This window comes from Gossypium raimondii, chromosome 11 (genome assembly GCF_025698545.1).
Source record: "Gossypium raimondii isolate GPD5lz chromosome 11, ASM2569854v1, whole genome shotgun sequence".
NCBI classification, from domain to species: Eukaryota; Viridiplantae; Streptophyta; class Magnoliopsida; order Malvales; family Malvaceae; genus Gossypium; species Gossypium raimondii.
This window is the reverse complement of record NC_068575.1, coordinates 50,132,301-50,199,655: the sequence shown is the minus strand read 5'-3', so window position 1 is coordinate 50,199,655 and position 67,355 is coordinate 50,132,301. Positions and strand designations below refer to the sequence as shown.

General features: G+C 32.5%; 5 protein-coding genes across 22 annotated transcripts in view; 3 read left to right on the top strand and 2 right to left on the bottom strand.

Moving 5' to 3' along the window:
• The first annotated feature begins 19,063 nt into the window (after positions 1–19,063).
• On the top strand, positions 19,064–22,253 carry LOC105803305 (uncharacterized). Of its 12 annotated transcripts, none has more exons than XM_052623450.1 (6): positions 19,064–19,201; positions 19,832–20,115; positions 20,232–20,286; positions 21,123–21,241; positions 21,451–21,702; positions 22,002–22,253. In XM_052623450.1, the coding sequence occupies exons 2-5, from the start codon at positions 19,885–19,887 to the stop codon at positions 21,673–21,675; spliced, it is 630 nt and encodes a 209-aa protein (XP_052479410.1). In that variant the 5' UTR covers positions 19,064–19,201; positions 19,832–19,884; the 3' UTR covers positions 21,676–21,702; positions 22,002–22,253. The 12 variants fall into 12 exon arrangements, with proteins under 12 accessions (XP_052479410.1, XP_012490867.1, XP_012490868.1 ...); XM_012635413.2 differs by having other exon boundaries at positions 19,126–19,312; XM_012635414.2 differs by having other exon boundaries at positions 19,126–19,312; positions 19,822–20,115.
• Positions 22,254–24,189: 1,936 nt separating this feature from the next.
• On the bottom strand, positions 24,190–30,368 carry LOC105803307 (ethylene-responsive transcription factor-like protein At4g13040). 6 transcript variants are annotated; one of them, XR_001136412.2, is made up of 8 exons: positions 29,939–30,367; positions 29,013–29,120; positions 28,665–28,795; positions 27,031–27,115; positions 25,693–25,873; positions 24,959–25,080; positions 24,588–24,869; positions 24,190–24,489 (listed from the first exon to the last, which is right to left on the bottom strand). XR_001136412.2 is itself a non-coding variant. In XM_012635424.2 (7 exons), exons 2-7 carry the CDS (start codon positions 29,053–29,055, stop codon positions 24,730–24,732), a joined length of 702 nt encoding a protein of 233 aa, XP_012490878.1. In that variant the 5' UTR covers positions 29,056–29,123; positions 29,939–30,368; the 3' UTR covers positions 24,190–24,729. The 6 variants fall into 6 exon arrangements, 4 of the variants coding, with proteins under 4 accessions (XP_012490878.1, XP_012490875.1, XP_012490879.1 ...); XR_001136413.2 differs by having other exon boundaries at positions 24,190–24,485; XM_012635424.2 differs by having other exon boundaries at positions 24,190–24,869; positions 29,013–29,123; positions 29,939–30,368.
• A 9,707-nt stretch (positions 30,369–40,075) lies between these two features.
• On the top strand, positions 40,076–41,513 carry LOC105803309 (wound-induced basic protein). The gene is made up of 2 exons (XM_012635427.2): positions 40,076–40,233; positions 41,140–41,513. The coding sequence occupies exons 1-2, from the start codon at positions 40,163–40,165 to the stop codon at positions 41,210–41,212; spliced, it is 144 nt and encodes a 47-aa protein (XP_012490881.1). The 5' UTR covers positions 40,076–40,162; the 3' UTR covers positions 41,213–41,513.
• A 4,429-nt stretch (positions 41,514–45,942) lies between these two features.
• On the top strand, positions 45,943–47,268 carry LOC105803310 (uncharacterized). Its single transcript, XM_012635428.2, has one exon. It carries the CDS (start codon positions 45,943–45,945, stop codon positions 47,266–47,268), a length of 1,326 nt encoding a protein of 441 aa, XP_012490882.1.
• An 18,904-nt stretch (positions 47,269–66,172) lies between these two features.
• LOC105803311 (nuclear transport factor 2) overlaps positions 66,173–67,355 on the bottom strand; it is a 5,409-nt gene continuing 4,226 nt past the window's right edge. For both annotated transcript variants that reach the window (XM_012635429.2, XM_012635430.2), the window contains exons 9-10: positions 67,190–67,253; positions 66,173–66,790 (exon numbers count right to left, since the gene is read on the bottom strand). In XM_012635429.2, the coding sequence (XP_012490883.1) occupies positions 66,519–66,790; positions 67,190–67,253 (336 nt within the window). In that variant the 3' untranslated portion in view covers positions 66,173–66,518. The remainder of the gene's footprint in view (positions 66,791–67,189; positions 67,254–67,355) is intronic.

Genomic DNA, 67,355 nt, shown 5'->3' with positions numbered 1-67,355 from the left:
AATATTAGTTTATCACAACAGAATGTGCATTTATCAAGGTTGGCAAATAATCTTTCAGCTCGTAGAATATTCAAAACGGTTCGAACATGGAAAACATGATCATCTAATGTCTTTGAGTAAATTAAAATGTCATCAAAATAAACTACTACAAATTTACCCAAGTGAAACCTTAAAACATGATTCATTAATCTCATAAATGTACTAGGTGCATTAGTAAGGCCGAAAGGCATAACTAATCATTCATACAATCCAAATTTTGTTTTGAAGGTTGTTTTCCATTCATCCCCTTCCTTCATTCGAATTTGATGATAACCGTTTTTTAAATCAATTTTTGTAAATATAATTGAACCATGTAATTCATCAAGCATATCATCAAGTCTAGGAATTGGATGTCGATACTTTACCGTTATTTTGTTGATTGGGCGACAATCAACACACATACGAAACGTACCATCTTTCTTTGGCACCAATAAGACAGAACAAAGACAAGGGCTTAGGCTTTCACGGATGTACCATTTGTCCAAGAACTCCTCAACTTGCCTTTGCAATTCTTTTGTCTCCTGGATTGCATCTATAGGTTTGGTTGATTCGAATCAAAGCTCCGGTACTAAGTCAATTTGATGTTCAATCCTCGTAAAGGTGGTAAACCTTTAGGGCCTCACTAAAACATCCTCATATTCCCGCAAAAGAGATTGAAACACACTAGGCAAATTTTCGTTAACGTTAGATAAAGATAAATAATTTTGCCTAAACCTCACAAGGATACAAGGTCATTTATTGAGTAGGGCTCTCCTCACATCTTTTTTGTTGCCAAAAGAATTTTTCGTTCATTTTACCCTTGTTGATTCACTCACCTTTGGGCTTTTAAATTTTGACTTTTTTACTATTAGTCTCTTTTCTCTCTGTCTTTTGTATTTGCTCTTTCTCCCTTACCCCCTCACAAAATTTTATCATCTTCAATTGATCTTTGTATACATCAGTAGGATTTAAAGGAGAAAAAGTGAATTTCTTACCTTTAAATACAAGGGAGTATCGATTAAGTTTACCTTGGTATGTAACATCACGATCAAATTGCCAAGGACGTCCAAGAAGCAAATGTGCCGCATGCATTGGGACCACATCACACCAAACTTCATCTTCGTAATTGCCGAGCTTAAAAGTGACCAATGACTGTTTTGTAACTTTTACTTCGGAACATTCATTAAGCCATTGAAGGTGATATGGCTTCGGGTGTTTGGTACAAGGCAACTTTAAAGAATCCACCAAATAGCTACTCACTACATTCGAGCAACTCCCACTATCAATAATGAGTGAACATAAGTTACCTTTAATAAAACACCAAGAATGAAAAATATTGGTCCTTTGGCTATCATCATCTCTTATCTGAATGTTAAGGCCTCGGCGAACTACAAAGCAATGGAAATCAGCAAAGTCCCCTTCCTTTGGTGGTTCGACCAACTCGTCGCCATTATCACTGTCATCCACAAGTTCTGGCATATCTGGATCTGTATTATCAAAGTCGGAAGTGTACTCACCGTTATCTTTTAGAAGAAATAATCTCGTGTTAGGGCATTCTCTACTATAATGACCACGCCCTTTGCACTTAAAGCATTCAATCTCACGAGTCCTTTTCGTACTCGAATCACCTAAATTGGGCTGCTTAGAAGGTGTTTGTGTTTTAGCAGGAGCCCCTTTTTTCCAATCTGATTGTTTACTTCCATTACTCAAAGAAGACTTGTTAGTAACAAAAGGGGATTTCGAACTTTTAAAATCAGAATTGGAGTTGTTACCTCGGTAATATTGTGAAGTCGAGAAGGAACCAAACCTTTGTTCCTTTAGTTGTTGCTCGATCTCAATGGCTTTATGAACTGCTTCTTCCAAATCAATGTAAGTTTGTAGCCTCAATGTATTAGCTATCGGCCTATTCAAACCATCAATAAATCGAACCATAGTTTTTTCCTCATCCTCCTCCACATTAGCTCTCTGAATGAGCATCTCCATCTCCTTAAAATATTCATCCACTGTCCTACTACCTTGAATAAGTCTTCTAAGCTTTGTTTTAATCTCCCTATAGTAGTGAGGTCGAACAAACCTTTTGCGCATAATTTGTTTCAACTCCTCCCATGTCGAAATCTTACCTTCATAATTCCGATGACGATTTACCCCAAGTTGAGTCCACCAACTTAATGTATAATCCAAAAATTCCAGCGTTGCTAACGCAACTTTCTCGTCATCCGAACATTTATAATACCTAAACATTAGTTCAATCTTAGATTCCCATTCACAATAAGCTTCTGGATCATTCTTACCACGAAATTAGGGAATTGTGAACTTCAGTTTTGCCAAAGAAGGTTGTCCACGATCATGAAAATCATCATCCATTCTAGGGACACGTCGAGGGCCGCGCCTATGGGGCTGGTTATTCCTATCTTCCCTGATTAGATCTCGATATTGAAGTTCTTGATTCATTCGTACCTCATTCAAAGTAGTATTCAATGCTTGAAGTGTAGCATTTATTTGTGTGATTGCAGCAACGTGTCCGTCTAACTGTTGTTGGACTTCCATAAGTGTATCATTATGGTCATCTTTAGACATTTTCAAAAAAAAAAAACTGCAAAAATAAACACTCAACACTCAAAAATAAAAGTTATCAAACCTCACCGTTAATCACTCAAAAAGAAAATTTTAAATTCTCAATGAGCTAGAATTCAGTCTTGTGAGTCCTTTAGGAGAGTTTATATCAACCAATTAGAGAGTGGATGAACCGATCTACCAAAGAATCCTAATTTGCACTAGGATGCCAAAAACTGACGAGACACCAATTGATTCGTGTTGCACCGAGGAAGAAGTTGTGCACATGTTTAAATCCTACTAACACAAGAAACAAGAACGTGTTAGATAACGTAAAGGAAGAATAAAGGCAAACAAATGAAAACCTACAGCTAAGAATCAATAAAATTGTCAAAAAGCAAAAACTGAAAAAGCTCATGAGTAACTTGACAACTTCGTTCGAGGTGTTCCCGATCTCAAAAAATCATGAAATTAAATCTGGAATGTCCTTAAATATTGAATTTTTATCTAGAAAGTTTAGGCACCAAATTCAACCCGCTGAATCTTTTTTTAAATTTTTATTGAATTTCATCTTTTTTGATTTTTTTGACTTTTTTGACTGATTTTTTTGCGGGATTAATTTTTTTATATTCAATCACAGTGCCACAAATATGTATGTAAAATTTCAGATCAATTGGACAACGTTTACCCACTTAAATGAATTTTTTTGAACAATTTTTCTGGGTAAATCTGCTGTTTTTGCTTTAAAAAATTGAGATCAGTTTAGAAATCAACCAAGAACACCCAAAACACCCAAAATCTGATACCAAATGATACGGGGGTTGCGCGCGGACCAAGATCGAGTTGCAAGTCACGGGAAACTCCTACGAAAGCTCTAAACGAACAGATCTGAAAATTAAAACAAAGAACAAGATTAAACTAATCAGATCTAAAATTAAATCCCCAAATTCAATTAAATGAGCAGCAAGGAACAAAGAACGAATGAATAAATGTATTCGGAGTTCAAGAAGATGAAATCGAACTCCAATAGTGAAATCCCACGTTTAATCGCCAAGAACACCAAACAAGAAGTAGATTGAAACAATGATTTTTTTATTGGAAGATTAGGGATTTGGGCGGCAAAAAGAAAAGAAAGAAATAGATGAAATTGAACGGTTCAAGAAGTGAATTTAAGTTGCGATTCGGTCCAATTGAACACCCAAGATGAATTGCCCAAATTTCAGCAGCCAAATTTCACCCAACAAGAAGAAATAGAAAACGGCAAGAACCCTAAATTTTGGGGAATTTTGAATCGATTAGATCTCGCCAATAAAAGACCGATTAAATGAAGAGTTCTTGGAGTTTGAATCAAGGCTGAAACACAAACAAAAACAGCAAAGAAATTAGATATAGATTCGGCATCAATAGAAATAAAGAAAAGAAATTGAACAGCAAGAATAAAAGATAAGTCCTAAAGATCCTTGAAATCCCGAAAGACTTCACAAATCTCTTCAAACGGCTCTAATCTCCCCTCCAAAGAATATCGATGGCAAGAAGAAGGTTGAAGATGGCTCCCACAATCAAAAGATTGTTAAAACAACTTCTAAAGAAACCTCAAGAGAGAAATCTTGGAGAAAACTCAAAGAAAATTCTGCTCTCTCAAATCTGAAATTTAAGAATGAATCTAAGTGTTATGTACAAGGGGTGGCCGGCCATGCCTTTAAATAGGCCTCAAGTAATCCTAATCTAACAAGTAACTAATAAAATTAAACCTAATTAATAGAATAAAATAAAGGAAAATTCGCCAAGCATTTATATAATGCTTTTTGGGCGAATTTTACATGTATGTTCCTAAAGCTTAAAAATTAAATTAAACAATTAAAATGTTTATAAATTGGGCCCTTTGACATTTTGGCCTGATTTTCAACTAAGTATGAAGGAATTTCTTGATTGGGTGGAATTTGATCATTGGGCCTCGCCTTCAAGAATTGGGCTCGTGATCCATCTCCTTCCAAATTGGGTCGTTGATGCTCAGAATTGGAGATCCAATGCATGTTGGCATAAGATTTGGTTTCTTGGACCAAGATTTCCAAGATTTGAAATCTTGATTTTCTTGATTCTTGAAATCTCTTCGAACAGCATAATTGGGCCAAGATTCGGTTTCTTGATTTTCTTGAAAACAAGAAAGTGAATCTTGATTTTCTTGTTCTCTTGTGTATGCATCAAAGGCCTTGCTAACAAACTCTTGAATGGTCCCATTTAGTTTGGACCGCATTTGTCGGGCCTTTGATCTCGTTATTGGGCCTTGTGGCAATTTGAGCCCACCACTTTCTTGAACTTGGGTTGGGCCTTTATGACTCGTATCAGTCTTTGGGGAGATTTTTTCCACGTTAAATATCAAAATTAATAAAATAAATTGTTGAAAATTGTTTATTCCTTACCGGTGTCAATCGGTTTGTTAATATAATATTGAATTTAATTTTATTTATTTATTTTATCTCATTCGAATTTTAAAATTTTATTTTATGTTTTCAAATTAAAATCAACTCAAATAAATAATTTTTAATAATTGTATATGAAACCCTTTTTTATATAATCTTGAATTTTCCATACTAACTTAAAAGCAAAGGAAAAAATTATTGTAATTAATTTAAATAATTAATTTTATTTTTCATGCCAAACAAGACCTCGAATATTTTTCATTATTTCTTTACTCAAACGAAAAATAAGCACTTACTTTAGTTAATTATAAATATTTTTCTTTACATTTGGCTTAGCATGTAAGATTTAAATGATTATAATAAAAAGAAAATTAAGTTTCTTAGACAATTATTAAATACAAACTATATGAGTTGATTTCATTAAGTATAATATGGAAACATAAAACAATATTTTAAATTTTATAAGGAGATTGAATTAATTAATTTTATTAATTTCAATATTATACTAACAAATTAATTGACTTATCGAGGAATAAAAAATTTCTAACAATATATTTAATTGATTTTGATGTTTTAAATTTTAAAATGTCTAGATTGATAAAATAATTATCAATTTTTTGGTAATGGGATGAGCAAATACAGTTTAACAAATTTTAATGCATCATTATAGTTTCTATTATTTTTTCATTTTAATCCTTAAATTTGTTTACTTGGATAAAGACTTAAAAATTTTAGAGACCAAAATGAAAACGACTTAAAAATTAGCTGATCAAAATAAAAATATAAATATGATATGGACATGATTTTGTGTGTACAATCAGTCATTGTTAAGGAGTTAATGTTTGAGTGAATAAAATAAAATTACCTGTAAGTTTAGTAATGAAGTTGTAAGATTTTTTGAAATAAAGTTTGATGACTAACTGGATAGTTTATGTTATTTATATTTACACGGATAGTTTTAGAAAGGAGAGAATAATATATATTAGGTTCAAAAATGCCATTGCTCCCTATATTGTTCTGAAATTCAAAATTCAATGACCCTATTTTTTTAACTTAAAATCTGAGTCCTTCCATTAATTTTGCTGTTAAAGAAGTTGACGTGATTGTTATAAAAAGGTCAAATAATTTGTTAGCCTTTAAAATTAGATTAATTATATATCAAAAATGTAAAATTAATTATAAAAGATCATGCGAAGGTTCAAAATGGTGGTTCACCTTTCAACAATCTATAAAATATACTAAATTTTATCCCACCCATAATGTGGATGGGCAAAAATATTTTATGTTAAAAATATATCATTTTAACAAATTATTATTGATTAAGTGATAAGAGATTTTCATATAAATTTGTTGGCATTGTGTTTGATTCCTAATAATGTTTTTAATTATTCTATTTGAATATTATATAAAAAGTATGAAAAGACAAAAATATTATTATAACAATATCAATTACCCTTTAAAATAAGGATATTTTGGTAATTTTATAATTGAGTTTGTGTCAAGTTAACTTGTGACATTAATTTAGTCAACCAATTTATATATAGTAGTATTCTTATCACATGCGTATGCGTGTGGACATGATGTATTTGGAATACACGAGTGCATAACAATTATGAAAGGGCATTTTGTAATATATATAATATTAAAATGAAGAAAATTAAATTAAATTATTTATCATGGTGTTGTCATTGAGTTGATTTCGGTTAACTTGTGACACTAACTCATCAAATACATTATTAATATATATACATTTGACGGATGTAAAAAGCGTGGATAATAAAATTAAAATGTATAAAAATGTTGTGATAAAGTTTTAGTTGAGTTGAATTTCATCACGTAAGTATTTTTATTGTTTTTTTAATCAAGAGATATTCTACAATAAAATGTTTTATTTTTAATATAATTTAATTTTTGCATTTGCATGTAGGGAAGTGTTGATACAATAAATTAATAAGGAGGAGAAAATGATGGTGACTGGAGGGTCAATTTACCTATGAGGCTAAGGGAGAATGAGAATAGAGAGAGAAGAAAGTAGAAGGTTGGAGGCTTAGGGTTTTTTTGAGAGGAAGAATGATTGATCCCATGTTCCTCATGCTTCAATATATATATAGGGGAGGGTTCTTATCGGGTAATGTTATGTCACTGGCAATACAAATGGTGGGTTTGTCTAGGTGGTCGGCTAGGTGGTAGATTCGTTGCATGTTAGTTATCGTCATGCATAGCATTATGTGGTCATACTCTGACATTCTCCTTACTGAGGTTGTCCAAGGTTGTTATGCCTTAGTGGTCCCTCGGTGGTCACTGTGGAAGGTATGTAGCAAGTGGCTAAAAGCAAGTTGTTTACAACGGATTGTTGGAAAAAATTTGGTTCGAAAATAGTTTTCTTACACAACGTAAAATAAAAAATTTTTAAAATCAAGTCGGTTTGTAATATTTATAGCAATAAACTTTTTCCCAAAACCGTACCTATTTTTTAGACTAGACGAATCCTAAATATTTTTTGCTTTCAATCGAACAACCTTCTCCGTTATTTTTGTACCAATAACTGCTTTGAGTGTAGGCTCGAACAAATTCGAATCAAATACAGAATCATAAATAATTTTCTTACTTTCAGTAGAAAAGTAAATCTCACTCTTATAGAAACCGGTAGAATTGTTATTATTGAAAAATACAATTTATTCTTAAAAATAAATGCTCACTATTTTTTGGCAAAATAACAATATCTCAAAAGTTGTTTATAACTTATTCTTTTGTTAGTCCTACTGGTACCATCTATTTGTAGGGAGAGAGTGAAACCCTAGTTAAATTAGTAGATTGCATTTAATGTTTATTTAATAGAAAGACAATGCCCTAATTGAATTAGGATAGAGATGGACTAATAGGGTGTTCTCCCTCATATCTGTTATGATGAGGATTTAGGTCACTTCTGTATTGAGTCTAATTATATGTACTTCTTGGACTTTTAACCCAGTATTTTATAATTTAATCTAACCCAATACATGTTTTTTTATATTTATCAAAATAGACATTATTTATTAAATTAATTTTTCCAATTAAATAATTTTCTCAACCCGATTCTATTTCCGTTAAAATCGGGACAATTTTTCCGTAAAAAACCTATGAGAAAATATATTTAATTTCTACATTCAACGGATTCATAATGACCAATTAATTGAATTCTATTTTCGAACTTCAATTAATTAAATAATAATTTAAAAAACTTAAATTAATTCTCAGATATTTCCATATTTAGTAAGAAACTATAGGGGTGTTCATTCGGTTAACCGACCGGTTAACTGACCCGAAATAACATTAACCGAATTAACCGACCTTTCAAAATTTTTAACCGTTAACCGAACCGAAAATTATATGTTTTTTATTTTTGGTTAAAAATTAACCGAATTATCCGAATTAACCGAATTACCTGAATTAACCGAATTAACCTAATTGAATCATACATAATTAAATTATTTTTAGACTTTTATACTTTAGTTTTAGTTTTAGTTTTAGAATTTTATTTTTATTTATTAAATTATTTGTAATTTTTATGATTGGGTTAGATTGGGTAATTGGGTTGGGTTGAATACTTGGGTTTGGATTGGATTTAGGTGAATAGCGGGCCTATTTATATATTATAATTTTATTTATTAATTTTTCGGTTAAACCGAAAAAATTTGGTTAACCGACCGGTTTGGAAACCGAATTAACTTTTAACCTAAAAATTAAAAAATAATTAACAGACCCTCGACCGAAAAAATTAGGTTAACCGACTGATTAACCAAATTCGGTCGGTTAACCGAATTTTTTCGATTTTACCCGAAATTTGCACACCCCTAAGAAACTACATTCATTTTCGAATATAACTCATTTCTCTAATTTTGTCATTTCTACCCATTTCTGTTCATTTGATTTTTTATGTAATTCATTTCTAGTTTTAACAAGCTAGCGAAGGAACCGATTGGATATATGTTATAACGACCCAGTTTTCAGTGGCATCGAAAATAGCATTTTCGGAATATCGTTTTCGTAAACTGAGTCCATAAATATTAAGTGGTGATATTTATGAAGTTAATGTGTAAATGATATAACAACCCGATTTTCAGTGTGCCAAAAATGATGATCTTGGAACCTTGTTCTCCGATGGTCGAATCCGTAAATATTATTAAATAATGTTTACAAGTTTATTATAATGTTTAACTGGATTTTGACCAAATATATTACTAATTGGATAGTTAGTTAAAGTACAAGTGGTTCGACCCTAAAGTTAGTAGTTTTGGAAAATAAGGTATCGGGACCTCGTTTCTACAAACTGAGCCCGTAAGTATTTTTATTAAATATTTACGAAGTTTCTATATAGGTGATTTAAATTTTAGTTTGAAAATTTTAGTGATTGGATGGTTAATTAAGGTATAAGGACTAAATAGTAAAATCTGTAAAAATTGATTTCTATTGGTTTTATTTGATAATAGGGTTAAATAATATTTAGATAAGGCATAAAATGAAAATTAGACGATCTTATTTTGATAACGGGTTGAGAGATTATTTAAAATAATATTAAAAATTTTATTTTTATAATAATTAAATATTTAATAAGTTAAGAAACATTAAGATGAATATTTTCACTTCTTCCATTCTCCATATCTCGAACCTTAGAGGAGGAAAGAAGCTTGAGTTTCAAAATTTTCATTTCTTTGCATGGTAAGTAAAATTAAGCTAATTTTTCATAAATTTTATGTTTTTGATATCGTGGTAGTTTAATTTAGTTAATCTGTGTGTTGATTTTCAAAACTGTTAAAATTTGAGATGTTTTCATTGTTGAATATTAAAAATTTTAGTGTTAAATTGATAAATTTGGTGTTTAGAGATGACTATAGACTAATTTATAGTGTAAAATTTGTTAGTTATGAGTACAGGGACTAAAGTGTAATTATTTCAAAATTAGTATGAAATTTCTATAATTATAGATAATAAAGAGTTATAATAGAATGAAATAAAGTAATTGAAATTGATAAATTTTAATGAATTATTATAGATTGGAGGCTAATCGAGAAAAAATAGAAATTGCGGATTAATTTATATGTATGTGAAATTTTAATGATTTATGGCATCAAAAGGACTAAATCGAAAATATGAGATTTGTGATAAATACGAATAGATACACAATATCGAATGGATGTAAAATTTGTTATACAAATGGATGATAAATACATGGTGATGTTATATGGTTTAAAGATGTATATGAATTGCTATTTGGAATATGTAAATGTATGTATGAACTTAGTAAACAATTGAGATAAGAATGTCATGTTATTAAGATTCCAGAAAAGGACGTGGGTTTTTTATCAAAGGTTAATTCGATGTCTTAAGATCCGACATATATTGTGGAATCTATGAAGCTAGTGTTAGTAGCATCGAACTAAACTGGTGTTAGCAATCCTAATCAGAAACTAGTGTTAGTAGCCCAAATACGTCAACTTGTATAAACGAATGGGTGTTGCAACCAAGGATTAATTCGATGGCTTGAGATCCAATATTTGTTGTGGATCCTCTGAAGCTAGTGATAGTAGTGTCAGACCAAACTAGTGTTAGCAACTATGATCCAAAGCTAGTGTTAACAGCCTGATAATGTCAGTATATGTGATCAAACTAGTTTTGTATATCTGTATAACAGCCTGATTTTCAGTGGCATCAGAAATAGTGGTTTGAGACCACCAAATCCGACGAGTAAGCTCGTGAATTTTAATATTTAGTATTTAAGAGTCAAATATGATTTTAGAAAGATTTTTGAATTAGTGATTCGTGTTTTAGAAGAATTTACTAGGTTAAGTGATTTTAAAAACGAGGTATCGAGACCTCAATTTCATAAACCAAGTCATAAATATGTTTTTCAATATTTACAGAGTGCTATTAAGGTAGTATTAAAGTTTCATTAGAAAATTTTAACGTTTCGATAGTTAATTAATTGAAAAGGACTAAATTGAAAAAGGTGCAAAACTTACTAATTAAAGAAATAGTGATTAAATAGCTTAAGTGGTGAATAATAGAGGACTAAAAAGGCAATTAGACACACTTAAAAAGGCTGAGGCGGCATAAATAGAAAAGAACAAAGAAATTAGGTGATTAAGGGGCAAAATGGGAAATAAAATAAAATTTAATGAGATAAAAATGAGATTTAAAACAAATCTAGACAATTATTCATGAATTTTCAGCCAAACACGCCATAGGAGAGTCCCCTTAAGCTGGTTTTTCACATTTTGCTACAAGTGAGTTCAATTCTTGTATTTTTCTTAAAATTTTTGTGTTTTTAAACTTTTTACAATTAGTTCCAACTATCTAATTCATTAGTTTTTGATTTTATTGGTAATTTTGAAAGTTACCATGGATGAATACTAGATATTTTGATGAAATAACATGGGTTTAGAGTTTTAATTTTGTTATATGATGATTTTATTAAGTGATTTTAATAGATATTGATTTTAGGACCAAATTGTGAAAAGATTAAATTTTAGGGTTTGGTATTAAATTTTGTTGATCAAGGGCTGTATTATAGCTTAGAACATTTAGATAAATTGTCAATTGAGAAAAATTAGTTCATTTGATGGACTAATTAGTAATGGACTAAATTGCAAAAATTGTAAAAATTAGGGTAATTGTGTAATTTTAAAAATTAAGGGTATTAATTGTGAAGTGAATTGAAACTGAAATATGTACTAATGAATGAATAATTTTATATTTTAGAACAAGAGCCCATAGACAATCGTGAAAAAGGAAAATTAGTAGAATAGTCCCTAAACTACTACAAATTTTACAATTTAACCCAGGTAAGTTCGTATGGGTAAACTTTAATATTTATTTATTAAATTTATGAATGGTATTATGTATTTAGTCATAGTTATTATTGAAAATAAAATTATTGTTAAATTATGAAATTGAATTGATTGTTCAAAACGAGTGGAACGCGGGATTGAGTACAATCGTTCTGTGACAAATGATGAATTGACCGCAAATTACCCAAGTAAACCGAGCTTCAACATCTGTTGCAAACATTTGTATTTACTTTCTGTTTAGCTTTCACAAGCTTCTGTTAACTCATATGAGTTTCCATTCAACCCTAATAGGTTTCCGTTCAGCTCTTTTGAGCTTCTTTTTAACCCTTATGAGTTTCTGTTCAGCTCCTACAAGCTTCTGTTCAACCTTTACGGGTTTCTATTTAGCACTTATGTGATTCTGTTTAACTTTTGGGCTTATGAAAATGATGTACTCATATCCGTAAGTCGTTCTCCGATTCGGTAAGATTTGGTAAGTGATATAAGAAATTGGTTTGGAAGACTTATTGTTGTTATTGGTATTGATATGAAATAAGTGTATTCATTGATTGAAATTGTGATTGACAGAGAAATTACTTTGAATGAATTTATTTAATTTGATGTGTTGTGTTAGGTTCGGTAAGGTTTATGTTTTAAGCCATCGAACTTACTAAGCTTCATTAAGCTTACTTGTTTTATTTAATGTCATTGTAGATTAAAATGAGGTCGGGAGATCGAATCAACATAACAAGCCACACTATCCAATTTAATTCATTAGCTTTTGTAACGTATACTTTGGTTTATATGGCATGTATAGGGTTAGATTGGTTTGTGTAAATGTTAAGAATTACATTTTGTTATATTCCCAACCAACTTATATATGTGTGGTTTAATCATGTTTGATATATGTGTTTGGAGTAGTTAGGTGATGGATGGTTTATAAGTATATAGATGAATTTACTAATGTAATGAATTAGAATGTTAGGATATATGTGATAATATGACAATATTAGAACTAGGAATTGTTTGTTTTGGGGGCATTATTATGGCCTATGTGGATGAAATTTGAGATGTTTAGGTTGAAATCAAGAATGGGTGAGAAAAGTGGCATTGAAATGGCCTATTTCCGTCCACATGGGTAGAGGCATGGACGTGTTCTCACACACGGCCTAGCATATGGACATGTGGTCTAGCCATGTGTCCCTTGCATCTATAAAATTTAGAAACAGAATGCGCAGGTTTTTGCACATGGCCTAGCATACGGGCGTGTGACTTGGTCGTGTGACCTCTGCACCCCACGTACAGCCTAGCGCACGGGCGTGTGGCTTGGCCGTATGACCCAAGTCAGTGAGTTATACAAGCATGGATACGGGCTTGGACATGGCCGTGTGCCTCATATTGAATGCCCACATGGCTTAAGATACGGGCGTGTCTCTTGGCCGTGTGAGTCACTAGGCGTGTGACCCCTGCTCCTAAGAAATTTTTTGAAAATTTGGGAAAAATTCTCTGAGCTTTCGGTTTAGTCCCGATTTATTTCTAATGCGTATTTAGGGCCTCGAGGGCTCATACAAGGGACAATATGTGTGATTTATGATTGATTTTTGATATGTATATTAAATGTTATGAAATGATCATATTTGACCTGAAAAGTCTGATAATGCTTCGTAACCCTGTTTCTGCGACGGATAAGAGTTAAGGGTGTTACAATTTAAGCTTAAATTGCGTCAAACATCGGAGAGGAAAATAGGAAGTGAATACGACGATTTAATGCAAAATGAAACGATTGAGATATGTGATCATATTATATATTAATATGTTGCAAAGTGAATATGAATTGTATGTAACATGGATCAGAATTTAATATAATTGCTATGAATTGAATATGAATGTGATGACATATCTCATGCTATATGAAGTATTGGATATGTGTAACACCCCAATACTCGACCCGATTACTGAGTCAAAGCATCAGGATGTCACATTCGTTGCTGAAGCAACTACTGAAAATTTCAGATCAATTTATCTTATTATTTAATTAATGTAGATCATTAACTAATTTTAGTAATAATTGAATTTACGATAAAACTAATTATAAGTTAAAAGAGCTCATTAAAACATCCACAATTGATCAAAGGCCAAATTGTAAAGTCTATAAAAAATTTTGAACTATCATCACGACGTTGGGGGTTTCCACTTCGAGACATGGCGAACTTGTTATCGTAACGTCGTCTCCATTTCCTACAAGTTCCACGCTTTATTTTTATTTATTTATTTTATATCATTACCTGAACCGTATTCAGATGTCATAACCACCACTTCATTTTACATATCACCCACTTACATCTATTTCTAATCTTAAGTCCTCATAAAAATATGATATTCAATTAAATATAACAAAGTTTATAAAATTAACACAAATATTAAAATTTTACAAATAAGACCATTGGAGGACTTGCACTTGCAAAATTACTTTACCCACTTTATATATATTTCACATTTATTTCTAAATTGTGCCAATCAATTTAATTCTTCATAAAATTTTAACAAAGAATTCACATCAATTAACAATTATTCACTTATTATGTTATCAATTCGTTTAAACATACTCATATGTATCAATCATTCCATCACCTACAACCATTTCAAAACATTTCAAATTCATCTACTATATATATTCATATATTTTCCTCCTCCCCTCTCTACTCCACATCCTTTATGTGTATATTTGTTAGAATCTTTGGCTTTTAGTAGATAACATGCTTATATGTAACATTATCTATAATTCCACTATTTAGTTATGTGTTCATATCAAAGTTGTCCACTTAAGTCATAGTCACTAAATTATTTATATCTTGAGCTATAGAATTATAAATTAAGATCCGCTTGATGCTTTTGAAACTAGACTCAAATATATTTTTACTATAAAATTTCAGAATTTATAATTTAGCTAATAAGTACAAGAAAATCTTCAAATTTATCACTGTTCTGTTGTTTGACAGCTTCGACATTTCTTTATTAAAAATTAATTATCTCTTAGTACGGGGTTTGGATGATGTTTCTGTTTGTTTCTCTTGAAGATAGACTCATTAAGAATTTAAAGATATAAATTTACACCTCTAATTATTTTTTTTTACAATTTTCGATGATTTTCCAAAGTCAGAACAGGGGAACCCAAAATCAATCTGACATTGTCTCACAAAAAATCATATATCTCAAAATATGAAATTCTTTTGCTTGCACCATTTCTTCTATGTAAAACTAGACTCAATAGGATTTAATTTCATACTTTAATTAACCTCTAATTCAACTTCTACAATTTTTGGTGAATTTTCAAAGTCAGACTACTACTGCTGTCCAAAATTGTTTTAGTGCAAAATGTTGATAACCAAGTTTATAACACCCTCCTTTCCTTTCTCTACAATATTTCCCATCACCTCCTCTTATTTCCCTTCACTAACATATCAATAACATAAAACTTTATATAAGAAAACTCTACTTTAACATCATTTTCATGCTTTTTCAATAATATCAAACTTAAAAATATATTGAAATCTTGATGTTCTTACCTTGTCCTATTAATTTCAATCTTTAACTTGATTTTCTCTCTCCTCCAACTTCCATTTTATTGAATCCAAGGTGATTTTCTTGTTCTCTATAGTCTCCTTATCACTTTTCTCTCTTGGTGATTATGAAAATTTCTTGAAATTCTTGGTAAAAATGGTGGATTTTTTATGGAAGGACCAAATTGTAAAGACAACAAAGTTTTCTTCTTCTCTCCCCCTCACTCATGTTGGAAAGATGGAAGGATCCTCTCTCTCTCTTTTTTTTTTCATCTTCCTCTGTTTTTATACTAGCTATTTATAATAAAATATTAGTAAAATATCTCATTAAATATTAATACAGTAATATTTATCTAATTAAATAATTATAAAATGTCTTCAGAATATCCCCAACATCATCATTGCCTTCTAGAGTTTTCTCTCTTTCTAATTGACCATTTTTCCCTTCACGATCTTTTAAAATTCCATCATTGAATCATCACATAATTTGGTAAAATTATGATTTAGTCCCTCATAATTCTTTACCTATTCAATTTGGTCTCTGCATGCCAATTTCATATCATAGTAAATTGGATTATTTTCACTTTTGGTCCTTCAACTTTCTTATTTTTACACTTTGATCCCTTCAATTTTAAATATTTACACTTGAGCCAAAAACTTTTCACATATTTATGATATAGTCCTTACTTTAAATCAATATACTAAAACCTACTTCTTAATTATTGTTATTATTAGTATTTTAATACTCCTCAATATTCTCTTTTATCATCTTTATATCATTTTCTTATTTTATCGAGAAATCAATTATACATCATGTCATGCTTCTTGATTTAACTCTCTTTAATATCTTGCAACTTTCATTTTCTTTGATCTTATACCTTATTTCACTAAAATTTTATCTCATATTATTTACGACCAAGGGGTTTTGAGGATGTTACAATGTATATGTGACATGTTTTATAAGTGCTTGATGTATAATCAAATTAACCTATTGATTGTTTTATTGAAATGTAAATGAAAGATGAGGATGCCAAAGGATGACATAATCATGCTAATGTGTTTTTAATTGATTCGTTGTTATATTATCAATGTAAGTTGTGTAATTTTCATATGAATTTATTAAGCATATTTTTATAACCAGTGAGTTAATATTTGCTTTCATTTTGCTTTGCACGCAAAAAATAATTGAGGATAATATACAAAAGGTATTAATGTAATTCATGAATAATGTTATTAAATTATTCTATTCGAATAAATACAAATGTATATAGACGAAAATACTCTATTTAGGGCACCTGAGCCAACACGGATGCCCTCTCAATTAAGTTGAGTGGGGTTCGCAAGTGGCAGGTCATGAATGATCAGACAAAAGGGCACCATGAAATGTGTGGCACGAAGGGCCACCCAAGAGCACTTGAATAGGCTTTTGCCAAGTCATTCTTCATTCTACCACGTGTCATTGCTAAGATAGGGGTATAACGGGAAGCTAACCTACTATAAGTAGGACAAAAATAATAATAAAGGGTGTTGAAAAAGGATTTTATATAATTGGCAAGCAAATTGTAAAACATATTTTTTTAGTATTATGTTATGATTTTATATTATTTACCAAAAAAAAAAGATTTTTCAAACATTTGCTCAACATGAACTCAAACTATGTGATTTTATCTCTAACCCCTAATATTGTATCAGAAAATAAAAACTCTATTAATAGAGTCTAATTATAATATTTCCTACTACCTTGCAAGGGTATTTATCATCAATTACTTATATTTTTAAAATATAATTATGTTGAAAATCATTGCATAAACATGCAACTTCTATTTTTATTGTAAAAATGATTAAAAGGTGGATTAAAAGACAGATATTGAAAATAAGTATAGATGGAATGCAATATCAATGGGTCATTGTTGGACATAATTAGGCGACAAACACAAATAGAAAGTATTATTGAAAGTAATTTATTTTTCATGCCACTTAAGTGTCGTATTGGAAATCAATTGCAAACATAAAAATATTCTTGTAAATGTTGAGGTGTCATCTAATAATTGGTGATATATGTCAAGTAGGGAAAAGTTTATAAGCTGAAAATTTTGAAATTACTTTAAAATATTGCTAGTAATGCATGTGTTTGATTGTATATATTAACTAAAATATAATTTATATATTTATTAAAAAATATATTATAATATAAATGTATAATTTGTAAAATATTTATAGTTTGTATTATAATTCATATAAATTAAGAACAAAAAAGAAATGTTTAAGGGTAAAAAAAAACCATGATAAAAACAAAAACAAAAAAGCAACCAAGTTATTAAAAATTCACCCTATTGAATCATTAATGATAAAAAAATCAATTAAGCTTTTTCGTTAATTAAAATTGTTAGTTGATTGATTTAACCGTTAAATGTGCTGACATGGTTACATTGATTATTAGTGTCAAATAATTGTTATAAACTTGCAAAAAAAAAGTGATTACATTGTTTAAATACATTTTAGTAATTTTATATTAAAATATATTTGAAGTTGATAAATATAATAATCAACATGAAACAAAAAAAAAATTAAAATTAAAAATTTCACATATAAGATGGAACATTCACAAATAACATCATCTAACCATAATCAAGCACAATGTAAGAAGGATAATAGATATAACAATTTTAGCAATTAGACACGTTGATATGGTAATATTTTTTCTTCATCTATCTATATTTTTATTTTTGTGAATTCTTCATTTATCTGTTTAACACATTAGTATTATATATTATATCACTATTTACCTCTGTTGTATTGAAAGAGGTTTAAGTTTTTAAAAATTAATTTTGAGTCATAAATAATGTTAAACAGATAACTTTTAAAGTTAAACGTGTTTTTGAACAAAAAGCAAAAACAATAGCAAGTTTTTTTAACTTTTATTTTAGAAAAGTAGTTTTAGATCTAGATGATATTTTAACCCTAATCTATAATCTAATATGTTTTAGGTAATATTTATATTAGATATATAATTATTTTATTATTGAAATTTATTTCAAATATATAATACCATATATTTAAATTTATAATGGTTATATTTTAATATTATTTTAAATATAAATTATATATTCAAATTAAAATTTATAAATAATTAATATTAATTATTTACAAATATTTAAAATTATATTATACATATTAAAATATTAATAATAAGTTATAATAAAACATTTTTATATTATTACTAAAATATCATAATATTAATAAATTTTAAAATTATTTACAACATCATACCTAAAATGAAAATATATTTTTCCGAAAACATTTTTCAAAATCAACCAACAACTCAATCAACTATTTCTTTTGAACAAAACTCAATCAACTATTATATATAAAAGAAAGATATACTTATACTGGTGTGAAATTAAAGTGATTTTTATATTTTTTCATAATTTATTGATATAATTATACATCTATGTATGTAAATTTTGAATCTATCGATATCTCTATAATAAAATAAATAAATAAAATATTTTAATTTACATTAAATTTGATATGTATAATATATATTAATTGAACCTAAAATATGAGACTTGAATTATTAAAATATTAGTGGTATAAAAAAATTACAATTTTAATATTACAGCGTGTAACTGAATTATTCCCAAATAAAAACAAAACTTTCAGTCAAAAAGGATAGCCAAGCGAACGCGGTTAGCAAAAGACTTGTGAGAGCGAGCGCTGCATATGTAAGCGAATACGTACCCGGGTCCAGGAATATAAAGAGATATTGCCACGTGGAGTCTCACACCGACCGCGCAGCTTCTTTCCAATTGGGAAAATTTTCCCTTGTTTAAAAACCCTAGAGGCAATAAATCACCTCGATTCTCCCTTTTGCTTAATTTGATCCAAAAGATTTTTCCAATTCCTTTTTGGTAGAATTTTTTATTTCTCGATTCGGTTTCGTCTGTGTTTCTTGGTATGGTATGGTATTTGATTTCATATACTCTCACTTATCAATCTGGTATTTTTTTCCGATTCGATGTGTTGGTGTAGTGGTTCAAGTTTGAATTTTTAATTAAGTTTACGTTCTTTTTATAACAATGATTTTATGTTTTTACTGGAAAACTTAATATACAAACGTGAACTGGAATATGTTGATCAATTTGTTGCTAAGTGGACTCTTTGTTAGAAAGATTTTATTTTTTATGTTAAAAGTATTATTTTAATTACTCGTCCCATATCAAAAAATTTCAAAGAATGGATTCTGGATTTTTTTTTTGTTTTCAAGTTCTAAATCACGAGGTTTGTTTGCTTTGGAGGTGTTGCTTTTCAGATTGAACTCTAGTGCGTAAATGTAATTAGCAAGTATATTAGACTATAAGTTGTCAGTTTAATTGTTTTTCTTAAGCACTGAAATCAAGTAATTGTTTGCTTTTAGTGAAAACATGAAAAGTATTTATCGTAAATTTACTGATGTGGCTTTAGCCTCTTTTAGGTTTATTGAGACTGCAGTCGTTGGATGGTACATTGAGAAATCATAAGCAGAGCATGAGCACTCTTGAGATTAGGGGGCCTTCTCTTAGGGGATATCGAAGGAGAAAGGCAGTGCTTGATCTGAATGTTCCACCCAGTGAAATCAGGGAGCAGGAGGGTACATCTCAACAGGCTGGGTATGAGGATCAAACGAATCAATCCGTACAGACTGGTCCACCTGCAACCATTGATGTTGAGGCTATTGATGATGATGTAATTGAATCTTCTGCTAGAGCTTTTGCAGAGGTATGCTCATCTTGTTTTGTTATGTTGTGTTTTCACCTTAAATTTACATGAAATCTGTTTTTATGGATAATTGGCATCATGCTGATTGTTATTAATTTACCTGGATTATATATCAGGCTCAGAACAATTCTAGGAGGAGCCGTGGAAGGACTGTGGTTGATGTTGATTCAGGTAGTTAACTTATGAGGAATTGGGTTTTAGAATTTCTGTTTACATCAGTATTATGTGCATTGTCATACTCGTGTTGCATGGCAGAAGCCTTTTTGATTTACTACCTTTGTAAATTCATGCCATCAACATCTGAATTTAAGGTTGATGTCCTGTGGGTTTCAATTCCTGTCTTGATTTAGGTGCTTCATTGTTCTTGTTGGTTTAGGGTCCTAGAGAAAAGTTAGTTCACCCCCATAATTTTCGGACATAAGGAATTGCAATTCCTTTTTCATGTTTGAAATAAGACAAGTTAAAGACACATCAGTCACACTCCACTTAGCCTAACATGGCATAGTCGAAGTGAAAATGCAGGTGATATATTATGTCCCTTGCAATTGACTAAAAGAAGCTGATGAATAAAAACACTTCTTTATCTAACTCGGAGAATTGTAGTAAAATGGAAATAAAAGAGGAGATACTATTAGTAATTTTACTTTGCTTTTTGCTGTTTGTATTTTATCAGTTTCCTGCTTTTGCTGTATATAAAGAATTAGTGAGCATTGGGCAACCAACTCTTATAGGGTCTGTGATTAATAAAATAAAAGAGATTTTGTTAATTAATAAACAATTCTCTGGTTTTTAATCAAGCTGTTTACCCTTATTCGGTGTTTGTGGCCTGTGAGTGGGATTTACTGAGGTAGACATTATTGCTTTTCAGTTTTGTAGCTAATCCAATCTTATGTTTTACTTGTGTGATTCCATAGGTTAACCAATTCAGAGACTTTTGATTCTTTATCCACTTAATTTATTTTTTGAAGTTAAGACCTTATATTTCTCTGTGTTTCTAATTGTTGTAGCTCACATTTCTGCCCTTCCAGGCTGGTCAGCTAGGTCAAGTAATAACAATCAGAATAGGCACAGAAGACTTCCTCCGAGCTCAAGCATTATCAATTTGGAAATCTCGCCACAGTCAATTGTAAGAACTCTATCTCTCAGTGCTTTGTTCAAAATATATAAAGTATTTTGGAGGAAAACTGTACATATTTGGCTGGTCATCATATCCAATACATTGTGACTGGAGTCTGGACATCTCTTTATTTTTTTACATGCTCCTGGGTTCATATGGGTGCATCACTCGATTTCATTAAATTTCTTAATGTTTACACTTGCTAACCATTATATTAGCAGGTTCAGGAAATCACAAAGCCACAGCCACCTCCAAAGGAACCAACTTTCAATTGTCCAATTTGCATGGGTCCATTAACAGAGGAGATGTCAACAAGATGTGGGCATATTTTCTGCAAGGCATGCATTAAAGCTGCAATAGCTACACAGGCAAAATGCCCAACTTGCAGGAAAAGAGTCACTGTGAAGGAACTAATTAGGGTCTTCCTGCCATCGGCCAGTTGAATAAAAATTTCATGCTCAACTAGTAACGTACGTTTACTATTCTATTATCCTTTTTTAGGTTAAATTTTCATTAGCGAAAGAAAATAGAAACATAGGTTGTGAAATAGAATTATACATTGTGGAAGATGTGCATATCTACCTCATGTGCTTGGATGCCCTTTTTTTTTCATGGATGCGGGTTTTATTGAAATCGATGTCTGATATGCTACTCTGCTATTTTTCTTCTAAAGCATTTTGTTTGCGTTGATGATGTTTTTTCCCCATCTTGATACTATTCTTTAGTCTTTAAGGAGTGTGTTCTAATGGTGATTGTTATTTTATTTCAGGGATAATACAAACTGCCCTTGCAAAGATAAAAAAAAAAAGTCAATTCATCTGGTGGTGTCAGTGGAGCTAGTTTTTGGAATTTCTGACATGTGCAGTTCTAAAACCATGTTTTAGTGGACAATCTTTTTGATTTACTTGTTCAGGCTGGCTGAGCTTCATTGTTACTAAAATTTGTTATTAAGATTTTGCTGACTAGTATTCTAAGAACATTCTTTAAGGTGATTATATATGATTAGAATATTTTCACTAAATGTGCTGGAAATGTCAATTGTTATATTTAACATAATAGTATTATTATAAATGGTTTACTAATTAATCTTAAAAGAGTGATCCCGATTAAGTTCTAGTCCTACTGTGACCTTGTTCCAGCAACAGACGGGCTTGGGTTAAGCCGAATTGTCTTTGTTGACTTTATTATTAACGATCAAGAAAGGGTAGTGGATCACCCTTTTCCTCTTTCCTTCTCTTTTCGTTTTTCTTCGGAAAAGTAGGACTCTCTCGTTATAATTAGGTGGTTCAGTGGTTTTAAGGGTGGCTTTAGTGGTGGTAATGTTGGACGATTTCTCTGCCTCCCTCTTGCAGAGAGGCTTGATGAAGCTCGTTTTGTGGCTTTTCTATCTTCTCCTGCGACAGGGTGGTGGTTGCCGTGGAAGGTTCGGTCATTGCATGGCTTTAGAACTACTGCAAGGCACCGTGGGCTTTTGCTTCAGTGCTACCTTGGATTTCCTGTTTTTCCTCTGCTCATTGTCCCTGACCTATTGTCACAAAACGTGATTTGGTTGCCTGTGAGAGAAAGGGGTCGGCGCCTATTTATTGAGTTTGGCTCCCCTTTGCTGTTGTTGATGTCGTTATGACGCAATGCTTTGTGTGTCCTTGTCATTGAGCGTGTCCTGTTCTGACGTTTTTTACGGTTGATCTTTCTATTGAGGAGGAAGAAGAAGGTTTATGTATGGCTCCAGACAGTAAGAAGAGGAAGAGGCCAAACATTTTGGTGACAGGCAAAAAGCATTGGGGATTTGGTCAAGGAGAAAAACTTGCACGACGGCTCGGACGTCCAACTCCACTGCCACATCATCATCAACGAAGACCTCGTAACTCCACTGCTTCCATTACTCTCTAACCATAAATGTGTACGTGTGTGTGTATATATATATATGTTCCTTGAAAAGTTGGTACATAAGTAAATTGGACTGAGTCTCGAAGTTGTTTGTGTGGTGTGACTTTGATTCAGCGTCTCATTTACTATGTTCCATCACACGCCTTTTGTATTAATTAATGGGATCTGTTTGTTGCGTTTTCATTAATGTTTAGTTTCTAGTCTTTAAGCTTGTAATTTGTTGTATTGTTTATTAGCGATCTTTATTTTAGTTTCTAGTCTTCAATTAATGGCCTGGGTTTTGCTTGTTTTTAGACGATAATAATTTGAGTGTCCATTAAATAATTTCTTTAGCAGCAGCAGGCAAGCAAGCATTTGATTCTAATGTGTTGAATTGGGAAAGGTCTGTGATGGAAGAAGGGGGAAACATTGTAGATTATCCCAAGTGCTCCAAACCTACAACAATGTGTTATTTGATGGATTAAGAACCAATGTGTTGTCCTGCATGTGATTTGAGTTTCCAGTTCATTTACTTGACTGTTGTCTCAAAAACTCATGATCGAGGAGGCTATAGAAAGCTACCCAGAGCAGAGGACAATGTTATAGCTCTAAAGAGTGAGGATATCACTCGAAATATCACGACTATAGCAGATTGGACTAGGGTTTGGCCTTAACGACATCTGCCCTCCCTATATGCTGCCTTCAATGAGGCTGGTTGGCTTTCTTTGTATATTCTCTATTGTGTTAAGCCGAGCTAGCTTCATAAGTTTTTATTTCTAACATGAGATCGATTTGACTTTGGTTGTGTTCATCGATTATCTCATGGGATTGTACCAATATTTGATTATTGGTTGAACAGAAGACTGCTGCTTATGTTCAAAATGTCTGTTTTGATTTTCACTAATAAACATAATGCTCGCCACTTCCAATTTGAAACTCTAAACCAGCAGCAATGCAAACATCTCTTCCACAGTTAATCGATCGCAACAGTTGGATGGATTGATTATTAAGGAACTGCCACAGTTAATTAGAGCCTTTATTCATCAGAAAGCCTATATGTATTCTTTATTCCCAGTCCTTGAGATTGCATATTTTAGCTGCAAAAATTAAATTTTATTTCTTTTTTCTCATGTCCCCACCACAATTACGTATTTCGGTGCTTTGACTCAAAAGAGTCACACTAATAATCCTAGGTGATAGCCACCTGAGCATGAACCTCCCCATTAATGGCTGATGAAACCATAGACATGGGCTTAAACTAAACTAAACAAGGATTAATGCTTCTTGGAGCCTAACCATTCTGCAATTTTGCACTACACTTTGACAGCAACCATGACCTCTGAACAAATTAGGCACTATATAGCTTCATATTTGCAATACCTTCCATCTGTCTAACAACCGGGAATCGTGATCAGGTGAAGATGCAACTAATATTTACTACTAATTATTTGAATTCAAACTTAAAACACTGTAGATTATATATTATTACCAGAAGATAACGAGATCAAAATATCATTACTTGGCTGGCTCTAGTAGGGGCCCTTCGTACACCCAAAAAATGGAGATCCCGCAACTAGAATTTAATTATTCGAACCAGATTATTCAGCCTCACTCTCCAACAGCTTTGTTTTTCATGAGGCTGAAGAGTCTGGTCCCATCTCTTCTGAAGCTGAGAAGCTATTCCTGACAACTTGTTTGGTGTCCCACTCACCGTTCGCCGTTGCGGACACAGGCCTCTTCTGTGCTTCAACCTCGAGCCTTCGCTTGTATTCTGTAATCATTGTTGAAAATAAACCCATTGAATATTTAAATGTTAACAGTTTGGATAATAAGGATAGAACCTTAAAGAAAAGGGTTTACTTTTATTGGTAATTGAACGTCGAGTATATGCCAAAAACTCGTCCCACTTGAATTTCCTAAGCTCTTGCTTTTCCTCCTCGGGAAGCTCAATGTTCGGCTCCCTTCCACACATGAATGCAGCTCTACAGATAAAAAAATTCTACAATGAGTTTCAAAATCCATTAGTCTATCCATCAAAATATATACTCCGTAAGTTGCATTGCCATTAAAAGGGTCGATCTAGAAATACATCTTAGCACATAAAGAAATGATAGAGTCCAGCTTTTTTTTACTTATAGTAGTTGACATAATAGAAAATAAAACCAATGAATATAAGGGGAATAATTGAGATATAAAACTGCCGGACAAATGCAGCACTTTACCATCCCTTTATTTCAGGAGGCTAGGAATCACATACACCTTCATAACTTTTTCACGCTTACCATCTGATATTCTTTATATTCTTTTCTAATTTGCATATGAATATCACTTTTGTTGTATATATCACCAATATACGTTAAGACTTTCAAAGAAATTTCTTAATAAAATGAGCAGCAACTTTAATGAACAGGACTTGTTCTTTATAGCAAATCAATGTTCTTATCAGACTCAGGCTTAAAGGTTTTTTGCAGTTCTATTGAACTATTGAATCAACCTTAATCCAAAACAGTAGAATTTGCATTACAAATAGTGATAAGAGATTCTAAAAATTGTAGTAGCAATCATTACAAGCAAGATAAAAGCCAGCTTATTACCTGTCATATAAACGAGCAGCTTCTTCTTGCGAACCAACTGTCCCTAAGTGAATCTGTTTCTTGTCAACTTTTATTGCTGCCTGCCATTTCATATTTTTGAAGTATACACCCCTCATCATACATTGTTCTTGGTTTTGAAGATGCTTCCTCCTGTGTCGCTTTCTGCGTTTGATTGGTTGCCCTACATATAATAACATTGTTCATGGACATCATACAAAAATGTAGGAACTAAATTGGCTCCAGGTATCTGATTTTGATGCCAATGAGTAATATATGTTTTATCAGGAAGCACCATGGCATGAACTCAGTTCAGAGATATAACATTTTCCTCTTTATTTTTAAGATATAAAAAGTGATAAAAACCATCTCTTCCTCAAATTGCTTCCATATTCATCTCAAGCATGGCATTCATCACAAGCAGGACTCTAAGATAGCCCCGAGAGGAGAATAAACAAAAACAGGATTCAAAAGAGAAAACAGACTTAATTTTCCACATTAAATATCAGCAGATCGGATCATATCATTTTCATAACTTCACATTGTTGATTCTCTAGGCAGTAGTGCCATGCTTCAACTGATGATGGCAAAACTATTGAACTTTAATGAACCAATTGTGCAATAATTTTTATTTTTCTTACTTTGCACAGAGATAAACTTATAAGATGGCCCCAAATTTGGGATACATGAACCAATTAGTGAGAGGCATATTGATGCAAGGATTGTTGGAAATGCTCCTGCCATGAGTCATTGCCTGTTCTGCGGGCCTGAGGGTTCGCCCTCACAGGTTTGTCCTCCGAGGAAAGGCACATTGATAGGGGAATGGTGGCCTTGCTTTATAAGGCCACAATCCTAACTTTGACTGGTAGATGAGGGACCATTTTCTCCCTTGACACTGGTCCCATTAGTCAAGGGTGCCAATCCATTCCATCGCAATGGTGCCATCTGCAAGAATCTGTAGTGACCCCTCAACAAGGCAAGAACAGTATACAAGAGAACAGAGGTGTCATTTTAATCTAGGCTCCACCATCATAAATGCAAATAAGGCCATTTAAGTCTGAATAGACAACCATAACATAAACCCATTAGTGAGTATAAGCTAGTATTTCCAAATACTCAGGTTCCATTAATCCCAAAAGGGCACGAATAGCCAGCTGATGTATTCTTTCTGATCAGATGCAAATAGAATTTGATAAGCTGGAAACCTATTAATATCATCTTAATACACGTACAATTTCAAAGAAAGAAAGAAAGACCAACACAAAACTATAAACAAGTAACAAGCTTTCCAGCTTTATTGATATTAACAAACATTTGGAACACGTTTCTTAAGATACAAACCTGGAAAAGGTTGACTATGATGCTCTTTTGATGAACCAGAGCCAGAAACATTTGGTGATGCAAAGTCAACCTTAGCAATGCTTTTCTGAGAAGCAGCACCAAAGAGTTACATGCAAGTGTTAATTCTACTTCCAAAATAATAAAAATAGTAATAATAATTTGTCTATCACGACATTAAGAACCTTAATCATTTAACATATTCATAAAGTAATTCCAATTGGATGGCTGTGAGTTAAAATAACTTAAAAATAGCACAATAATATGAACTAAAATTTCAGAACAGAGAAGGGTTTGCACAAACAATACAACAGATTCGGAAATACAGACAGCTTTTTTACCTTACAAGTGAAAGCAACTCTGAATCAAGAGTACAGTGGACTAGTAAGCCAAATATGGATGTGCTTAATGAGCATTTTAATTGACACTATTTACCCTGTGATTCTAGCTCAAAAGCAACCGCAATATACTGAACAAATTTTTAAAAAGAAAGGGTGCCTTAGAATGCAACGGCTTATCAAGCATCAACTATTTCTCCATATTGGCAAGGAACCGAGGAATCCTTAGGATCATATACTTGGAAGACGCAAAATAAAATATATTATCGTTTCCTATTGCATCTGTTCTGGTAAGCAGTGTTTTCCTACATCTATTAAATCTTGTATTTCCTCTGGTCATTATGTTCAAGTTCAGGCATCCACTTTTACCGTTAGGTTTTAGATTGGAAGCTTAACATGTTCTGTAAACTATGAGTGAAAAAAAATAATTCTTTCTATTCACTGATTCATAATTACACTGATCCACCTTCTGAATCACTTCTTATAAACTATACATGCCTCCAACAGATGGTGGATATTCATTCAACTATAACTACTACACCAACCATGAAAATTCGCCAACCACATGAAAGTATGCAGTTGACTGGGTACCATGAAAATACAGTTAGCAAAACACTGATGAAAATAGAATGCAATCTCTGCCAGTAATTATCAACTAAGGAGACACTCTATCATGTTTGCATTATTGCATGTTACAAATCTTTCATAGAATATGGAAATAGAGAGGATCCACTATAAAGGGGGAATAGTTCTTTCAAACTAACCATGGTCTTTCTTTTTTTCCCCTTTTTGTGGACAAAGGTGGATGAATGACTCACTTCTAGAATTATTATATTGTGAAAAATACACCAGTAAATATATAATTATGGACAAAACTAAGTTACAACACCGATTTAAGATTAGCAGAGATTTAAGAGGTGAGAAATGAACTATGATGGAAGATTCACAATGGTAATACTCTTTTTTATTCCCCTCTTCATGAACATGTACTAAACCTCACATCCCCCAAGCCCACCCTTGTGTGTACCAGGCATGCTGGTCATTTAAAATAGTGGACACTGATAAATATGTAAAATTGGCCAATAGTTTGACATAAGATAGTGAGAAATTACTAAGGCAAGCATCCATGAACCAAGGGGAAAAGATAAAATCAATCTTTGCAAGCTGACAAGTAGATACAAAAAAGGTAAAAGAATAGTGATACAAAACCGATTCATATCAACACAACCAAGATGTCAAATTAAAACCGTTAGACCATTTAATACTATATCCGGTAGCTTGCTAACAAAGCATTCTTACCCCATGCACGTGATTGATGAAATCTGAGGGCAAGGGATGCGCACTGACTGATTTCGCATTATGACTAGAATTCTCAGGTATATTTCCACTATCAAAAGCTCTAGGAAGTGGAGTCAAAAAGGAACTCCTCCCTGCAAAAGGTCATCAAATTCAGTGAGTGGAATTGTTCAAGCATAACATAGAACCTGTTTATTTACATTCTATCTAACTCGTAATTTAATCAAACAAACTTACGTAGAAAATATAAAAGAAAATAATTGAAGGACATATATGGTGAATTTCCCTACTCATTGCAATCAATAGAAGCAATTAATTTGCAATTTAAAGTACATCACAACCAAAGTTTACCAGAGCAGAGTCCCAGGAGCTTGCGTCTGCGTAAGCTCACCATGTCGGGAAATGCTTTAACCAGCAAACGATGGTTTAATTGGTAGCCCTTTGCATTTATCCCTATGTCTGCTTGTAAGATTACAAAAGATGGGCGTGTATCAGTAGAATAAACAATTTGAAAATGACAAGCATCATATATTGCAAAATGAACAAGATGGAAGATGAAAACAGATGGCCGACAGAGATAGGAAACAGCATCATAAGTAAACAAAGATATCACATATCGTAAAGCAAAAGGATAGAAGGTCAACACATAAACTGAAGGCCATTAATAAGTTAATACAAGTACTGTAATCCGGACAAAGAATTCTGATGGCTGAAAACCAGCCTCTCTCTCGTCATTACGTACGTCTCAGTTCTATAATGCCACACAGAAACTAAAATCTAAGCTCACCATGTACGAACTAAAATCCAGTCCTTTCTCATCTCAGGGGAAATTGTATTCACTTCTAAAAGTTAACCAGGCTCCGGAAAGCGGGCCAGGTGACAATAAGCTTTTTATGTATAAATAAATAAATTAATTCATCATAATTTGCATAAAGTAAAGCCAAAACTTTAATCATATGAAACTAACAAAGTCGCCCAATGACTTTGCCCAAAAAAGATCCCAATTATCTCTCCCAAATAAGTCAACCCACCAACCTACCACCTCTCATGGAAGCAAATGCGGTGAAAAGAAAAAACAAATATAACACAGAACCCAAACCCCAAAATACACAAAAATCAAAGAGAAGAAAGAAACCCACAAACAAACCCAAAGCCTTTAAACCCATCAAAGCGAAAAATGGCGATAACCCCATGACCAGGAAACGCAAAAGCGACCCATTACAAGAAGATAAACAACAAAAAAACACAAGGCATTGTTTTTATCATTTGTTTGGTACCTGAGACAGAAAAAAAAAAGAATAAACAAGGTGATGATGGAGTCAGCGTAGAAACCGAGAGAAAAAGACAGGTTTTGTAAAGTTGACACTAAAATCTGGTGAAAAGAATATATGGATATATATAAACTGTGTTGTTGTGAAGGGACGAAAGGAAGATGGTGCTTGAAGAGAAGAGTGAAGGGAGAAAGAAAAGAGGAGTGTTTTGTTTATGAGAAGTTGGTAGTGGCTCTCATGAGTCATGCATCTACCAACACCTTTTTTTTCTGCATTTATGCTAATTTTTTAGTGGAAAAAAGGCTCCATTTTTATGGAAGGGTGGCGGAGCTGCTGCTGATTGGGTAAACAAGGGAAATGGAAATAATCAAAGAAGCAAAGGGCAAAATCCAAAGGCAAAAGTCTTAGTAATCTGTAGATATGAGAAGAACGTATGTGCTTGTATTTGTGTACTTTTTAATCACCTATGATTCCTCTATTGCCCCCTTTCCTTCTTTCTATGTCTTAGGTCTCTTTACCTTTTCTACATTTACTTTAATACCCTTTTACATAGACTATTATTGGTTTTTTAGGCAAATAATAAGAAATGTTTCCAATTTAGGTGAAAAGTGATTTTTTTCATGGATTTTTTCCTTTCCTTTTTAATTTGAACCAGGTTGAATGTGTGTATTTTTAGTGTGAAAACAGGATCGAATTAAATTAGAAATTAACACTTGCCACAAAATATTCTCATACATATCAGCCATCGAAAGAGGGGATGAGTACAAATCGACAACAGTTCTTGCTCATAAGATAAATCTGAAACACCTATTATTCTCTCTCAAAATGTGCTTGCCTTCCAATCTTTATATGCAATCGGAAGCTAGAGTTGATAGCAACTTCTTATATTTAGAGCATTATGAATCAAGCTTATTACAACTAACTTTTTGCAAATCAAGTATCTCTGCTAGCTCTATACCCTTTTTGAGCCCCCATAGCTCTGCTTTTAAACTATTTGCTTGAAATATTTGAAGTTGTTGAAATATGTTAAGAGTCCTCTTCCTTCACCATTGGAATAAAACAGTAACTTGCCATATTTGGAATATTTAAAATTTATTAAATCATATTTTTGGGGTGAATTGAGATTATAGAATAAATTAAGCCCATCAATGAATATTAATTCATTTTTAAAAATTTATTTAGAAATTAGATCATGTATATCAACTGGATTAAAACTTTGAAAGCTTATCTGTCAACAACTGTTTCACCTTAGTTGTTAATATTATATTGTATTTAGCTATTTTAATTGTTGTTTAAAAGCGATCATGATTGATTTTCATTATATTAGTAAGTCTCAAAACCTTATATAATTGAGAGACTTGTATAGGTTGATGTACTAAGACTCGGGAATTATTAGTGAAAGTGCATTTGTAATTGTAAAATATTTGGGTTATAGTTTTACATGCTATAAGTTCTCAAGGGGAAAATTTAGAGGTGAAAGACCTAATATTTGGGATATAAGAGTGATGTTTTTTACCGGTTGTATTTGATTCAAGGGTAATAGATTCTTCTCATGAACTAGGCTCTACAAATATAGGAAATCAAACTGGATAAATAAACTTTGTTATCCCCTATTTACATTGTGTTTGTCGTAGTTTTTGTAGAAGTGTCTACTTTTAAAGTCACTTCTGCTCATACTTTGTTACTTGTATATTTCATATCTTATAGACGTAGCAACTATTATAAGTCAATGAAGTCAATAAAATCCTATGACCTATCCTACCATTCTCATCTCGAATGAGTACCGAACACTCACTTTCTTCGGATTCGTTACGGCTGAGCCATTTGAATTTGATTTGGCTCATCCTCTATTCGAAACTTGTCATCGTAGTTCCACCACTGTTGGCATGGTGCACTTCTTTGCCTTAGTGGTGAGTGCATGGAAGACACCTACATTCTTGAGGTAGTGCTAGATAACATTGGTGTTGATCGAGGTAGAATAGAAAACAATATTGTTTCCTGAAATCTATAATTCCCGAAGGAAAGAAAAAAGGTAGAGACTAGGTAGCGAAGGCCTAGACAACCAAGCATTAGATTGAAGGTTTCTAATAACCAATTCACCCAATCTTTGTTGTTCGAGCCTTCATTACATAGCTTATTCCATTAGTGATCACTAAGTGGGCAGCAGAGAATGTTCTCAATGTCTTCTTGATGGTTATCGTATAAGGGATAAGTCCGATGAGTGCCATAACTCGCTTATGTAAAAGTGGCATTTGAGAAATAAATTTTATGTAAAGTTTAGAAATTTTATTAAAATCTAAGATTTATAATTTTTATTTCATTTAAGATTTAAATTAATTTTACTAAAATTTGAGATAAACATTATTATATAGAACTAATTTAATAAAAAGTGTGCTTCATAGTTTATACTTGTTATAAAGGAAAACGGTTGTGGAAAGGAAGAAGAAAATATAAAAATCGGCTCTAATAAACTTTAAGTGTTATGATGAAATACTATTATAGAATAGGGTGAGTATTTGATATATATTGGCAGTGCGTTTTTTTAACTCCACAAGCAAAGTTATTAAATTTCCACGTGTCTCAATTTTTAAAAGTTGTTACTATATCCTACATATATTTGATGGAACTTTTAAATTCCATGGACAATTTACTATATGTTTTCTTTAAGATTAACAATAACATAATTAACAACTTTACTAAAAAAATCAATGAATAAATTAATAAACCAACATAAAATTAAACAATTTACATTTAATAAAACACATAATATTTTTGTTATTAGGGAAGAAAATATTGATAAAAGTTGTCTATTATTCATAAATTTTTGGGTCAAAATATTATTCTTAAAAGTTGTATACAACATGGTATATGCCATACTGAAAAAAGGATGATATAGCTTAATCATGAAAACGTCGGAAAGCTACTACACGTCTAACATAATGATTTTGAACCAACCTTAAAATTGTAACATCGAAAACTACCTTCCGTCATTAAAACATTTCCACATCTAGTATATTATTTTACCATATTATTGAAATTATTGGGGTGTTTGAAGCCTAATTTACATTATTATTTAAGAATATGATTAAATTTCACAAATCAATTTTACATTAATTTAGTTATTAAAATATTAAAATCAAATTTAAACAATCAATAAATATTATTATTGGGTATTTTAGTTTTTATACTTTTATAATAAAATCTATAAAAAATCCAAAATAAACATAAAAATAATGGAATTTAAACATATAAAATTATTAATCTTTTAATTTATAAACTTTTTTTCATTAAATTTATTTTTTGGATGTTTACCTTATCCAAAATTTTCACGTTTGTTTGCATTTGGTACTATTTTGGATAGTTGGGAATGGGGAATCATGATATTGGGTTTATTATTTCACAATTTTCTAATTCAATTTTATTGTTGATTATGATTAAATATTATAATATTAAAATGGATGAATGGTTTAATACAGGTCGTAAATTTATTGTTTATCAACATAAGTAGTATTCTAAAGTAATTTTTAATTTCATGTCTATTTACGTGATATATAATGTTTTTAGTGATCAAAATTTTTTTAAAAATATTATACATTAAAACTTCATATTATTCTATAAAAATAAAATTATGAAAACAAATAATATTTTCGTTGGATTCCAGAAAAGAAAATGGAGGAGAATGATGTCATATCACATGGTAGAGAAGAGGGGAGGAAAAGGGCAAAAAGGGGAAAGCATGGAAGCTAAGAGAAATTATGATTGGTGAGGAGTGTGGGTTGGTTGGTTGGTACTTGGTAGCACCGACGATGCCTTCATTGGATGGGCCGCCTGCCATTTCACCCGCCTAGATAAATGTCCCCCCAGCCTCTCTCGTATTCCATTTCCATTTTTCTTCTCTAAACTGCACCCTTACTCATTGTAAGATTTCGTTTAAAAAATATATAATTCGGTTATTAATATTTTTGAAATAATTTTTTTTTTATCTTAACTGATTGCCTGTGACACATTTTTAATCCATATAATAATAATTCTCATCTTCTATACTTTATATTAATTTCAACTTGATTCTATATAAAATATATAAAAAATTTAGATTCTTTTAAATTTAAAAAATCTAAAAATACAGAAAATTCATAAAAAAATTCAAACATAGATAAAGTGAGAGGAAACGAGGGAAATTGGTTTTGATTATAAGAAAAGAAAAGGAAAGGATTTAGAATATAATTTGGCTTTATGATTCAAGTATCGAAAAATAATTTATATGAATTGAAATTTTGAATTATGTTTGAAAAAAATTTTGTGGTATATTTTGTATATTTGTGGTTTAAAAATGACATCAGATCCAATCTCACAAATTTTTGTAAGATTAATTATGGAAAAAGTCATTTAATAGCATGAAATTCAACTTGATGATATTATTAGTTTGATTTTGTTCTATTATTAATCTGTTATTGGATTCTATTGATTATATCTCAATATTGAACAATCTTAAGCTTTACTGCAACAGAATATTTAATTTTCTTGTATGAACATTAGTTTTTAATCAAATTTAAGTTAAAAGATTGAATTTGATTTGTTTTTACCTGTTTTCATGATTTTATGGCAATGCTAAAGATTTCTTGTTGCAACTAACTTGGCAATAACTTTAATTTTTATATAGAATTGTTTTTTTCTAAATAATTGTGAGTTGTTTAATATTTTATATAGAACTAGGGTTAAATTGACAGAAAGTATAACAATTGAGGACAAAATTGTTATTGCACCAACTAAAAAGAGCCACTTGGATGACTAAAAAATAATTTCAAAAATATTAGTAATCAAATTATAACTTTTTAGTTAAAATATCAAAGCGAACACTTGTTTATAATTAAGTGAGTAATAATGTAGTTTACTCTTTTTTCATATTCTCTTTCTATGTATACAATGATGAAGTCGAATAATTTTTTGGGGTCCGAATGAAATTTTAATTTTTTTATATTCTATTATTATTAAACTAAATTATTATTAGTAAAGAGACTTTTAGACAATTATACCATTTAATCAAGGAGTCTATGGTCCTTTATATCCACTTGACTACTTAGCTTCTAATCTATCTATCTATCTATATATATATATATGTTTATTAGCTTCTAATGTTTTACGTATTTAATATATAATTATTGTTTAAAAATATTTTATTTTTAATTGTAGTAGTTAACATAAAATAATATTTATTATTTTAATTATTGAATATAATTAAAATATATTAACTTATAAATTCAAATATTATAATAGAAATTTTTAAATAATAAATAAAGCATTTTTAATATATTCAACATATTAATATAAAATTTAAATTTATTATTATATTTTTAAAAATTTTAATTTTAATTTTAATATTATTATTTTATTTTAATATTAATATTAATATAAAATTCAAATATATTATTATATTTTTTTGAAAATATTTATGTATTTTTATATTTTTATTTATTTTTTAAAATTAGGATCAAATTGTGACCATTTGTAAATTTTGATGGTTAATTTTTAAAATTATGACTAAATTGATATAATATATACAAGTTTAAAGCTAAATTTATGATTATACCGATTTTTAACTACCATGTTACCTCCCAGTTAGTACAATTAACAGAAAACATACCATTTACTAACAAATAAATACAAAATTATTTGAGAATCGAACACAAAATCAATAAGTTTATATAAAAATCCTTTACCACTCTACTAATAATCATATCTATTTTGTGAGTTTAGTAGACTCAAAATACCCTCCACCTAATCGCATAATGAATTTTTTTTTTGAATGGAAACATCAAAGTTTTCATTAGAGATTGACAGTATCAGTCAAAATAGCTTGGTGGATACAAGTAGGATAGTCGTCAATCCAATACAAATCGTTGTCAAGAGTACTGCTAAATTTTGCAGCTGATGGGCAGCCTTGTTGCCTTCCCGTCGCATATGGTTGATACGAAATTCAGCAAACTATTGCAGCAAGAATTTGGCCTTGTCAAGAATTGGTCTAATCTCAGAGAAGTGTTCTTTACTATTCAATCCTTTCATAATCACTCTTGCATCACCTCCAATAATAACATAGGATAATTCCATGTTAATAGCTGTTTCAATGGCTTTAACAGCTGCAATAGCTTTCACAGTAGTAGCAGCGTTTGCTGCAATTGGCAATCGACCACAATTCCTTCAAAGTCTCTTAACACAACTCCCTCCCCTCCATTGTTGTTTGATGCCTTAAAACTAGCATCAAAGTTGACCTTAATAAAATTGGAGGTTTGACTTCTCCATTGGCAGCAAGGTGAAGAACCATAACTTCTTTTGCTTCTCACATTTGCTTCAGTGAAATCCTTGTAGCAATTATTATTACTTTCAACAATTCTCACATCGGTATCATTGGAAATGCGAAAAATGAAGCATTTCTCCAGTTTCATAATGTCCAAAAAAAAAAAAGGAACCTGTCAAAATAATCTTTCTTCAATTCACGAGCTGCAATTTCAATCCATTCCACTCCATTGTTAACGTCCCCATTGCAAATCTGATTCGAAAATCCACTTAAGGCCAATGCACTCTTTGCAATAGGACATTCACGTAGGGCATGCATAATATCTTCTGACATATTTCTACTTCTTAAACAAGCAAAACTTGCGCCTTGTATTCGTGCATTCAAAGCACAACCCGAGGGGAGAATATTATTGCACACTCTCCAACAAAAGATCTTGATTTTATTGCTCACCTTCGCTTTCCATATGCATTTTCCATGCAATTCTATGAGGTCCCAAGTCCCAACTCGTTAACCGATTGAAGCAAACATCTATACCAACTTCAAACTGAGTAATTCCCGTCAGCATTCCAATTCCAAATAAGTATATCTTCAGCATTCTGGTTCACCAACGAAATCTTGCAAATTGCCTCTGCTTCCTCTTTAGAGAACTCCCTCTTAATAAGGTTTTCCCTCCAAACCATTCGGCTTGCATCAATGAGTTCACAAACCTTAGACTCTTCGTTGAAGTTGGTACAAGGGGATAGAGCCAAGGAATTTAATTGGGTTGGAATCCAAACATCTTCTTTAACTCGTGTGGTGAGACCATTTCTAATCCACCATCTAGCACCTTTATGAAGAATAGCTTTGCTGCTCCAAATGTTTCTCCAAAGGAAAGAGGGGTTGCAACCAACACTTGCTTCCATAAAGGAACAATTCAGAAAGTATCTAGCTTTAAAGACTTCATGGCAAAGTGAGTTCTTGTTGCGAAGGAGACGCCATCCTTGTTTCACTAAAAGAGAAAGGTTGAATAAATGCAAATCCCGAAACCCCATGTCCCCTATACTCTTTGGTTGACAAACATTGTTCCATTTGAGCCAAGATATTTCTTGGAAGTGTTTGATGAGGAGCCTTTTCTCCTCAGCTGAAACATGCAAGAATTTGACCAATTTTGGTAATGTAAACCCATCTGTCAATTGGAAGTTGATTTGGAAGTGTAAGGCTCCTCAAAGAGTTCGTGTATTTCTACGGTTGTTGTGGCAAAATAAGATTTTGATTAATGGGGAGCGGGCTCGACGACATATGACTAATGAAGACCATTGTGTTTGTTGTGGAAATCCCATTGAGACAAGCTTACATGCCATAAGAGATTGTGAGTTCTCAAAAGTGGTTTGGAAGACGATGATTCTTAATTCAGTTAGGAATATGTTCTTTTCAACGAATCTGAATATACGGTTACAGCCAATAACTTGTTAGCTCAAGAGGAATTGACTATGAAGGAGGAAAATTGGCCAATTTTGCTTGCAAAATTGTGTGGCTATTATGAAAAAGCCGAAATAATTTCCTTTTCAATAATAGCCATGGTAATGTTGATGTTGTTGTAGGTACAAGTTTAGCCTGGGCTGAGAGCTTTGTAAACTCAAAATCTTGTGAACTCTATTGCATTTAGATGGTGTTGGGTGATCATTGGAGACCGTCGGAGAAAGGGTGAGTTAAGTTGAATGTAGATAGTGCATTGTTGGAAAGCAATAATACTGTTGCAATTAGAGGAGTATTTAGAGACCATGATGCTAATTGGATGTTCGATTTTGCTATATGGATTGAAAAGGATTTAGTTTTCAAAATTGAGGTAAGAGTTATATTAGAAGGCCTCAATTTAGCATGGGCGTTTGGTTTTAGGCAATTGGAGTTGGAGTGTGATTATACTTTAGTTGTGGAAGCTAGCTTAGTTGGTGGTGCAAGTACTAGTATGTTTTCAGAGTTGCGTTTGATTAGTCAACTTTTATGTCAAAATTGGAAGGTTCAGTTTTGACACATCCCTAGGGAACTTAACAAAGTAGATGATTGGATGGCTAAATCGGGAAGCGAGAATTATGATGAGATGCAAGTATTTGAAGAGGCCTTAACCCTTATTACGAGAGCTTTTCAAGGTTGATCTTGATTCTATGGTTGTTACTTCTAGTTAACTTGTTGTCTTTGCATTCGCTTTCTAGTTGTTTCTTGTTACAAAAAAAAAATTTAAGGGGCAAGTGATTGAAATGTTACAACTAGGGGTGAGCAAAACTCGATTCGACTCCGAAAAAATTGAAAAAAAATTCGAATTTCGAGTTAAACGAATCGAGTTATTTGAGTTAATCGAGTTATTCGAATCAACTTGAATTTTTTTTCGAATTTCGAGTTCGAATCGAGTTGAGTTTTCGAATTCGAATAACTCGAATAATTCGAATAATTCGAATATCAAACTATAATATTTTACATTTTTACCCCAAACTCCCAAACCTTTTTACTTTTCCCTCAAAACTTTTACTCCTTCCCATTTTCCCCCCAAAACTTTTACTCCCCTTCCCTCCCAACCCCCCAATCTACCCAAAATCCATTTCCCACCAAAATTTTACTCTTCCATTTATTTTTTCTCCAAATTTTACTCCCAAAAACCCTCAAAACCTTTTATTTTCCCCCAAAATTTTTACTCCCTCCCACTTTTCCCCTAAAACTTTTATTCTCTTCCCATCCCACCTCCAATCTATCCCAAACCCTCCCCCCTCCAATTTTTTTTTAAATATTTTCCCTCCAAAATTTTACTCCCCCTATTTACTTTCCCTCAAATTTTATTCCCAAAACTTTTATTTTTCCCTAAACTTTTACTTCTCACCTTTACTCTCAAATAAAAATCAAAATTATCCAAAAAATACTAAACATAAATAGTAATAATTTTATTTATATCTACTATTTATATTATTAAATTAAATTTCACATTTTCTATTATTTATATTATTGAATTGTTTAGTCATATTGAATATTTATATTAAAATTGAATTATTAATTATGCCATAAAATATTCGTGTTAGAATTTTATATTGGTATTAATTTCACATTTTATTTTATAATAACTTTTATTAAAAATCATATTTTTACATTTAATATATTTTTAATTCTAAAATACATAGTGACAAGAATCAAGATAATTGAAACAACTAAGCAAGCAAAGAAGCTAACCAATATATAAAAATTAATAAATAAATTATGAAGTGATGAAAGTTAATAAAAAAATTGATTAATGTGGACAAATTTTATTATGATGGGCGACAATGGTTACAAGGACCCAAAATTATTTTTTTAAATTTAACTCGAACAAATATATTCGATTCGAATTCCAACTCACTCGACTCGATTCGAGAAAACTTCAAATAAAGTTAGGATGATAAAATGAGATTTGAAAACTCGATTAACTCAAAAATTTTCGATTCGATTCGATCGAATGCTCACCCCTAGTTACAACCTAAAAACGTTATTGACCAAAATATAACATTTTATAGTTGAGAGGTAAAAAAACAAATTTAACCAAATTTAAACAAATTTTTAACATTTCTTTTGATAGAAAATATTAAAGTTTTAATTGTATGTTTCGCATTTGAAAAATAAAAATAATAAACGATCATAGTTTTTTTATGGTATATTAAAATGTAAAAGAAAAACGTGGGACATTTTAACAATGTTGCTGACATTCAAATATTTCATTTTTAAAAGAACCAAAAAAATTGATGGCGTCCATGAGAAAGCCCAAAGAGGGCCCGAATCTTTAACAGATATATAGGTAGCGGCCCAACCATAATAAAACGTGGTACCAGAAGACCCAAATCTATATATAAAGGCGGTTTTCAAGACCCAAAACTAAAACGGCGAAGGCTAATAGATAAGCAGCGTGAGCAGCGAAAGCTAGCTAGGGTTTCTTTCCTTACAGAATGATTTACGACGTCAATTCTCCACTCTTCCGCTCATTCCTCAGCCAGAAGGGCGGCTCCTCCGACAAAAGGTTCCTCTCTCTCTCTCTCTCTATATATATATATATATATATATGCATCTTTATCCTTTTCCATCCTAATTTATGCGTAAACTTGCTACCGTCTTAGTTCAGTTTCAATGTTATTAACGTAAATAATTATAGTCACTGGGAGTTGATGAAATGTTGACGTATTCTCTTTTCAAGATTTGTGTTTGCTATTTTAATGGGAATGTTGGTCAAAGGGGAAATTTTATCAAGTGCTTATTTTGATTCCGGCGGAAACTTGGCCAGAAAAATGTTCACGAATTGTTTATTTCAATTATTTAGCATGTATTTTTCAACTATTCGATGAAAGCTAATTATTTTTTGGGGAAGATTGTGATTGCGAACAATGAGGATGATGTTTAGAATTAGATTCTTTGTGTTTATGTTGTTTGAACATATATAGAGAGGGCTTTATTTGCACTGGGCTTAGCTTGCTGGTTTATTTTGTGATTGATTCTTATGAAATTAGGAGGATATGGTTGCTAATTGCTTTAGATGTCTCTAGCAGTTATGGTTACTGAAACTGCATCCACTGGACTCTATTCAATAACCTGCAACTTGCGACTTAGGAAGCTTTTATCAATCTCTCTGACACTCAGTGAAGCCTGTTTTATGGCCAGCTCTTTCTAGATACAACATTGAATTGTTTCTTTTATGGTTTATGTTCTCAATTTGGGGAAAGATTTGTTTGTATTTCTAGTTTAGCTTGTTATGCTGTTTAAACAACTTGTTTTCTTTCCCATGCTTTGTCTTGTGCTACAAATGATGATTATGTGAGGTTTTCCAATGCGTCATTTGCAATCTGCCTCGCTGAAATCTTATTGTAAGAAAAGGTTTTGTTCCGGTGAGATGCTTCTAATCTGTGGGTGTAACTTTTGCTTGGCTTTTCAGGAAAATGGAGGAGCAGAAGCCAAAGGAACAGAGACCCAAAGCAAGTGAGAACAAACCTGTTATGACAGAGTAACTGATGCTTTTTTTTAGTCTGCTTTAAGATGGGACAGGTTGGTTGTTGTTTTAGAATGGAAATTACTGTTGATGTTTCTAATTTCTATATTATAACAGTTTTTCTTGTTTGATTTGGAATGAACATGTTCTTATCTGGCATTCAAGCTTCTATTTTCCTGATGTTATTTTAGTTCGTGCTGGAATATTCATAGATTTTTCTCTTTGCTGGGGGCATGATGACATTGTTGGCAGTTTGGTCCCCTATTGCTTCATTGTAATTTATGGAGCCATTATGAGTTTTATGACCATGTTGGGCCTTATTTTACTTGTTAATTTATAGGGGAAGTATTGCTAATGTAGAGCCAAATCTGCATTAAGCCGATTCTCGAGATTGGAATTAAATTAAAACTTACAAGGATTTCTAGTAAACTATACTTGCAAAGTATGATCAAGTGTATAATGTTGATGATTGAAATGAACTATCCGATTTAAGACAGACATTTATGGGGGAGCGAAGATAGCCTTATCCGTTACTACTTCTGTTACAAAGATGGGCTTTCAGTTGGTTTTATTCAAAAAAGGTGATAACCAGTAAATTTGAGGTTCCGAGTTCAGTATGTGTGATATGTTTTAATCCCCAAGGACGTATGGTTGATGATATATGCCAAAGAATTGCCATGTTTGTCAAAAAGCCCTCTCCGACAAAATGAGAAAATTCATTTCTTTTTGGCGATGATATTTATGGTAAAACATGGAAAAATAGAAAGCGTGTAAGAAGAATTACAATAATATTAGAGTGAGACAGAGTCACAGAGAGTGGAAGGACAACAACAGACATATGGGTCCCCATCAAGATGTGGAAAGAAGAGAAGTAAGGGTAGTATTGCATGCATGGCATGCAGTTGAGTGCCGGTGCCTACCCATGTGCACGCCCAATTCCACCCTCTTATTTTCAAAGAGTCAGTTATGGATGATATAAGATAGACGATATCACTTGGAAGGATTATTATTATTACCTTATACACAATCTTGACTTGTTACATTTCATAGTCATATGAGCTAGTTAATTTAATATTTCAAAAACAGAATGAAATGGAGTAAAAAATGCATACATTAGCAAATGTTCATGAACTTCTTGAGCGGTACATAAAATGAGAATTCCTCCTAAATTTCGAATTATCCAGCTCATGAATAAGAAAAAATATTATATAGTTGATCTGAAATGAATCAATAATTTGAAATGTTTTTTTCTTTTTTTAGAAATCATTTGATACATTTTTTCAACTCTAAAAAAAGGGTAAAAAATAATGTATTTTTAAAAATTAAAAACTAAAAAAAAGGAAACACAAGGATTTATTAACCTGGCCTGACTCCACCATAACAATAATTTTTGTTATTAATTTTAGACAAGTGCTCCACAACACTAGTAAGTTGTTAACTCACATCTCAGATGTGTATAATTGAAGTGGGCCGTTTTAATCTTAAACTCAAAGCTACCATAGTTTGAATAGGTATAATTAATGAAAATGAAAATTATTGGTGAGATGAAACCAACTATAGAAATTGTAGTCCCCTCCCCCAATTTGTAATGTACCCAAAAAGATGTCTTATATTAGGTTTGTTAACCATCTTTAACATTTATAGGGGCTGGGTTGGTTTCTCCTGTGTTTTTCTTCTTTTAATTTGGCTTGTTAAGGTTTTGAGTGGACGAAGGATGTAGTATCATTTCAGACAGGCATATAAGTTACCCATAATTTCTCATTTAAAGTAATGTACTCTCAATCATTATTCAACTTCTTTATCTGTTTTAACTGTAAGTTTGTTCAATCAATTATACTTATTATTTCATAGAGAAAAAGCCTAACATTACTGTGAGAGAATGTAAACAGTGGTGTATCTAGGTTTAGCTGGCAGAGTCTCGATCTCCCTAAGATATAAATTTTTTCATTTAAATCCTTTAAAATTTTAAATTAATAAAGGTAGAATTACTTTGCATCCCTTAAAAATGATAAAAATTGATTTAATCCTTTAAAAATATAAAATATATGCTATTAAAATGGTAAAATTATATTTTTACTATCGTAAAAATTATAATTTAATTTTGTCCCCTAAAAATTTTCAAGCTTCACTCCTGGATGTAAAATTAAAATAGTGTTATACATTTTCATAATTTATTGTACAAATATTAATATAATTGTATTTATTATACATATAAATTTTCAAATCGATCCAATATTTCAATCATATTGATATATATTTAACGATTACAAATTTTTTACTTAGAACAAATAATTATGAATTTTAATTTATTATAAACTTGATATTTAGAATCTACATAAATAAAACATAGAATATGATAATTGGGTTGTTAAATATTAATAATAAAAAATATATAAAATTATTTTCATTTTACAATGTACTCCATCTCTCTCTATGTAATATGTGAAACAGTTTGTGGAGCTCAACTCATAAATAGGAAGATAATGCTTTAACGCAGTCAAATCCATATCTTCCTGTATTGACAACAATGCCCATACCAATTAAGTTAAGACTCAATCTTTAAATATATATTTTTAAATTTAGTTAAATAAATATATTCTTAAGATATTAATATTTTTTATCAATAGGTTTGTTAATTATTAATCATTTTATTAGAAAATATTGATGCGGTATTTCTTTTACCTTTTATTTGATGATATCTATAAATCTATTGCTTAAAACATTTACTTTAATCCAAAATTATTTTTATCCTCATAATTATAATTTTATTATATAATTTTTACTATAGTTGCCATCTTATAATATTAAACTTTAATATATTAATATTTTAAATTATATTTGTATTTAACGGAAAGAAAAAGTTAAACATATGTAATTATGCATGAATTGCTAGTTATCAAAGTTGAAATTGTCCACCAATAAGTGTTGGGTGCAATGATAAGGCATATTGCACTCTAAAGAGAAGGAGAACAAAATTCGAACGTTGGAGACGACATTTTTAAAAAAAGGCAGCTATGAACCCTGAACATGAACCGTAAAATAAACTTGCCTTTATTAAGAAAATAGACTAAAATTACTCGAAAAATAGATTAGAATTATTTTCTTTAAGGTATCTTGTAATCTAATAAAAATGACTTGCTATAGTATAGATGTGATTAACTTCGAAGGAAACCTAATTTCGGATCTTTGAAATAAGTTGTCTATTGATTACTGAATAAGTAAGGAGAAATTGGTTGTCCGACATTGAGTCAACAATTAGAACTGATTTACTAAAGGCATTCAAGTTATCCTTGCGTCGATGATCGAATTTATAAATCAAACGAATATTTAACTTTGACTAGAGTTTCTTCTTGTTGATTTTATTTTTTGATCTCTTTTTACTTTTGCTTAATTTTATTTTAGTTTTTAATTCTAAACCCTTTTTTATTTTATTTTTGTTTTACTTGTTTATTAAAGAAATAAAATTATCACCCGTCCGTCTCTGTGAATACAACCCTACTTGTTGCTATCTACTAACTTTTATATTTTTCAAGTAGGTTTTTATTTTGTAGGTCTCGACAGCCTTGTATAAATTAACCATTAACTGTTGATATGACAATCATAGAATGTGCCACTTGTGATAAAGATAACTCATTAACAACTAATATTTCCTTAAATAGTTTCAAATTTACTAATTAACCTTTAACATAGTTGACATTGTTACTATTATAGCACAATTAAGATTACATTAGTTTGAGCGTGTTTAAACCCAATTTTTCTCCGATTTAAAATGGAAGAAAGATTATGGATAGAAATAAACTTTGTATTAAAAATTTAAAATCTTATTTTGGATAATATATATTTTATACTCACATCATATACAATAAAAAATGACATATGACTTGTTATAAACGTTGGATATATCTTCCGCTTTTTAAGAAGTGCTAAAATAGAAAAGAGAAATCAATGTTATATTTATATTATTTATAAAGTTTATTAAGTTAGTGCTATGAGTTAATTAAACATTAATTTAATTGTAAAATGATTGAAAATTTAAAAATTAAAAATTTTAAATGCTGGTTAATCTTTTATATTGATTTTATATATAATTTTTCTTAAACGTCCAGTTAGTATAAGTGTTATGTTTTCTAATACAAACCCATAAAATAAGTTTTAGAATAAGCACCAGTGTCACTAAGCAAATAGCTGCATTCAATATATATATATATATATATATATATAAAAGTGCTACAAATATATATGGCGGAATAATTACAAGTATTAAATTATTATAATATAGATTGTTCATATAATTAGAAAGTAAAACCAAATAATTAAAAATATAATTAAATTAAAAATTAATACAATTCAAATTAAAATCAATGAACACAAAACTAAAAAATTTAGGTATACAATCAGGCATAATGAATTTTGATCTCAAGTATTCAATACCCAACTCGTTGGATAGCTGGTTTCATTATTAAGCGTTATAAGAAAGAGATAATCACATCAATCAGTGATCCGAAGTGGAGAGGGGACAAGACAGGGAAAGTTTCTAAAGCGACTTTTGTTTTTCATATCAATGGCTACGGTGGTTAATCTCTCACTATTTTTTATTTCTCTATCAATCTCTTCCCTTTATTCACGCCGCTCCCTCGCCCTCTCTTTCTAAAATTCTTCTCTAAGTCTTGGTTTCGTGTTAGAATGTTGTCATCCATCGCCATCTTCAATCTCTTATTTTGATACTCTCTCTCGTTTTCTTCACCAAAAATGTCTTTGGCTGCCCAGAAGCAACCTAAGGACTTGCCAAGTCTTCTCTTTTCTGACTTTATGCTCTTTTGTTCTTTCCTTCTCTCTCACCCTCTGTATTTCTCTTACTTCATCTTCTTCTCCCCTTACCTCTTCAAGGTTTTCTCTTTCCTTTCCCCTCTCTTCGTCACCACCGCCCTTTTGCTTCTTGCCTTTCTTACTCTCACTCCCACATTTTTCAACCATGGTGGGGCTTTCCACCTCGACAGCTCATCGGATTCCAAGGCAAGTTTCCTGCTTACTGCCTACCGAACGCTTGTTGAAACGTTGAGGTCTAAAGTTGACGATGCTGATGGCTTTGGATGCTTCGAAGAGCTTGAAGCATTTAAGATCATGTTTGAAACATCGACTACTGTCGTCGAAACTTGTGAAAATCCAGATGATGTTTTGGCGGTGGAGTCCCAAGGAGAGTGCTTTCGAGCTGTTGAAGCTTCCATCGACCAAGGTCCGAGCTTTGAAAACGATGGTAGCCTAGGTATGGCTGGAACGTCGACGAGGAGTACTGCTTTAGATGAAAAACCAGCAGAGATTAGGCGACCGGAAACGAATCAGGTAAAGGCGGTAGTGAAGATCTTTGAAGACTTTTTGCAGGAAAAAGATGGGGTTGAAAATTTGTCGTCCAAAAAGACAGACAAAGAGGTCAAGTCACTAAGCGTGGAGTCCAATAAAGGTGATGAACAAAAAGAAGAATTCATGAGAAGGGGATCCGAGGCTAATAAAGTAAGTGATCCTCCTAAAGTGATCAGTGCTGATAATGGATTTGAGCACGCTGCCAAAGCAATGGTGAATGATTCCCCGAGAGTGAGAGGTGAATGGGGTAGTAAAAATGGAGACAATTATAACTACCAAACAATGGGATCAAATCTAGGCAACTTTGGGTCGATGAGGAAACAAAAGGAGTGGAAGAGGACATTGGCATGCAAGCTTTTCGAAGAGAGACACTCACACAACGTTGCTGATGGTACTGAAGGGATGGATTTGCTTTGGGAGGCATATGAAACCGACTCCCATTCCCATAATAAAGTAGAAATGAGAAGCAGCTCAAAGAAAGGAAAGAAAGGTGGCAACAACAAAGATTACTGCTACGATAATGATAATTATGATGAGGATGAGTATGAGGAAGAGTCCAATGGGCAATTGTGCTGCTTACGGGCTCTCAAGTTCTCAGCTGGGAAGATGAATTTGGGAATGGGAAGGCCTAACCTTGTCAAGATCTCAAAGGCCCTCAAAGGGATTGGATGGTTGCACCATGTTAGCAGCAGGCATGGCAAGAAAGGGTACCACTGAATTTTAGATTCCACTTTTTTCTTTTTTGTTAATTTAAGCTTGATGAGAATAGCGGATATATCATATATATATCTATATATTTCTCCAACGATCACAAAGTAAATATGTTCTTTTGATTTCACATGAAATGTAACTTTTTTTCTTTTCTTTTTCTTGTTCCCTATTTGTATGTGGTGGAACATCAAACAATATGCGGAAATCCAACTTTGAACATTTGGTCATTTCCTATTGTTATGGCAAGCAAATGATTTCCCATTTTCCTGCTTTGTTGGTGATTCTTTTATGCATGCTTTGGTCGAGTAGATGTTTAGGCTTTTTTTTACAAGCTTTTGCAATGATGGAGAATTAAATCAGAAGGCCTAGATTGATGCTTTATCATAACCCATACAATCATTGATTCCTTAAAGGAAACCTTTATTTATTTTTTCTCTCTAAATAATGGTTTAAGGGCCCTTCAGTTTATGTCACATGCAGCATATGCAATTCTATATATGATCAGAGACAGCCTAATGGAAGTTTCACCTAATATCCATCAAGTGATCTTTGACATTGTTCATAAATTCTCGGGTTGGCATCTAAATTGAACGTTTTGTAGTTATGAATCTTATTGAAAATTTTACATTTTTTTTTAGGAAAGGTCAGCTATTTTTAGAGAAAAATCCAAGAATCCTTTAATAAGTCGATATTTTTAGATATTTTTACTAGGTTGAACTGAGGTTTTATCTTTTTACTCTATAGAAACCCTAATTGCTTTAAAAGACTACCTTAGGAGGCAATAAATTTACAAGGTGAATGCTTCTCACATGACCACCTACCAATAGAAATGATGGCCCTTTGCATAAAATAATTAAATCCTTATACCTGAAACCTTGAACATAATAAGATTAAAGAAAGGTATGTAAAACTGAAAGAATTAGGGGTGAGCATTCGATCGAATCGAATCGAATCAAAAATTTTCGAGTTAATCGAGTTTTCGAATCTCATTTTATCATCTTAACTTTATTTGAAGTTTTCCCGAATCGAGTCGAGTGAGATGAAATTCGAATCGAATCGAATCGAATATATTTGTTCGAGTTAAATTTTAAAAAATAATTTTGGGTCCTTGTAACCGTTGTCACCCATCGTAATAAAATTTGTCTACCTTAATCAATTTTTTTATTAACTTTCATCACCTCATAATTTATTTATTAATTTTTATATACTTGGTTAGCTTCTTTGCTTGCTTAGTTGTTTCAATTATCTTGATTCTTGTCACTATGTATTTTGGAATTAAAAATATATTAAATGTAAAATATAATTTTTTAATAAAAGTTATTTTAAAATAAAATGTGAAATTGATACCAATATAAAATTTTAACACGAATATTTTATGGCATAATTAATAATTCAATTTTAATATAAATATTCAATATGACTAAACAATTCAATAATATAAATAATATAAAATGTGAAATTTAATTTAATAATATAAATAGTAAATATAAATAAAATTATTACTATTTATGTTTAGTGATTTTTTGGATAATTTTAATTTTTATTTGAGAGTAAAGGGTGAGAAGTAAAAGTTTAGGGGAAAATAAAAGTTTTGGGGAATAAAAGTTTGAGGGAAAGTAAATAGGGGGGAGTAAAATTTTGGAGGGAAAACATAAAAAAAAATTGGAGGGGGAGGGTTTGGGGTAGATGGGAGGTGGGAGGTGGGAGGTGGGAGGTGGGAGGTCGGAGGTGGGATGGGAAGGGAATAAAAGTTTTAGGGGAAAAGTGGGAATGAGTAAAAATTTTGGGAGAAAATAAAAGGTTTTGAGGGTTTTGGGAATAAAATTTTTGAGAAAAAGTAAATGGGAGAGTAAAATTTTGGTGGGAAATGGATTTTGGGTAGATTGGGGGGTTGGGAGGGGAGGGGAGTAAAAGTTTTGGGGGGAAACTGGGAAGGAGTAAAAGTTTTGAGGGAAAAGTAAAAAAGTTTGGGAGTTTAGGGTAAAACTGTCAAATATTATAGTTTGATATTCGAATTATTTGAGTTATTCGAATTCGAAAACTCAACTCGATTCGAACTCGAAATTCGAAAAAAAAATCGAGTTGATTCGAATAACTCGATTAACTCGATTCGTTTAACTCGAAATTCGAATTTTTTTTCGATTTTTTCGAGTCGAATCGAGTTTTGCTCACCCCTAGAAAGAATTATGAAATAGATTTTCAGGCTTTCAGCTACAGTATATCAGATTCACTTGTTTGGACATGCTTGTGTCTTCATAGACCAAAGATATTGTTTCAGTTCGACAAAGATATGGCAGTACATAACATCTTCCTGTGGAGTTCTATTCCTCGTTTGACATAAAAAAAAAAGAGTAAACTGTAAAAACAGTCATGTTTTTATTTTGGTCATTTAGGTCTAAAAATTTCTATTTTAATCACTAATGTTGCCAGATTTGGTGACTACTTCGTTAAATCACTAACGGTGACTTTTTTTAATTGGCATAATAACAAATTTAACCTTCCAATATTTATAAATTCTATCAATTTAGTCCTAATTCTAAAAATTCAACAAATTTAACCTCAACTTTGCACATTATATCAATTTAATTTTGCTTCTTAAAAGTTTAAAAAATTGAAAATAAAAATTTAAAAGTTTATTTTTCGATAAAAATCATAAAATTTTATGAAAATACGTATAAAATTATAAATAAATGAATACTCATTTTTCTCTTTTCTTGACATGATTTATTTATTAAAATAATACTTTTATAAATAAAATATTTTTAAAAAAAAACCAAAAGCAAGACTTAAATTAAATTCAAAAATTTCCTTATTTTATTTTATTTTATAAATAATAAATTTTATTATACTTTTAACCTTACTCTTTAGTCCTCGTCAAATTTGCTTAGCGTTGGGCACCACCTTCTCCCACTACCATTGGCACCAATAATCATTACTACAAACTTCTCGATTTCCACGCCTTCCATCATCACGTCATTGAACTAAGAATTGGTTGTGGAGCTGTCGGCATGACTTTCCATCTATTAGGTCTCCAGGGCCTTATTCTCACCTATAGAATCCTCAATCACGCCTGCCCTCAAGCACAACCTGAAAGTCAAACGCAAAAAACTCGTTTTAGGCAACAACCTAAAAACAATGATTCTCATCCTTTTCGATCTTATGTTGTAATTTTTGACCCAAACTAAACATGATGGTCGTTAATGTTGAAACAAACGGAAAAAATTGAATCTACGCAAAGTCTTCTTAATTGCCTAATAAATAATTTTCATGTTAGAAAATGAGAAAAATGATATTTATTTATTTATAAATATTTTATATTTATTTATGTATTTTATAAATATTTTATTGAACAGAGGAGTGACCAAACGGTAGTGACTAAAATAAAAAATTTTGAATTTGAGTAACCAAAACATAAACACGCTAATAGTTAAATGAGTACTTATAAAATTTACCCAAAAATGAGTCGGTACCTAAAAACAGAAAGGTAGTGAATAATGAGGATGGGCAAAGAAATTAGAAAACTCAACCTCAAGCGTTTCGTTTATATTAAATGTTCCTTGTCTTTACTCTTTAGCTGTTTGACAAGAATCAAGTGCTTCGACTTAACATGCCCATGCTCTTCGGGTAAGGAATGAAATTGGTAGTGGCATACAATTCTCGTGGGCTACAGAACAAAGCACCACCATGGGAGCCTTCTTTGTTAACTATTGGAATTTGGGTGAGCTTTATATACCCTTTGTCTCTGAAGTTTTTTAATTTTACAAGTAGTTTATGTATCTAATTTTATTTATTTATTTATTATGTTCTAATATTACCCAAGTACACATGATAATTTTTTAAATTTTTTATTGGGTAAGATAAAAGAGGCCACAGGTCTAATACAAAGGAAGCAGTAGTAACTGTAACAAAATGGCTTCCTAGTCTATCATCCTCCAGCATTAAAATTACAAATAAGCAGCTAAATTGAAAGGCATCCCAGCCAAGGTCACTCGATAGAAATTAACCTTCCAGTTCCTTGTCAAGAAATGCTTTACTCTACGTGTCAAGGAATTATTCCTATCTGCTGCTGCTGCATCTTTACCAATATTTGGTTGTCGCTTTCCACCAGCACGCGGCTAGACCCTCTTCCCATGCAGTCAACGATCCCATACCTTGACCTCCAGTGGACTAATCCCTGCAAGATGAATGACGCTTGAGGTCGAGAGATAGTGTGCAAATCTGTTCCAATCCCAATTGCCTTTAATATTAGTCATATAACTCACCAAGGTATTATCCACAACTCCAGCCGAGGCAATCATGTGATTCTCGAGGGGTACCACTGTTGGTGTCCAATTGTCCTTCTAAAATCTAACTAGTTTCCCGTTACCGATTGTCCAATACATGACTTCTCGTATATCAGTCCAAAAATTTGCAATCGAGCACCAAACAGAAGAGCACCAGAGCAGTTAGTACTCAATATGCAATTTGGACATTTAAACTACTCAGATGGTCGTTCTAAAATTATTTTTTTTCTTATTTTGATTATTCTAATTTTTTTTTGGTCAAATATAACACTTAGTAAATATTCTTGTTTTGATCACTAATATGTTAAAATTCAAACGAAAAGCTGACTAGGATGTCACATTTTGTTGACTGTTATGCCAATTGTGTATATATTTTACAGGTGATTAAAGTAATTTTTAAAAAAATCATTTAACGTTAACTAAAATTTTTTACCTTCGTGGTAAAATTCCTAATTTTTTTTGTTTTGTTTTGTAACCTTTCTATCTGAATTCAAGGCAGAGAAGGACAGAAATGGATGAAGCACATGCCATCACGATCTGCTAGCGTGGAATTCTGGCAATAAGGTCATTTTGGTCACGATAATCCCGGAAGAAGATTCTTTGGTTGCCGAAACTATGGTGGTTGGAGATGTTGCTACTTCTTCACTTGGTTTGATAATCTGAAGAGTTCTCGCGCACGAGTTGTAATAATTGGGTTGTTAAGGAAAAAAAGGCAATGGAGAGGGAAAGGAAGAAAGAACGGATAATGTGGGGTATTGGTATGAATGTTGCTACATTTTTTATTTGGGTATTGATGAAATGAGATGATGAAAGGAAGCTTAGAGTTTTATTTTAGGTTTAAGGATGGTATAATGGGTTAGGGTTGAGTGATTTGGGGTTTATGATTTGATTTAGGGGTGGTAGTGAGAGTTAGGGTTTAATTAATTTCAATTTTGGTTTTGATTTAAAGTTTAGAGTTTAGAGTTTAGAATGATAATTGTGATTTAGAGTTGAATAGTTTTGTAAAAAAAAAACTTAGATTATTAATTGAAATGTGAAAATTTTGAAAAATTGTGATCTTAGTTTGGTCTTTGTTTATTTTGATCAGTGATATGAAAAATTAACTGATTTTTATTTGTTTTGTGAAGAACGATAATATTAAATTTTAGTTATCTTTTTTATTATTGTTAGTTTATTTTGCACACTTAAAAGATGTTTATGAAGTTTATAAATTGAAAAAGAAATTTAAGAGAGAATGGTAAAAAAAAAAAGAAGAAGAAGCCAAAAGTAAAGAATCTTTGCTATTATTATAAAAAAGTTATCGCAAACAATACTGATTTAAGTTTGTAGTTTTTGCCATTTTCCCAAAAATTGAGTTGGTAACGTAAAGCCATCACCATGTAACTAAATTGTGAGTGAGCTATGTATCCAGTGAGAAACAAAAAAGGATGACCAATTATATGAGGCAAAAACATTCACATCAATAGCAATAAACAAAACTTGAACCCAAAGCTTCTCACACAGTTATTCTATCATTTCTTATTCTTTTTTTTTACCCTTTCATCGCCTGTTTCAGAATAAAATAATTGTGCCTTCATCAAGAAAATGAACTATCATTCTACCCAACTTAGTTATCCTTGAAATCCATCTTGTATTGTTCAACCGTGCAGCTTGTTGAAAAAATTTAGCTCGAAAGCGATTTTCTTGTACAGCAAAAAATTAAAATTTTAAAAATCGAGTCAGTTTATTATATTTATAGCTATAAACCTTAAACCAAACTCGCACTTGTATAGCGATTTTCAACAATCTGTGCGGCCTTAGGGGTTTTCTTCCTCCAAAAACACCTAAGTCAGCCTAACCTCCAACAATCGAAGATCAAACATAATTCTTCTAAGGTTCCGACGAAGAACAAAGATGAACGAATTTGAAATATAAGATCAAAGTAACAGAAGAGCAAAGAACATGAGAGAGAATTTTGAGAGAATGCTCTCAAGAATTCTATTACTCAATGAATTATTTACAATGAGGGGGAGAGGCCTCTATTTATAGTTGAGCCTCCCCAAAATTAATGATACGGATTAAAGTACATCAATGGCTAGGATTAGAAGCTATCTACGAATCATATCTCTAAGATTACATTTATTATATCTTCTACGATTACAAGTTATCTCTAAGATTGCATATATTTCACTTGGTCTTACTTTGTACATGAGCCTTCAATCTCTCTTAACAACGGGCCAATTCGGTTAGGCCAAATAACCTCCCTTGAACATGATAGATCACATAATTGTGTCATGGTTGCAGGCTCCCATACGCAACCCATGACATTCTCCCCCACCTATTTTAGCAACGCCTTCGTTGCGTCCTCCACATGGAAGTGGTCTATCTTGCCTTGAAACTACCAGAAGGCCTCGATAGGTTCCCAACTTGCTACACTGTTGGAAAGTCCCTTCCATCGCACCAAGTACTCATGCCTCGGCCTACAGTTCTTCCGTTTGATCACACGGTCTACCTTGATACTTTCAACTTCACGATCATATGAGACCTTTACCCCCATTGGTGCTCGTTCTGACTTGCCTCGATTTGGGTCCTCTTGGTCCTCATGGAATAGCTTAAACATACTTATATGAAACACTGGATGGACTTTAAGTTTTGTTGGCAACTCAAGCTTGTAGGCCACCTTGCCTACTCTCTTCAAAACTTGAAAGGGTCCTCCATACCATCGCACAAGCCCCTTATGCAAGCCATTATGTGGAAAAATCAAATGTAGTTTAGCAAGGATTGCGTCACCAACTTGAAATTGCATATCCATTCGATTTTGATCCGCCAACTTCTTATTGCAATTGCTTGCCTTGTGTAGGCAAGCTCTAGCTAAGTCATTTTTCTCTTGCCAATCCTTCCAAATCAATAAGCTATCGGATTTGGTCCAGTATAACAAGTCACAGCAACATTAGTTGTGAGAGGTTGTTGTCCCGTTACTGCCTCGAACGGACTTTGATTTGTAGCTCCACTTCGCTACAAGTTGTAAGAAAATTGTGTCACGTCCAACTTTGGCCAATCCCTTTGTGTGGCATTCACATAGTGTCAAAGATACGTCTCCAATAATGCATTCACTCGTTCGGTTTACTCGTCGATTTACGGATGCATGCTAGTGGAGAAGTTCAAGTTCGAGCCCAGAAACTTGAATAACTTTGTCCAGAACCGGCTTGTGAATCGCCCATCTCGATCACTGATGATAGACAGTGGCACTCCCCAATATTTCACCACATGTCTAAAAAACGAACGAGTTGCCTCCTCAGCAAGGCACTTATTGGTTGCTGAAATAAACGTTGCATACTTTGAAAACCTATCCACCACAACAAGAATACTTGCAAACCCATCAGATTTAGGCAAACCAATAATAAAGCCCATGGATACACTCTCCCATGGTCTTTTCGGAATGGGTAAAGGTTGTAGTAAACCAGTCGAAATCTTCAGCTCAACCTTGTCTTGTTGGCATACTAGACAAGTTTTCACATTGGTCTCCACATCATCACTCACGTGAGGCCAATAGTAACGATCCTCTAAAAGGGCCAAAGTTCTTACTTCCCAGTTCTTCTAATTCTGGTGGGGATATATGATAGGGGGCCCTCACCGGTGGCTCCGAGTTGGGCACTAACTCAATTCTGTGATCCACCTCCCTCTTTGGTGGTAATTCTTTGGGCAACTTGACAGGCATCACATCTCTAAAAGACTGCAATAACTGGCTCACTTTTTTTAGAATCTCACCAATGGGCTAAAAGACTTCCTCAGCCTTCAATGTGGCTATGTAGGAGGCTTCATCTCTACGAACTCCTTAAGCAAATTGGATCGCCGATAATATTTTTCCTTCCATACCTCATTTCCTTTTCATTTGTACCATACATCGATGGTTTGGGTCCAATATCACCATATAATTACCAAAAGGAAAAATATTCACGTTAATTCAATCAAAAAAGCTTAATCCAACCACAAAGTCAAAGGCATCAAGTGGTATTACCTTAATGGTGTCTTTACCAATCCATTCGCCAAGTTAGATCTCGACTACTTTGGCCACGCCCTCTATCTCAACATTTTTTGAATTGACGGTCTTGATCTAACCTGATTCCTTTTCTATTTTAAGCTCGAAATCACGAGCAGTCTCTTTGGACATGAACAAATCTAATGCACCTATGTCAACAAGCGCATTCAATCTTCTGCCTACCACAGTGATATTTACAAATATTAGCTCACGACTCGTCTTGTCTTCGACACCTCCCAATATTGAATTGAGATTTTTGGTCACTTTGTCTTCCTCGTCATTTGCTTCCATGGCAGAAAGAACGGCCTTTTTCAAACAATCATTGATCATATACAGGCCTTCCTATCCCACGGTCTTTAAGCCTTGCCATCGCCATCTTTAGCAGACTTGTTTTTGTCTTCCCCACCATTACCCCTTAGTTTAAATTTAGGCTTGGAAGGTTTAGGCTTGTCTTTCCTCGGGCCTAGCTCAACAAAATATTCTACTACAGACATGGTACGCTATTGAACTCTTCGGTGTTGCAACTCTTACTTCACCAATGGCTTCAATCCATCCATCCATAAAGGAAAATAACACATCTTTCTCGCCAATATCCGAGATTTAAAGTATGAGTTAATGAAATTCCCGCACATACTCCCTCACTGGGCCTTGTTGCGTAAGTCGACGTAATTTTGCCCGAGCTTCATCCTCAGCATACACCGGATAAAACTGTACTTTGAGCTCACTCTGAAAACTCCTCCCAATTCTTAATTTTGATCCCACCACGTCTCATGTCTATGGACCTACGACACCACCACAACAAAGCGACGTCAGTGAAATACATAGCAGCAGTATTTACCGTAGTGGCATCATCCATGATGCCTTTAGAATGGAAGTATTGCTCCACTCCCCACAGGAAATTTTCCACATCTCTTATGGACCTTATCCCCTTGAATTCTTTAGGCTTGAGAACATCCACACTCAATTAGGTGCAGCAGCTAACCTTCCATTGCCCAAAATAGCCTTGTAGATTGTAAGTTCACTATTAAGCTTCGCAATCTCCTCTTTCAAGGTTGTTATCATATCCTCTAGGGTATCATCTCTGTACAAGCCCAATTTCATACCCGGGCCCAATTGAAACCCAAACCCTCTATCCATTCACAACCAAAATCTCAGTAGACCTAAACCCAATAACCCGAATTACAAACAGGCCCAAATAAAAACCTAGCCCAAACCCAAAAACAAAAACACAAAAAAAATAAAAAAACCCTAACCTAGATGTGCCGCACCTAAGGCCTTCTGACTCTTCAGCCGCCGCTCTTCTGACTCTTCAGCCGCCGCTCTTCTGACCGACGCCGTGCAACTTCACCTACTCCACCAACTCCTCTGACCTGCAAGAGAGATTACACACACAACAACAAGTACAAGAACAATAGGAAAAATAAAAAATAATAGCGTTGTAATCGGCTATAAAGAGCCGAATATCATCTTTGTAAAGGGGATTATTTTTTGGACGAATATTGAAGAAATAAAAAAGAGAAACAGTTTTAAAGGTGACTTTTTTCTTTTCTTCGATTCGTTTCTATTCTTTTCTTTTTTTCGTATATAAAATAAATCGAATAAAAGGAAATAAAAAAAGAAACCTTACCTGTGTCGCCCCGAAAGAGGAGGAGACGAGCAGTTTCTCCTCGTTTTTGGGTCTTGGGATCATTTTTTTGTGAGATTCGGTCCTGGATCTGTGGCCTAGAGGCAATCGGCTTCGAAAAGGGACCAAAAGAGCTTGATTTTGTGCATCCGGCCGTCGCCCACGGTGGCGCTATGGCGGAGGTGCGTCAGAGCACTTGGCCGGATCCTAGCCGGAGTTTTGAGAGAAAATGGGATGTGGTTCTGCAGTTTTTTTTGAACATTGAAAAATGAAATGTTTTTAAAATTTTTTTGGTTTAAATAGAGTTATGAAACGACGCCGTTTAGCTTGGCCTCCCCAGGCGACAAAACAGCATCGTTTTGGGGAGGCTGACCCGATTCGACCCGCTCCAGCAAAGGGATCCACGTGTTTTCTTTAAAAGGGATATTTGCGCGCGCAGTCCCTCCGATTTTGCAACGCGTTGTAATCTAGCCCTTTTTTCGTTCTTTCCTTTTATTTTAAATTAGCTGCATAGTTTTATTTTTGTTTCATTTTAGTCCATTGCAGCGCTGCGTTTTGGGGACTTGGTTTATTTCCTGTTTTGGTCCCCCTCTTTTTGCGCATGTCACAATTTAATCTTTTACGTTTTTTATTTCGAATTCGCCCCATATTTTCATTTTTATTTCAATTTAGTCTGTGTTTTTTAGCAATTTTATTATTCAGTTAATTATTTCAATGTTATTATCATGATTATTATTATTATTATTATTATTATTATTTATACTTTTTAAATTTTAAATTTTGTTATATATATACATACATGCGTTTTTATAATATATATACATGTACATATTTTTATACATTGTCTACATATACATATATATACTTATACATTCTTTATATTTTATAACTTATATGCATATCTATATATCTATGTACATATTCTATCTTCATATATATATATATATACATACTTTTATATACCTTCTATAATTTTTATAGACATGCATGTACATATACATATTTTAATGGACATACGTATATATGTATGTATATGCTTACTTATATATTTATATATATTATACAATAATTTTGAAATATATACATACATATATTTTCATATTTCCATAATTTTATGTATATACACATATATATATCTTTTATATTTTTATAGTTCTATTAATTTTCTTTGTTTATTTCCTTATTTACATCTTCATTATTATTTTGAAAGAATGTTTTGATTTTATTTGCTTATATGTATTGTTATTTTGTATGTCATTGATTTACCCTTTTTATCTAATTTATTTTCATTGCTATTACTCGTATTATTTATGCTACACCATTGTATTCATTAACATTTTGTTACGCATACTAATATCCTTTTAAAAATCCCAAAATAAGGCAATGTTTTGCATTTGGAAATTCGAGAAAACGTGCCCTAATGTGCTGGGTTTCGATTTTTCTCGTTCGACCAAATAGCCAAATATCCTTTTAAAAATTTCAAAATAAGGCTGTACGGGCCCATTTTGACCTACCCAACTGACCAAACCCAACACTAGCCCAATCAGCCCAATAACCAACCCAAACCCAACAAACCAAATACAACAGGCCCAAAATCACAAACCCAATAAAAAATTCAGCCCAAATCAGAAAACAAAAAAAAAAGAAGAGAGAAGGGTAACCCTAACCCTAAGTGCGGCGCACCTAGGGTCTTCCTTTACTGCTGCCGCCTCTGTCACCACCAACTCTGCCACCACCTGCTCCACCTGTTGCCGCCGCACCTGCCCTCCACTTGCACTGCCATCTACAAGAAGAAAAGACAACAAATAATATAAAAAAAATGTATTAGGGCTATATAAAGCCATTCAAAAAAGCTCAAAAAAATTTCTGTTTTGAAATCGGTATAAAAAAAACCAATTGAAACCATTGTAACGGAGGGCTTCTTTTTCTTAAAAAAAAACATATTCAAAAAAGCTCTTTTTCGGTATAAGCTTTATTTTTTCTTTTCTCTTTATTTTTCTTCCATTCGTTTGCATTCGATTTTTTTTTATTTTTAAACAACGTATAAACGTAAAAAAAAAAAGAAAAAAAAGTAAAAAAATACCTTTTTTTGAAATTTTCGGCCACCGTACACGGTGGTGGCCGGCGTGGCGCCGGCGGGACGCAGGTGCGGCGAACCTGAGGCTGAAGGAAAATGGGGCACTTGAGAGGATTCTCTCTGTTTTTTTTTAAAGAAAAGAGTAAAAATGAAAAATTTTAACAAAATTTTGGCTTTTATAGGCTATATGAAACGGCGCCGTTTAAGCTCCATGACCCGCGCGTGATCCGACCCGGCCCAGGGGGGATCCGCGTGTTTTCATGGTATGGGCTATTTGCGCGTGTGGCCCTTCCCCTTTTGCGCTTGAGTGCAATTTGGTCCCATTTGTTTTTTTAATTTGGCCTCCTGGTTTTTCGCGTGTTTCATTTTAGTCCATATTGAAACACTGCGTGCTGGGGAGGGGAATATTTCCTGATCAACCCTTCCCTGTTTTCAGCGTGTTCCATTTTGGTCCTGAGCCACCCTTTTGTTTATTTACAGATTTTAACCCTGAGATTTGTTTTAGTTTTCGATTTAGTCCCGTCCATTATTTTGTTTACTTACTTGTTGAAATTATTAAGTTTTATTTGCATTTTCAAGCTTTTAAATTTGCTATATCACATACGATTATACATACATGCACATACTTCCATTATGCATTTGTATACGTGTATATGCCTGCATATGTTTTTTATATTTTATATTTTATACATCTATATATCTATATCCATGTCCCATTTCCATGAGTATATACATTTATATGTATTTTTATGCTTTAAAATATATATTCACTTGTAGATATCTTTTTTTGTTTTATAACTCATATACTTATATATATTTGCATGTTATATTTTTATTTACATATATATCTGCGTGCATATTTGTATAGTTTGTAACTTATGTATGTATATTCATATATATATATATGTCTATACGTATACTTATTTTCTTTTTAAAAATACATGTGTCTAAAATATACTTTTAAACCTTTTATAATTTATATCTACATACATACATGTGTACATCCATACATTTCTTGCATTTTATAATTTCATTAGCTTGATTTATTTATTCATTTATTTATTTACTTATTTATTTATCCATTATATTCATTTTTACTTAGATTCTTGAAAAGGAAATTTTAAAAAAATATATAAGTAATACTCGGTATTTGGGATCTTCGAGAGAATCGAGCCCTAACGTATTGGGTTTCGACTTTCTTCGTTGAACTTAAATAATCGAGATTACTCTTTTAAAAAATGATAAAAAGCTCGTTATCAAGAATTCAATATGTTGTGTCCTAACGCATTGGATGTGACACGTTATTTTCTCGAGACGAAGATTTTTCAAAATAAATGCAATATTCAATGTTTAATATTTTGATAAATTGTGCCCTAACATATTGGGTTGCGATTTCTTCATTTGATTTAAACAATTGAATATTCTTTTAAACTTTATTACACGAAATTTTTTTTAAACTCAAGTTTTAAACAATATCGGGAATTAAAAAAGGATTGTGTCCGAACTTACTGGTCGTGATCCCTTTTAAATCCAAGATAATTAAATATCTTTTAAATAAGCATTTTTTATTCGCATATCGGGAATTCGAGACATTGTGTCCTAACTTACTGGATATGATTCTCTTTCTCGAATAACGTGAAATATCCCCTTTTACTTGAAAATTTTCAACGTTTTAATAAAATGATCGTATTTTTAAAATTCTTCAAAGTTCTCAATTTTCGATATTAAGACATTAAGTAATCAACTAGGTACCAATTTTGGGCGTATCGAGGGTGCTAATCCTTCCTCGTGCGTAACCGACTCCCGAACCCGTTTTTTCTGAATTTCGTAGACCAAACTTGTTGTTTTAATAAAATCAAACCGTTTATTAAAAACAACCACTTTTCGAGGTGATCCAATCACACCTCATAAAAAAGGATTGGTGGCGACTCCCGTTTCATTTTTCAAAACCCAAGTCGACCTCGTTTTTCATCCAAAAAATGGTGTCAACAAAGGCAATATTTTGCGTTTGGAAATTCGAGAAAACGTGCTCTAATGTGCTGGGTTTCGATTTTTCTTGTTCGACCAAATAGCCAAATATCCTTTTAAAAATTTCAAAATAAGACAATGTTTTGCGTTTAGAAATTCGAGAAAACGTGCCCTAATGTGCTGGGTTACGATTTTTCTCATTCGACCAAATAGCCAAATATCCTTTTAAAAATTTCAAAATAAGACAATGTTTTATGTTTGGAAATTCGAGAAAACGTGCCCTAATATGCTGGGTTTCGATTTCTCGTTCGATCAAATAGCCAAATATCCTCTTAAATCTTAATCCATGTCATTCGAGTTTTTAAGGATCGTACTTTAAATCTCTTTAAAGTTTTCAATTTTCGACATTAAGACATTAATTAATCAACTAGGTACCAATTTTTGGGCGTTACGAGGGTGCTAATCCTTCCTCGTAGTAACCGACTCCCGAACCTATTTTTCTAAATTTCATAGACCAAAATCGTTGTTTTAATAAAATCAAATCGTTTATTAAAAACAACCACTTTTCGAGGTGATCTAATCACACCTTATTAAAAAGGATTGGTGGCGACTCTCGTTTTCGTTTTCGTTTTTTAAAATCTAAGTCGACCCCGTTTTATCAAAAAAAATGGTGTCAACAATCTCTATCAGTCAACTTGTTCTCAATGGAGTCGAGAGACTCTGACACATAGTCCCTAAGTTGTTCCTTCATGGATTGTAGCCCATAGGTGAGTCCCCCCTCAACTTCATCAAGCCTCTCTTTAGCGTCCCCCATGGACTCCTCGAGAGTCACTACCAGATCTTCCAAAGCAGACAACGTGTCCCTTGATCGACTAGCTTTTCTAGCCCTTCCACAGGTCTCTATTGGCTCAACATATTAGGCAACTTCTTTCGACATCTTTCAAAGGTGACTTCAAAACCTTAGCTCTGATAACAACTGTCATAAACTTAAATTTTTGCCTCACAATTCGTGTGACCTTAAGGGTTTTCTTTCTCTAAAAATACCTAAGTCAGCCTAACTCCCAACAATTGAAGATCAAACAAAAGTCTTCTAAGGCACCAACAAAGAACAAAGATGAATAATTTGAAATATAAGAACAAAGTAAGAGGAGAGCTAAGAACACAAGAGAGAGTTTTAAGAGAATGCTCTCAGGAATTCTATTACTCAATGAATTATTTACAATAAGGGGGAGATGCCTCTATTTATAATTGTGCCTCTCCAAAATCAATGGTACAGAATAAAATACATCAATGGCTAGGATTAAAAGCTATCTATGAATCATATATCTAAGATTACATTTATTATATCTTATAAGATTACAAGGTATCTCTAATACTGCATATCTTTGACTTGGTCTTACTTTGTATATGAGCCTTCAATCTCTCCAAGCAACGGGGCAATTTGGTTGGGCCAAATAACCTCCATTAAACATGATGGATCATATAATTGTGCCATGGTTACGGGCTCCCATGTGCAACCCATGACACTTACAGGTTCTAACATTGTGACATTTTCCTCTACATTTCTTACAAGTCATGTGCGTTCTCCACCATCTTTCAAGAGCTGTAGAGGCTTCATCTGTAATCTTCTTTCTTGTTTTGTGTGGCCCGACTAGTGGTAAGGAAGTAATGGTTTCATGCTAGATAACTATTGCCCGGATTCTTATTCTAACACATATATCTAAACAATCTTTCAAATGGAACAGGCTAGGGAATTGCAATTTAAATTTTATTCTATATTTCCTTGGTGCCTTCTCAAACATTTATAATGCAAAATCATGAAAATGTAAAATAAGTCACTAAAAAAGCACATACGGTAACCCCCAACGATTACCTTGCATCAAATCGAACACTAAACAAAAAGTGATTATGACTCGATTTGCTAACAACATTGTTTGGTGAAAACCAACATATAGTTTTTACACATATCCCTTTTGCTAATTTAAAATAAAGGAATGCAGCAATTGTCACTATTGGGTACCCACCAATTTTAATTTCCCAACAGTTAACACTACCCTAAACAAACAATTCCAATCTAAAAAACAACAACCCTTTTTATTCATTATAATTCATAGTCTCTTACCACATCCAATTCCACCTATCAAAACTAATTACCATGCACTATAGTCCAAAAATATGGAATCTCTCAAAAGCAACAATGTCACCTATACAAAGAGGGTCAATTTTATGTTTCAAAATTTTCCAACGTGATTATGAAACAACAAACCAAAATAATTAGTATACTCAAACAATACAAACATTCAAACCGGATTTTGAAACAACTTGCATAACCCAAAAATCAAAACCCAATATACCCAAATAATACAAACATTGAGACTGGATTTCATCAATTTCAACTTTACAAACCCTAAACTCTATACATATAAAATTCCTAAACCCAACAATATCTAAATGACCATACCAATTTTTTTTTTAAAAATTCACACTTACCGTATATATCCAATGCATCCCCTTCAAACATTGTTACTCCACTCCATTGATGATTTCTAATACTAATCTCTCTTCTCTTTATCTCAAATAACAAATTTCACTCAAAAAATTCACTATTAACAATCGGTTCCAATAGTTTAGGGTTCTAAATCAGTCTCAAATTCCCCCCAAAAGGTTATCCCGACGTTTTACCCATTTTTTTTAATGTTTTCTTTTTCTTTCATTGAAACGTCATCATTTGGCTATTATAAATTTATTTATTTTTCTTAAGTGTAATTTTTTTTAATACATGACATCCTAATCAACTTTTCGTTTAGATTTCAATTGACTAGTGATCAAAATATGAACACTTACTAACAACAATACTATATTTGACCAAAAAAAAAACTTTAAAATGACTATCTAAATAGTTTACCGTAAGTAATATTATATTTGGTCTATAGAACCATTACCCAAAAGACTTCCTCATCTGCAACAATATTATAGCCGAGCCTAAGGGTAGAGTTTTATTGTGTTCTCTAACTTGCCTAAATCCCCATTCCCAAAGGCATGCAATAGTTTTCTCCAGGGACTGGAGCAAGTTTCCGCTTTTCGCTTGTGGACCCCATGCAAACCCCCTTATACTTACCAAAATCATCTACCTTTAATAACCCCCAATGTCCCAATCGGTTACTAATAGCCTTTGCCAAACTACCTTTGGTATTATGAGGAGAAAAAACACCCGAGTTTGTGCGCACTCACCTATGCCCAGAAAAACAAACAAATTCCTCCAATGTTCGATTAAGCATGTTAGTTTAATCCAAATCAACTTTACAAAAAATTAAATCTAGAAAGAATAAATGGGAGTGTATCAGTCCCCTTCTAGCACACTTGATGGGTTGCCAATCACAACCCGCCATTGCTTTATAAATAGCATGCCCAGTCTCTTCATTTCAAGAACAAACAAATATGCAAAGAGTGGACAGCTTTGCCGAACACCCTGAGCTAGGGTGAAAGATTAGAAAAGAACCCCATTTCATAGGATATGCATGCTAAAAGGGTCGTAATATAATGCATAATGGTAGTTATCAAATCTTGTAGAATACCAACCTCCATAAGCGAATCCTTAATAAAATCCCACCTAATGTGATTATAGGCTTTTTCTAGATTAACTTTAACTGCCATCCACTTGTTTTGACCCTTGCTTGTTCTCATCAAGTGGATCACATCCTAAGCTATGAAGATTTTGTTAGTAATATTTCTCCAGGTAGACTTGATTAGGAGTAATTAGCTTAGGCATAATTGATCGTAAACTGTTGACCACTCTACTCAATATGATCTTATAAAAAATTAAGCAAAAGCTAATAAATTTGAATTGTGAGAGCGATTCAAGACTCACTATCTTTGTTTTTAAGACTAATAAAACCTTCTTTTTAATTCATGGTCTACTTGCTTACCATTAAAGACTCGTTAAACCATATCATAAACTAAATCCCCCATGATGTCCCACTGACTTCGAAATAACTGAGCATGAAATTCATCAATTCAAAGAGCTTTCAATAGCACCATGCCAAACAATGCGGACATCACCTCCTCTCAGTAAATCTATATTGGATGAAAACAGAAAGTCAGAAACTAGCCTCTCAAAAGGAACCTCCTATTAACATGACTCTCAGTGAAATTGGGCTTACAAAAGAAACTAATGACCTCAGCTTCAAAAATGCGGTCGTCATAGCACCATTCACCGTCAGACAATTTAAGAGCTCTAACCTAGTTCAATTTTCTCCTAATAAGGGTTGGGTTATGAAAATATTTGATATTGCGGTGTCCAACCATGAGCCATTCACTTCGATTTCTGCCTCCAAAGAGTCTCTTTATATAGCAAAATCTTTTGCAAGTTGTTAGAGAGTATCCATAGCTTTTTGAATCCCTTCCAATCGAGCAACAATATTCCTTTTTTCCGAGCAAAGATGTACCCAAAGACCAATTTATCACATTCTCACCGAGCTAGTAAAATCTCGAATCTCGAATAGACTTGCTGCAGGTAGCTCGACCCCCCCGGCTCCCCGGGGTCCCGTCTTGAAGGAATCTACCCTTGGGATTCCATACTTTTATCACTTTATATTTAGAATTCTTCCGTTGCAATTAAAATTAATTGCAATATTTAAGCTCTTAAATTATTAGTCTGCAAACACAATGATCCATGTTATTGTTAGTCTACAGGGTAGCATTTTCCTTTCCTCCCCTAGCATAGCACATTCACCTTATCCTCTGACTGTTTGAACTTCTCTTTTTGCTCTGCGTTCATTAGATGGGTTCATCATTATAAACAAATTAATGAAGTTAACGGTTAGATCATAAAAATACATTCCAACTCCACAAGATCAGCAATCTAGTTAAGTAGACCGCTAAGCAAGGGTGATCGATGCAAAAATGAAAATCCATCAAACAAAATTTTTATATGGATGCGCTAAGTCCAAAAACCCAGGAAAGCAGTCATGAACTATTATTAATTCACCTACATCTTCCCAAAACCCATCCAAAATGACTAATCATTTCAGTTGGACTGAAAACATGAATTTAATGTATTATCCAGGCAAAGACCATACCTTTCAATAAAAATCTCTCTCTATTATATATTTATAGAATGACAAAATGGACAAAAGGGGAAGTTAAAAAAAAACCCTAAATCTCAGATGCACTCCTCTGCCTCCTCTGCCAAGTAGTCGGTTCTTTCCACTAAATGCTACGCAACAATTTGATACATCACTACACTACAAACAAACTGTTTGACTACTCCCCTCTGGATTACTTTCTTCAAGCAGGGACAGATACCCTTGGTGCCACAGTCTTTGTTGATGCATTAAAAGTTGCTTCACCAGAGCGGCTCACACGGCCACCATTACCCCCCATGTGCTCACCCCTCTGATATCCATCACCTCCACGGTTGGAATATCCTCCTCTATTGCTGCTCCTGTTTCCAAATTCACCCCGGTTATAACCCCTTCCACCACCATAGTTTCCGCGCCCCCTTGCTCCCTCAGTTCTATATCCAGCCCCAGAAACAGATGAAGACCGCCCTTTGTTCCCTGTAAGTGAAACTATCTTAAAACATGCAAAATATATTCACCCAAAGGTTTAGGGTCCATGTTCTTGACTAACTCAGTAACTCCGGAATCTGGATAAATTGCAAAAGTCGTTTTTCTTTTAGACCATTTACATCAAATTAAGAAAAGAAAACATCAGTCCGACGCCAAGAACCAAAGAGTTCAAATGTGATAATGAAAAGACAGCTCCATTGCTCACATAATCATAGTTGAGCAAAGCAGAAGCTCATTTCTAATTCCTCTAACAACCATGAAGTGGCTTGTATTACTAAAGTGAATGATCTCTATATTCCAGTCAATAACTCCATTGGTATCCTTTTACCAAATAGTATAGATAATTTAATATGATTTTGAGTGAAGTTAACAATAAAACCAACTTGCCTCGGGAGGTAGACCGCTTTTCTTCAACAACTGCTTTGCGTCCACCAACATTAATAGGTGAAGCCTGAAAGATATTTCAAAAATAAACATAACATTTAAACCTGAACAGAAGAAATTAATAAATGCAGCAGGAAAGAATCATCTAATGCTGGGAGATAAACAGAAT

Coding starts and splice junctions, on each gene's coding strand:
- LOC105803305 (XM_012635405.2), top strand. Junction 20,287..21,122: donor TGTGGTTGATGTTGATTCAG/GTAGTTAACTTA, acceptor TAATTGTTGTAG/CTCACATTTCTGCCCTTCCA. Junction 21,242..21,450: donor AAATCTCGCCACAGTCAATT/GTAAGAACTCTA, acceptor CCATTATATTAG/CAGGTTCAGGAAATCACAAA.
- LOC105803307 (XM_012635424.2), bottom strand. CDS start 29,055: ATGGTGAGCTTACGCAGACGCAAGCTCCTGGGACTCTGCTCTG. Junction 28,796..29,012: donor GCTCCTGGGACTCTGCTCTG/GTAAACTTTGGT, acceptor GACCTTTTGCAG/GGAGGAGTTCCTTTTTGACT. Junction 24,870..24,958: donor ACGTTCAATTACCAATAAAA/GTAAACCCTTTT, acceptor CAATGATTACAG/AATACAAGCGAAGGCTCGAG.
- LOC105803309 (XM_012635427.2), top strand. CDS start 40,163: ATGATTTACGACGTCAATTCTCCACTCTTCCGCTCATTCCTCAGCCAG. Junction 40,234..41,139: donor GGCGGCTCCTCCGACAAAAG/GTTCCTCTCTCT, acceptor TTGGCTTTTCAG/GAAAATGGAGGAGCAGAAGC.
- LOC105803310 (XM_012635428.2), top strand. CDS start 45,943: ATGTCTTTGGCTGCCCAGAAGCAACCTAAGGACTTGCCAAGTCTTCTC.